At 40.6% G+C, this 72,089-nt stretch overlaps 3 protein-coding genes across 3 annotated transcripts; all 3 read left to right on the top strand.

The window, feature by feature from the left end:
* The first annotated feature begins 21,286 nt into the window (after positions 1-21,286).
* LOC137268262 (transcription factor HES-4-B-like) lies at positions 21,287-23,568 on the top strand. The gene is made up of 3 exons (XM_067802805.1): positions 21,287-21,518; positions 21,993-22,088; positions 22,282-23,568. The coding sequence occupies exons 1-3, from the start codon at positions 21,465-21,467 to the stop codon at positions 23,056-23,058; spliced, it is 927 nt and encodes a 308-aa protein (XP_067658906.1). The 5' UTR covers positions 21,287-21,464; the 3' UTR covers positions 23,059-23,568.
* An 18,478-nt stretch (positions 23,569-42,046) lies between these two features.
* Positions 42,047-46,095, top strand: LOC137267539 (voltage-gated potassium channel KCNC1-like). The gene is made up of 2 exons (XM_067802018.1): positions 42,047-42,493; positions 45,025-46,095. Exons 1-2 carry the CDS (start codon positions 42,047-42,049, stop codon positions 46,093-46,095), a joined length of 1,518 nt encoding a protein of 505 aa, XP_067658119.1.
* A 12,841-nt stretch (positions 46,096-58,936) lies between these two features.
* On the top strand, positions 58,937-71,849 carry LOC137268813 (cdc42 homolog). The gene is made up of 5 exons (XM_067803377.1): positions 58,937-59,039; positions 63,479-63,616; positions 67,119-67,301; positions 68,487-68,684; positions 69,133-71,849. Exons 2-5 carry the CDS (start codon positions 63,512-63,514, stop codon positions 69,220-69,222), a joined length of 576 nt encoding a protein of 191 aa, XP_067659478.1. The 5' UTR covers positions 58,937-59,039; positions 63,479-63,511; the 3' UTR covers positions 69,223-71,849.
* The last annotated feature ends 240 nt before the right edge of the window (positions 71,850-72,089 follow it).

Genomic DNA, 72,089 nt, shown 5'->3' with positions numbered 1-72,089 from the left:
GGTGAATGGATGGATACTGTCAGTACGTGAATACTGCCTGGGGAACTTTGTGTAACTCAAACTTCGGGTATGAACTTTAAAAACAGGAATCGATAGGATATATCAAGTATCCGGCTAAAAAATCCGTCTGTTGCTAAAATATAACAACCCGGGTACTTGCTGACTCATAAGGAATTATTTGTCAGAATTGTCCAGTTACTTGTACGTGACGGGTATCGTTGTGGAGAATGTCCAGTTGCTTTTATTTGACGAGTATCCTTGTGGAGAATGTCCACTTGCTTTATTTGACGAGCATCCTTGTGGAGAATGTCCAGTTGCTTTTATGTGACGAGTATCGTTGTGGAGAATGTCCAGTTGTTTTTACATGTATGTGACGAGTATCGTTGTGGAGAATGTCCAGTTGCTTTTATGTGACGAGTATCGTTGTGGAGAATGTCCAGTTGCTTCTATGTGACGAGTATCGTTGGTGTTTATGTCATGTTACTCGAATCACTGTAGCATCAGTATTATTTTTCAGCCGTTCTGTAATATAGAATCCCCAAATGAAGCAAGTCTAGATTTCCACAGGTTCTCACCCTCTGAGGCTCATAAGGAATTGTTTGTTTCCATCGTCATTATATGAGCGTTAGTTCTATCAACATTAAATGAACGACAGTCTAAACGATGGTATGTACCGTGTGCGCTTGTCGGCTCACGCGACAAGCATGGGTTGTTGGAGACAATCCTATACCCAAAGACGGATCCATGAATATTCCATACGGTGTGATGGAGGTTCCGAACCCCCTGAACACCCCCCCCCCCCCCCCCCCCCCCTCGGCTCAGCCAATGCAATATTAAGTTCAGTGTGGTCTTTGGTCATTTTTAAAATGGGGAGTGGGGTTTTGGTGGGTGGTGGGTAGGGGTGGTGGATAGGGGTGGTGGGTAGGGGTGGGGATGTATAACAGTTCATGACGGGAAAGATTTCTGACGGACAGTCTAAATTTACTGCTAGTTTGCCCGATGGTCTGGTAAAAAACTTACATAACATGCTACATACATCTGAGTAAATTCACAAGATTTTAAATTCTATTTTTCAAATTGATCGTTACATTTTGACTTCACAATTAATAATTTTTGCTTCTACACTGAATTATCTCGCATCGCAGGCTCTCTAAACGACCATTGTGAATAGACAATATAATATTAGACAGTAAATGCATGTCTCATGTGCATTAAAGTATTCGTTTTACCTAAAACTTGAGTTATTTGCTTATGATTCTCTAATCTGATGAAATCATTTGGGGTTGGTAACATTTTGATGTTACTAGCCCTGATGTCTGGCTGGGATTTGGGCGTATTTCATACACTGCAGATATTTAAACAAATGGAGTGTTATTTTCTTTCTATCATCAGTTTAAGTGTATAAAAAACTTTCATAAGAATATTAACAAAGAGAAAACTGTTGACAAATGTTCTGGATACGCCAAAGTTGGATTTTGGAAGACATACTTAAAGTAAATCGTTACTGCCATGTATGATACCATCGTATAGATCGTGTCAGATTTCGGTTCGCTATTACATAGATATGACTCAGTCATCAAAACTAAAACTGTTATCACTTAAATTGTTGGTTCCGTGATCCCAAATTAGTCAGGAAATATGTACATATGATTGTTCTATGAATAGAAGGATGTCCTGTTGCAGGAAAACAGAACCCCGCCTGACTCACTGTATTCATATGTCGCGGTGTCACACATGAAATGCTCCTATTCCACAAAGCCACTGTGCTACATCCGACGAATTGGAGTGAGTGAGTTAGTTAAGTGTTACGCCACATTTAGCAATATCATGTGTGTGTGTGAATCGAACCTGGGTCTTCGGAGAGATGGGCGAACGCTATATCCACTAGGCTAACGACCCCCTTATGTGATCACCTTAACGTTACGATCACCTTAATGTTACGATCGCTCTGTGGAAGGAGTCTTGGGTGCTGGTGAACGAAGCGAACTTGACTGCTATGGTGATTGCAACCCTCATACTTTTAACATACGCACACCAGTCGTAGCGAGAGAGTGAGCATGGTTTTACGCCGCTTTTAGCAATATGCCACCTTTATCACGGCTTAAAACACCAGAAATAGGCTTCGCACATTGTACCCGTGTGGAGAATCGAACACTTGACCAGCGAACGCTACCTCACCTGCACATCCTAAAGCAGTCTTAGCATTTAGGCTGATTTGTAAACCGTCATCCAGCTCAACAAATCATTGTTAGCTCTACTTAAGGTGATCCTAACTCCAATACTTTAACTTTGGCTGACGACCGTGGAAGCGCGACGATCGATTTGTGGATGTATAAATGGTGTGAGGCCGAGGACGTTGAATTAAGTATTACAAACGTATGTATGTATGTATGTATGTATGTATGTATGTATGTATGTATGTATGTATGTATGTATGTATGTATGTATGTATGTATGTATGTATGTATGTATGTATGTATGTATGTATGTATGTATCTGTGTTTGCTTGTGTGTGTTTGTGTGTATGTATGTGTGTTGTGTGTGCGCGCGTGAGTGTATGTATGTATGTATGTATGTATGTATGTATGTATGTATGTGTTGTGTGTGCATGTGTGTGCGTGTATTTGTGCATGTGTGTGTTTGTGTGTGTATGTATCTGTGTTTGCTTGTGTGTGTGTATGTATCTGTGTTTGCTTGTGTGTGTTTGTGTGTATGTATCTGTGTTTGCTTGTGTGTGTTTGTGTGTGTATGTATGTGTGTTGTGTGTGCGCGCGTGTGTGTACGTATGTATGTATGGATGCATACATTTGCTTTCACATCTGCGGACACAGTTGGTATGTCTGGGGATGTAGTCTTCAATAGATACAATCTGAGAAGCGCACAAAACTTTCAATCTACAATACGGTGGATTTTAACCTGTTAATGAATACAAGTATATCTTTTAGCTGCAAGAAGAACATGGTTCAGAAAGCTATGTCCTGTATCAGTGCCCTACAGTGTCTCAAACATTGAAAAGTTTTACATGGGTTATGTATTTACATTCTCAGTTAGACCAGAGATCACACATATACAGGTAACATTATAGTCTCAGGTTAAGATTAGCAGAAAGGGCAAACATGGTTGTCTACCACGTTCATTCTTATCAATTTTCCTTTTTTCTGTAAGCGCACACAATATAGAAAGAATGAATCAATACCGAAAATCCAGAAGCTTTGTGTCCTTGTACATTTTCTATACTTCAAATATACTTTTCCTGTGTGATTTTCCCATTTAAAACAAGCTTGATGCAAATGATAATCCGGAGATTTAGACAACACATCAGAGAACAATGTTCTCCTGCTTCACACTTACAGATATAGGTTACCACGTATTTTCCTTCTCTGAAATTAACGTCAGCTGAAATAGTCAGTCGAAAATTCAGTTTTCCATATTGGTCTCCGCTTAGGTTCGGCATTTTTTCTTTGAAGTAGTACCACCTGACGCGTGTCATTCAGTAAACGTGAAACCATCCCCTGCCATTTGCATCTATCTACAACACAATACAATCAAATAATATAATCATTGTTGCTTAGGTGACCTTCGGTAAGTTCACGTCAACCACATAAAACTCTAAACATATGAAACAGCGCACCTTTATACAAGCCCCATCACTTCCACCCCACTGAAACTATCATTAAATAGAAAAATGAGCAACGCCTTTCTCGCAAATTAATCACGAGAAAAGTGTCAAGTCCGATACGAATTCATTAACATTCTGTATAAATGATTGTATTTTTCAGAAAACATTAAATTTGATACAATCACACCTGTGCAACGAGTCAGGATATTTCGATTATGGAGAAAATGATATTTCAAAAAGTAATCATGTATTGCCTTCTGTTGTCGGCAAGCATGAAGACCTATCGGGTTCCGAGTAACAACACTGTGATATTATCGCATTGTGTTATGAAATAAACTCAACAAATCTGGCGGAAATGCTCCAGATTCAATTTCCTGAAGAAATAGTAAAATTTGCACCTTCTGTTTGTGGAGGTTAAGATCAAACGCCAATCTCGTCAGAGAATGTTTGCACGCTCGATGAACCATGACATGTAAGTGTTCGCCAGCCCTGGCTTTTGTCAGTTTAGGGGTGGGGGAAGGAAATGAGGTCGAGTGGGAGGGGTAGGGGTTGGCTAGAGGGTGAGGTGAGTGAGGGTGTGGGTGGCTGGGAAGGATTAACCGGTTGAATCCGTTTTCGGGTTGAGATTATAGACGAGACAGGTTTGGAGGACAAGTGGCGTTTTCGAAGGGCAAGGGTATAGAAGGTTTTGAAAACGGCGGTCGGAATGTTCCTCGTGGTAACGGATATGGGTGGGGATAATGGTGGGATGGGTTTTTTTTGAAGGGTGCATTGTGAAAGGCCGACGATACCATGAATTGAACATCAGTGACGTGTGGTAGTGGGTGTAAGAATGTGAGTGTAAGATGGTAAAGTGGGTTGGGTTGTGACAGTTCATAGTGCTTGGATGTGTGTTGAGGGGTGGGGTAGGGGTTTTGTGGTGGTGCATTGGTGGGGGTGGGGGAGGGGGAAGTGTTGTGTGTATGGGAGATGAGACTGGGGTGGGGGTGGGGGACATTTGGTGGATTGATGGCAAATTATGATTCTGTATCGAAACGTCGCATTAATGATATAAATATAATTGTTATCAATAAAATTTCATATCATGCATTTTCCAAATTCTAAAATGCCACCCAAAGAGGTTAGAAGTCTCGTGTGTGCGTGCGTGCGTGTGGGTGGAGGTGGCGGTATTGGTGGGGTGGTGGTTAGTGATGGTGGCGGCTCTCAGGATGTCAGAGTATACATAGAGGGGGGTATATGTATAGAGAGGGAGACTGGCCATACAGGGACAAGGCTTGTGTGTGTAAATGTCTACCGGGGATATAAAATATCAATTTAAAATGTGTCATGCGTGCAGTTTAAGCGACGAGGGGTGTTGCTGTGACTATAGAATGATATTTATACGACTAGGTTTCACTGAAAGCCTTGACAAATAAATTTATTCGAACTCCGTGTTAAAAGAGGTGGAAGTGATTGGGAGGGAAAACAGATGATTTGCTCTAGTGGTGGAATAAAAATCAACAAGTGGAATGCCTCGCCTCAATTCTTCAAGCCACTTGTTGTCTGTGTGGAGTAACGTCCGGGGGGTCATCGATCCAGTGGGGTTAGGAAGCGGAAAGATCGTCACGGTGGTCATTTTAAGATGATAAACTTTGTTTATGGCTTTAATAAGAAAAGGTTGACCATAAAGTCTGATGGGGTAATTGAAGTAAAGATTTATGGAAAGAGGGATCAGAAAACCACGACCCTCGTGTTTATGATCAATTTCCAGTTGTCTTGTCCGAGAGAGGGATTCTCATGGCACATTTAACCATAAATATAACATTTATAGGGTATCTCCAAAACGATGCATACATTAGACTGAGATACGTTATTATTATCATCCTAATAATAGGGGGGAGATTTGACTTCTTTTGTCCCGTGGGTGGGTTGGGGAGGAGCGAGGCGGAGTCTGGGGTACTTTTGTCGTGTAAGCGGAGACAGTTTCACCCTAATGGTAGGGGTGAGGGTTGGAAATGACTGATAACATCTTCGGGTCAGCAGGTCACAAGGGGGGCTCATCTTGGCAAAAAAAAAAGCAAAACAATGACGTTCTCCTGGGTGGATCTGGGTCAGCGGGGTGTAGGATCTTGAGAGGTCGGGTGGGACTGGTTTGGCGGTTGGGATAGTTATAGAGGGTTTAGGGGTCAGGGGTCGGATGGAGATGGTTTGTTGTTTAGGTGGCTAGCGATCTATTCGAGTGGGGCTGGTTTTGTGGGTTGGCTTGTTGGGGGTAAGGGTCAGGTGTTGGCTGGAGCTGGTTTGGTGATTAAGGGTAAGAAGTTTGTGGAGATGCTTTAGTTGGATGGGTTGGGCTGTGAAGGTCATGGGTCGGTTTGGTTTGGTTGGGAGAGTTGAGTGGTTAAGGGTGAGGCTGTGTGGAGATGTTTGACCGGAGCTGACGTTATCGAGGTTGGATGAGGTCGACTGAGGTTGCCTTCAATCTGGAAATGGTATTGGCGTTCTGGGCGGAGCGGAGACAAGTATTTGCCTATAGTCGTGATGCCATGGTCATTGAATGGGGTGTCAAATAGTGAGGAATTAACTATACTATAATATATATAATATTTAAGAAATATCACGGCGAGGGTCACCTGAAATCGCTGATTTTAAAAGAGAATTATTCATAAAGCCGCACAAAAAGAGTACTGAAGTTCAAGTTTCGTGCTAACCCTTTACCCTCTATACACACGGACGGCTCAAATGAAGCGCAATATATCGGTACCCTGGGGGTAGAAGTGAAAGGGGTGGGGGTATTAACTTGTCCAGAAGTCCCATGTGTCCAGAAAATACGTTGAACGCGCACCGGAGGAGTGGTACCCGGGTGACTGGTCTGTGTGGACGATCATTCAAGCATCATTACCGAAGCTAATCGGGTATACCAACAACACAGGCCTACAGTTCCGACCAGATCGGTTTACAGAATTATTGGATTTGTGTAATGAAATTTGCCGTATCGGGCCATCGGTAAATGAGACGGATTAAGAGTTCTAATGCGCTGAGGTAACCAGAGCAAAGATCCCGGTAATTCTGACCGGTCACAGGTGCTTGGTCCCAGCGGTGTGCTCAGCGTTGAACCCAATGAACGTAATGGCCCAAGCTGTCTGAGACAATATACCATTGTAAGACACGTAAGAAGACAGTCTAACTGAAACGACAGCGTCACCACACTGAATGATCGTTTCCAAGAAGGGCGCTGAGAGCGTGGAGGAAGAAGGCGAGATATCTTGTTAACGTGCTACATGTTATAATACACAAAATAGACATTATGACATAAATAAATTACGTCTAACCTGTAGACGGATGTTTCACATTTCTACTGCCATGGGAATAAGGGCGGTAGGGTAGCCTAGTGGTTAAAGCGTCTGCTCGTCATGCCAAACACCCGGGTTCGATTCCCTACTTTGGTACAATGTGTGAACTCAATTCTGGTTTTCCTCGCCGTGATATTGCTGGAATATTGCTAAAAAGTGGAATAAAACTAAACTCACTCATCCCTGACCACTAAGCCAAACACCAGTCAATATCCTCTCAGCCGCCATGTTGACAACCAGAGCCGGCCTTAGTTTAAAATACAAATACTGTGGACGTACTCCGTCCGTAAAGAAAACCATACTCGTAAAACCATACTCACTCACTCACTTACTCACTCTAATGGGAATAACTGACGTGGGGAATACAGAAAATATATTCAAAAAGATAAACACAATTAAAAAATATACACATTTAACTCCTTTTTGGCGTGTTGGATAATTTTGCAGTTAAAAAATATCCTTTCAAAACTGTTTTACATTCTTAAGGTAATGCCATTGTATAACTGGAGATTCTACCGTTTTTCCACATCCGATCGTTTTTCCACATCCAACCTTCAGTCAGACGAAGAATCATTATGTACAGCATTATGTTTTCCGCACATAAACGTTGACGACGAAAGCTGGGTCATGGTTACTATACACAGTGAGCGCATGATGCGAATACAGGTGTACGTGGATAATAACTCATAAATCACCATTGTACAAATTTTATGAAAACCCAATCGCTCAATATGTGGTTAATAGTAAGAGAAGTTTCCGTTTTTCAAATCCTTAAATAATCATGATAATTGTTTTAATAATTTTCATTTTGATTAAATTAGACAGAACGTCATTCCTCACATTAACGACATTGACTGATTTGGGTGAAACAACTGCAATGTGTGCATCTTATCTATAGTGTCATACAATTTATCCGTTGTCAATAAGCATGTTAATGGTTTACCCCAGAGAACAAGTGTATAAACAGTATAGAAACTGTTTTTTTTGTAGAAACAGTATGCTTGTAAAATAAGAGTTACAAGGGCAACCGTTTATTCAACCCCAGTCCTTCAAACAATAGCATTCTAAACATTATGTCTTTGTAAAATAATTTGGTAAGCCTATACATCGTCAGTTTGTGACAACAAAGGGATTCTCAGAGCTCCATGTGAATGAAACGAATACTCAAGACAGTCTGGTACAATGCTGGAGAAGATGACACGTCTGTTTTTCGGGTATCGCAGAGCATACGCGGACAACGTGACCACGATAAGCCTCAGGGAAGTGGGACTGACAGTTATATATTCATACCCGTAGTGTGTGGGTTTTTTTTAACATTTCCGCATTCGGGTTGTGTCGAAATGGACTCTAGCCCGGGGAACATAGATTCTAGGCACACTTGCCGGAAGCAAAGGGCGGATGAACGTTTAATAAATTTTGGCGTTAGATTCCCTTAAACACCAAACGCAGTATTGTTGGTTAACGTGCTTGTGCAAGGACGGGGAGTGCCATTGAACACGTGTCATACGTGCAATGACGAATTACTTTCCTGCCTAAAGTTACAATTGAATCTGATCGCTTTTTCAACATTTCAGCTTTTCTGTATCTACCAGGATGGTTGAACATATTTGAATTATTAAACGCAGTTGAAGACTCCGGTCCAATGAAAACACGGTACTGTATCACGTGCAGAACAACAGTTATATGTATGTACGGCAACAATTCTTTACACAAGACTGGGTTGCGCGTGCGATACAAGCAGTGACTTTGGATGTCGGTTCAAATAGAAGAGACATATGTCATACACGGGGCAACTGAAGAGCTGCACATTTTTTTAAAATGACACACGAGTCCTCTGCCCGAAAGTTCTTCCTGACGCCTCGTCCATCCCTAACCCTACGGGTGGTACGCAACCAAGCACTAAATGTAAACATTAGTTTCATTTTTCATGTGAAAAAAAACCCATTTCCTTACTGTTAAACAAACAAAATTTCACTTTGGAATTAATTTGAGAATTTAACACTACGAAATTAAAAGGATATCGGTTTTCACCTCATTAAGTAACTCTGAAAAACAGGAAAAAACGGAAAAATTGCTTTGAAACAGTTGGTCAACAGATATATTTGCAAACTGGCTTCATGTTAAGACTGAAGCCGAGGTGTTGTGTGTAAAAACGAATGTTTGTTTAGATATTCGACACCCTTGGAATTATTCGATGACCATAATGTCTTTTGGTTCTTCAAAACTAATATCAATGGATGTGAACGTTGAAAACAAGTAAAGACGTAATAACACCTGACCAATGAACGCCTCGGTGACGTTGCTATGACGTTGATTGTCGTTGACGATGACCCGAGGACAACGCGGAAATACTCATTGCTTTCATATAATGTTCCCTCAGTTCATTTCACTCTCAGAAAGTTCAAAATAGGATTTTTTATTGGAAGGATGTTTTCATAGAGCGAATTGAGATCCCGAGTAGCGTTAGCGAGTTATGGTATAATCCTAATTGAAGCACCGCCTCATGTTGCCGAGCTACCCCCATTGGGAGGAATCACTATACACACTTCCACGGAAGCAAATTGAGCCACAATGGAACATAAAATGTAATGCGACGGAATTTCAGATTAGCGTGACATTTGGAGGCTAAAGAAGATGTAGTGAATGAAATCGCTATTGGGGGACGGATGGAGGCGGAGAGAAGGATTATGTGGTTAAGTGCAGGACCCTGGAATCCAAGAACGAAATTATTCGGGCAACGCATAATATTGTTATTCGGGTTATAACTTCTGGAAGAGGTCGTGTTGTTTACGGACGGAGTACGTCCACGGTATATGTATTTTAAACTAAGGCGGGCACTGGTTGTCAACATGTCGGCTGAGAGGATATTGACATGTGCTTGGCTTAGTGGTCAGGGATGAGTGAGTGAGGGGGGGGAGAGGGGGGCACAAGAAATGGGTTCCACACGCTGCACCCATGAGGACTCGGACCCGAATCTTTTGCGTGACGAGCGAACGCTTTAACCACCAGGCTACCCACCCGTCCTTCTGGTAAGAGACGGAAGAACTCACAAATGTTATCGAGTAATGATGTTTTAGGCAATTGCTTTTAGCAATTACCCAGCAATAAAAGGGCGGCGGGGCAAGGTAGGGGCCCTCAGATGTACCTCGATGACGTAATATTTGTCAACACTAACAGCCACTATCCTAGATAGATAAACTGAAGACAGCCATGTTGCTGGAACTACTTCCGGGCTCCTACCTTAAAGCCATGAACATCGAGATTGGCCCAGGACACCAGGACCCTGAACAAATAAATATACCCAATTGAGTCCATGCAAGCCAAGGGCGAATAGCAAGTCTAGAATATAACAGTTTCGAAAAGATTTAAGTTTTTAAATATATTTAATTAATTTAATTTAGAAACCGTTTTACTGCAAAATATGTTTAATTTCAGAGGCACGATGGTACTGACGGAAACTGTTCTCGTAAATTGACCCATGGGCTTAAATTTAGATAATAGCTTTCGAATGTTCGCACTTAAACTATAGACTTACCAACTTTTGAAAGTTAACGCCAGGCGATGTAAAAGTAAATATGCATTCACACACTCCTGGAAGATTTGAAAAAACCTTTATGCTAATAATTCATAATGTAAATGATAAGTTCTAAAAAAACAGAATCATCCCTCTAACAGACTCGTATCTGCTTCCCTAGTCTGTTGAAAGGATATAATATTACTACATCCTTGAGCTTAACATTCAGTTAGCCATGGAGTATGGCTAGACTCAGAGCAACACACGCATTTTACCTACATGTACATATGGAACACATTTCTTACCGGCTTGACCGCAGGTCATTTGTGTGGTATGGCTGAGTATGGAAACGAAGTTCCAATACTAGTTTTAAGTGAGAGACTACGAGAAATTAATTCCCGGCTTTCACGTGGACCTTGAGGAAAACGACGGCATCGGGGGCAGCAGTGACCGTGACGGCGGGGATGCTGATCTCGCGGTAGCGAAACGGCAGAAAAATATCTGCCTAGTGAATGGTGAAGCTTGGAGTCTATTTCCAGTTATTTCCTGTTTAAAATTAAAAAATAACTTTCTAAACTAAAACAGTTTACCAGTCAGCGATTGTGCTGCCGACGGAGCAGAACAACAGTTTGATGAGGTTAAAAAAGAGAGGCAACCGGACCGAAGCTCTCGCTAGAAGAAAGATCGAACTGACCTTGATTTCCAAGGCGTGCAATTGTGAGAGATTTTTATCGCATCACAGCGTACATTTGCACAACAGTGGGGTAACATGAGATAAGAAAATTGTGTTGTATTGCACGTCGGAATAAAATTCCAGCGCTGCAAATGGGAAAGGAAAGATTCGGACAGCCAAATACGAAACAGTTTAGAAAACGAAACACTTTTGTCGATTTTGTGTATCTCTATTACTTAGATTTTATGTAATCATTTCAGTGTGCCTAAAATCAAATCGTATATTACAAACTACACGGTTTTTAGTAGTAGTTTAACGCTGCATTCAGAAATTTTCCAGCTATATAAAAAGGTGGCATGTGAACAAACGAGTCGGGACCACATAATCCAGTGATCAACAGCATGAGCATCGATCTACGTTATTGGGATACGATGAAATGTATCGACCAAGTCAGCGAGACTGACCGCCCGGTCCAGTTAGTCACCTCTTACGACAATCATAGGTTGTTGGAGACCAATTCTAACCCGGATCTTCACGAGTGCGCCAACAAACGCCGCTTAACAACTGGCACAACAACACTTAACACAGAATTTGTTTCGCCCACCACTGTAATGTGATTGGACGGCTAGCTTTGTCCTTCGGTCGTCTCCAACATAAAGCGGAATAGTGAACGGATCCAGGGGATTTATCATAATTCACATGAAGATGAAGCATATCGGATTATCGAAAGCGGCGTTTTACCAGTGTACTGGGGCGATGGGGTAGCTCGTCACATCGAAGATCCGGGTTGGATTCCCCATGTGGGTATACAATGTGTGATGCTAATGTTTGGTGACACTGCTGGAATATTGCTAAAAGCGGCGTTGTACCAGTATACTGGGGCGATGGGGTAGCTCGTCACATCGAAGATCCGGGTTGGATTCCCCATGTGGGTATACAATGTGTGAAGCTAATGTTTGGTGACACTGCTGGAATATTGCTAAAAGCGGCGTTTTACCAGTGTACTGGGGCGATGGGGTAGCTCGTCACATCGAAGATCCGGGTTGGATTCCCCATGTGGGTATACAATGTGTGAAGCTAATGTTTGGTGACACTGCTGGAATATTGCTAAAAGCGGCGTAAAACTATACTCACTCACTCACTTTGTGGGTTGGTTATTTTAGTCGTTTAACAAGTATGTGCGATGTGACAAATACGCTATTATTTACAGAAAACGCTTGTGGTCTGTGGCTTCTGGTCTTGATGAATAATAAGCATGAGTGTGAAGCAGTTTACTACATACTTTCCTCTGAGTGTACTTTGTTATTAAGCTGGATTACAATGTGAACCTACTTAAATTTAATAGAGCCATTCCGAAAAGCCATTGAAAAGAAATTAAATTAACATTTTAAGATGCGGTGCTATTATGTTCATTTCTAAGATATCCTAAACTTCAGCCTTAGAACATTTACTTTGAACATTGAGTTTCGTATAGTGTTGTAAATAAGAAAGAAAACGTTTTATGCAGAAATAAATCATGGTTTGTGCAAAAATCTTAATTAGTCTCTCAAAGATAACAGGTATATAATGTCCATTTGCAGTGAAAATTAAAGGCAATATTTTGAGAAGTATGTACACCACAATGGGCGGAAATCATGCATGTACACGTACTGAAACAAATATTCAAAAGGAAGCAAAGTTTACGGACAGAATTTCGTATCCTTCCATATTAGCAACAACTTCACCCAGGTCAACAGAGATATATCAGTATATACCATGGAGGTTTACTGTCGAGGATATAACACATTTTCTGCCTAGGCACTGTATCGGTATGTCAATAATGGGACACGGGACAAACGGGGACCGTGGTATTAATTGGGGATTTTCCCACAGGTATATGCTCCGGTGGCGGTAAACAAGTAAAAGTAAAAACTCATCAATATTTGCATTTGGGGAGGGAAGCCCCAACATTGTTCTGCACGTGTGAACACAATCCTTTCACCATCCCTATGGCTTGATGGCACAGAGGGATGGTATAAATATTTGGAGGTATTTCGCCATTTGACATCCAGGTCAGTGAAGACACACGCCCGTAATGTGGCTCTGATAAAGCTCTATTGTCAAATCTCGCTGTTTTCCCGCACACGTGGAGCAGCGCGTTGAATAGCGAGACTTCAATGTCCACTCGAGGCGAGGAACAAATATTCAGAGTGGCCCTTTGTAAAGGTACTATAAGAACGACAAATAGTGTACTTGTCGATAGATAAGCTTCATTGTGTGTTTTCTTAATTAGGCTATCGAAAAGATAGGAAAGGTTACCTATCCAAATATACGGTTGTAAACTACGCGTCTCGCTGTGAAAAAAGAGGACTAGTATAGGACTAGTATAGAGGTCTTGTTTGTATACTCGTTGGAACAAAAATGTTTTGTTGCGAAGTTCGTAGTTGAGGATACGGACGCGGTTGTCGACAGGAATATACTCAATAAAATGTATAGAGATGTTTGCATTTAGGGTTTTGTGGCTGTAAGTTTGTCTTCTAGGAAGATGAAACTTTAGAAACTAATCACAAATGATCACGCACTCAACAGCCGCGGCAACAAAGTCTGAGACGGATAGCTATGACTGGTTCTAGCCTGCATGAACGTTGTATACACTTTGATACCGAACATGGAACATGTTGTGCGTACAAATATTTTTCATTTTGAGTGTAAACGTGTTAATTGTAAAACGTTTTCAAACTACCAGACACAATGTTCACAAATGTATGGCAATACAAAGCACAGCATGCATACAAAAGTGCATGAAAACAATATGCATATAACACTGCAAATACAGACTACCGAAGTTAATTTTACTGAGGATAATTTTTCTAGCCTTTCTGTCTACCTTACTAACATTCAGTGGAGCAAATTTTGCTGCAAGTATAGCATAGTTTGATTTACAGAGCTCAGGTAGTTTAATCCAGTCCAATTTTGCGTTTTGCTTTTGCGTAATTCACAGACCTAATACGCATAATGTGAGTTAATTTAACAAGAAAGACATCTTATTTTCTCTGTCAAAAGTATATTGTATATATAATTATGACAAGTGTTTTTATAACTTGCAGCAACGGTCGACGACGCTTGAAAGTGTACATCGCATCGGAAACATTTAGCTATATACACTAAACGTTAAAACATACGTTATCCCCCCTATCTTTCACGAATTACTTAAAACTATCAAAGATATGTTAGAATGTATTTGCTTACAAGAAAGCTTAACAACTCAGCTTTTAATGACCAAGTGATTCCATATTATTTGGCTATAAAATGCAGCAGTATGTTTTATCCACACTTGAATAAATCTTAATAAATTCATTCGGGAAGGGGATAACGTTTCTTTTGGCGTTTAGTATATATTGTTGACATGTAAATGCAGACTGTAGTACATATAAACAGATTATTGCCCTTGCAGCTGTTGAAACAACAAAGTTAATGCACGTGACAGATTCATTTTCACCAACCTCGTTTTCGCTCTTGCGTGTTCATAAAAAGTAAATTAACGTTTAGTAACATGCAGCTACTGTTCTTGGTTAACAGTCCTCTAATTTGAAGTCCCTATCTTACTTTCAAAAGCTGAATGTGTATGAAGGTTGTAAGTGTAATATGTAGCTGAGTGTGGTATAAATGCCATATTAAAAGGGCAATATAGTCGTATATTGAAGAACTAAACCACTTCAACACGGTGTGAAAATAACATCATTGGAATTATCGGGATGTTGAATAAGCGGCGAAACTTTCATCTCGTGACATTAATTCTTGCTTAGTTTCGTTTATCAGCGCTTAAAACACCGACAAGGAGCTGAGGGCCACTAAACGTTTTGTCATGTTTCCACGCCATTTGGTCAGCGTCAACTCGAAACTCTCAATATCCCCTTATCTGCAACCACAGACTGCGCATCGGCTTCGTAATACTCCATAATTCCACATCAAAGATGGCGACCCCCATACCCTCTACCTATATCTTGATATCAGCATAGATGCGCACAACAAGTGGCGATTACGGTACTTAACGCGTTAACGTCGCTCATCCGGGATTTTGTCGCGAGTCCCGCTGCTCACGGCCGTCGGTTGCTTTGAAGTGACCGTTATTACACGGCCAGTGGTCAGCGTTAGCGAGATCGATACGCTCTGATCAGCAGGGAGTGGTCTGTGGGGCCACCGCAAGGAGCGGTAATTACTCGGGTTGGTTTCGTATCGAGATAACTTGATAATCTCTGGATAAGCCCTCGCGATCAAAGACCAGGTGTGGGTGATGGGAAATTAGCGTTACTTGGCAAAATAGTCACACGCAGTGACGCAACTACTTACCAAACTTACCTGGGGCTTACAACACAAGGTGTGAGCGTTTAATCGTGGGAGGAAAACACTAACACCGCATGTGCACCTCGCGCTAAAACCGTAATGAAGAACAAGGATTAGCCGCCATTGTTTCCAATATGGCGGCGTCGATAACGGACCTTTGATTTTCACTAACAGGGCCTATTGTTTTCGGGCGACGATAAAATATATCCGATGGTTTTAGCGGGTTGTCGATCGGTTTACTTACGCCTTTTCAGCACTGATAATTTTTGGATATGTACACGGATGTTTGGACAGGCCTCTTTTGTTAGATGCTTTGCTAAACACACAGGTGCGTTCAAACTGTCGTTAGCACCTCTCTGCGACCACAATCGCCTGGGAACTCATTGCGCTGAGTTCTAATTGTTAAAGCCTTCAGTACCTGCTTATGTGATCTTTTCGTAAGGGTTTAGTTCATCAGTAGGTCTGTAAGTGCATACTTCTGTATTGGACTAATAAGTCCTTTACGTATTTTAGTAAAGAAACAAGTTAGGATTATTTACTATTACCATGGTAACTCATGGAACATGTCGACTTCATCGCATTGTAATAATTTTCGTTGAATTTTTCAAAATTATCTCACGCCATCTTACTGTAGTTTTGTTTAAACGAATGACCAGCTTGGTTTTCATTTGTTAAGGAACAGGTGCTTGTCGAGGTTTGATGTAAGAGCTGCAGTCTGCATTTCAACCTACGTATTATTCTGATGTGGCATTTCGATACACATGGTGGGTTTTGCAATGTTCTTCACATATTTACACCAAAACTCCGCAAAGGAAGAAAAACGTTTACATCCATCAGTCAGTACAGTCTTCTGGAATGGCACTTACAGAAATCGACTTCACAAGATGTCACTAAATTGGTGGTTTAATGTCCGTAATAAATGCCGTTTTAAGTGTTGTAACCTACATCACATAAAAATAATTTGTAATTTTAAGAGAACATATTATCCAGACCATTTTAATCGTTCTTAATGGTTAAAAAAAAGACTTTTAATGACTTCTTTTCACGAAAACATGTCTTGTATGAGTAATACCTCTGACGAGAAAGACATAGTATATCCAAAGTGTCACATGACATATAATACACAACACAAACAATAAAATATTTATTCACCCACCAATATGGCTTATAAGACACTCTTATCCTTTAGCAACTTCATGCATAGTTCGGTATAAAATGAGATATAAAACGTCGACGTTTTAACCCACCAATTTCATTTTTATTTAGCATACACATAAAAACACTCTTGGTTGATACTGTGAATCGTCGTGTAAACGGTGGCGGTATTGAACGCACATGTGTTCATAAATTAACCCCGGAGTGCTAATTGGAAAAATAAGGCCACATTTCTACTTCTTGCATAATCAAGATGTAGCAATTGCTTTATTGCTGTTGTATATGGCTGGGATCATATGCCATGAGCTACCAGGTGTAATTATAAAGGTTTCGAGTGGTTCCTGCAAAATTCACGAACTGGGTTGACATTGTCGTGAAGCATATGCATTACATTGTGTTAGTCGTCATAATGTATTATTCTACTGTTTTTGTTTTTGTTTTCAAAAGAAATAAGACATATTTCAACAAAACCTCACTACAGTTTACCACCGGCAATCTCGATAATTGGGGGCATGACATATTTAAACTTTTATGTTACATCATATCCACAAGCATAGTTCAAACGACCAGCTCCTCCGAAGGTGTAACATCTTCAGGTAGACGTCTTCCATGAAACTAAAATACACAGCGGTTGAATTGAAAATAAAGACATATTTGGAAACTATACAAATATTTATGTCAACATTTTGCTTTGAAATACGATGTAGGTTGCGCACCTGTCCATACTGTGCCAAATGAAGGTAGACGGAGTGAGTTTAGTTTTACGCCGCAGTCAGCAATATGCGAGCAATATGGCGGCGGTCTGTCAGTAATCGACTCTGTATCAATTTTCAGTGATCAAACAGCGTGAACATCAATCTACGCAATTGGGAACCTATGACATGGATTGCTGAAGCTCAATTCTAACTATGATCTTCACGGGTCTGACTGTTTATAAAATACAGAAGATACAGACATACTGTATTCTAGATATGCGTGCTTTTTATCTGCACGCAAGGAATAAACTATATTCCATACGCATTGAAACGAAATCTATTTAAAAACATATTTATATACTGAATAAACGTGCATACACGCAATCATATAATTTACTTTTAAAATAAAGATCAAGAAAATCTAATTAAACGCTCGTGGTGTCAAAATACATGTAATATATCACATCCACTTTAGTTTCCAACGATCTGGTATTGTATTACAAACAGATCAACATCACGTCATATTTCGCCACATTTACAACCACTCGGAGAAGTAATTACTGTACTGTTAGGTGTGCATATTGCGTAAAATGTCGCCGTTGTACCGTTACTGTTGATAAGGTGTGAAAAACAGGAGTAATATTTATTAGTGACAGAGGTAATTATTTTATTGCTGGAAGGGTCGCTGCTCAACTCGTGTCACTTCGGAGTCAAGGCCCTGTGAGGAGTAACCTGTGAGAACTGGAATATTCAACTCTTCACATCGCCTGCATTATTGAAGTATTTCGTCAAAACGGTAAGCGAAGCCGATATCGAGGTATGGAAAATACAATCCGCATCTCCGTACAGCGAAGTCGCGTGGGAATTCCCCTAAAGTTCTTCACAGGCCAGTGAATACGGTTGGCGAACCCTCGCCTAGAATTACCACGGCGACTGCACGTCTGCTTCGACCATTTGAGTTGCAGTGATAATGACGAAAGTGCGTTATCGTTCACACCCAGGTCTCGGCATGGCGAGATAATGCGAGATTTCGATTTCAAACCTTTTAATGCACGAACATGACACGGCTCGACTCCCGAACAGCAAGTTGGGTCAAATGATATCTTTCGATTCGATGACAGATATAGGAAAGTAATGTGGAATTGCAAACAATTATCAAAACTCCCAGTGGTTAAAATACGCGTAAACTGCAACTGGCGACGAGGTTCGCACCGACCTGAACACTGGTTCTATTCATGCAATGTGAACTTGTGCAAAACACACGTGGAGAGTTAAACGGTAGCAGATGCGCGATGAAATGAAATTAAGACCCGTAGTATGATGGTTGAAATGTGTATCATCAAAATAAACATTGATTTCACCACACGTACATAACACTTGAGAAGTCGAATAACTCGGACTAAATTTTATCAGTGATATGGGAAGCGTGAGTGTGTGTGTTTGTTTTTTAACGCCACAATCAACAACATTCCAGCTATATCATGAAAGCCTGTACACAAGTGAACCAGACAAACCTGTGATGGCACGTTACAACGACCCGGGCTACAATCACGCTCAATTGCGATAACTATATTGTTGATGGGATGTGTTTTTCCATCCCAGCACTCTGAGAGATGATTAACTAAATTTTGTTTCACAACATAGGTCAGACATTAGGTAAATCGATTTTCTGCAGCATTACAAAATAATGACTTTAAAACGGAAATGTAATGTATAACAAAATAAATCCGAGACATAAAATCTTTCAAGGAATTGGGTCCTTTACGGGTCCGGACTATCCAGCCTTTATCACATATGCCAGGGTGTGTACTCAGTACAGTCCATGCTAGTTCATCTGAGTAGAAAACATTACAGGGCAATATCAATTCATTCCACTGATTTTCTAATAGCCTTGTATGATTGTTCTTACGTTACAGCTTTGTATTGAGAAGCTTTTCCCAAACTGGCTATTGTTAAATGTCTTTCATAGAATCTCCGTCAAACTGTGTTATTCCAAACCACAACCAGATTTAACTGAGGGACAAATTAGGCCTTCCGTTCACGTGTTGGATCAAATCCACAATCGTTGGGCGATACACACTTCACGATTATGTCGTAACTTGATATTAATATTTGTTCGAAAGAATCATAATCAGATGAAAATACATCATATCTGCACTAACCTGAACAGTGTTCTATTAATTATATGTAATATGTCTGCGTATTTCCTAAATCACTGGTGTGATTATAAATCGTACCAAACGATCAAACGAAAAGGCATAAATTCAATCAAAAGACCTTTCCCTGTAATGGCTGTTTAAGCCGTGTATACACTCGTATAAATCCCGCATTGCGCACCTGTGAGAGGGCCTACAGCACACTAGGTAATGTTAGAAAATCCGGCTTTGAATCGCACCGCATTAGCCAGCGAGCTTTCTCACAGTCACAGGTAGGGGACAGAGGAATGTTCAATTACCTGAGCTCAATGGCGGGGGCACCGATCCGTGAACGCTGGGAGGGGGAGGAGGTTTCCCACACTCCGCGCGACATCCACGCACGTGCGTGTATTTACTAGTCGTCTGTCTACGTTTGATTGGCATTCCATTACACTACCGCTAGGACAGGCTGTCCATGACACTCACCGCTTACCTCCCTTGGAATACTTTTTGTTTTCATCTCTACTAGCTGTTGCTTGGCTGTGTGTGTTCTGTTTGGCGACGTTCATTGTTCAATTCAATATTATCATCACAACGATGCAATCTGTAGACATATAAAATAATTATTTCATAATTATTTACGAAGCAATGAATAAGATATGAATAAGAAGTTCACAGTGAAACGTATCTAACTTTACACTGACTAAATGCAAAAAGACAAAAAAAAACTTTACAGGAAAGCATATTCACATGTTCAAATATTAACACGTTTTGCAAACTGCAGCACAATCGAGTCACATTATTATATTGCAAAGGGAATCTGGTTCACAATATCAGAGCCAGGTGTTCTCAATGGACGATGCTTAAATCACAATGCAACTGTTTGAACTGACGAAGAGTATAATGTAAATATGTAAGTAGACAAACTTGCATTATTCATACATACAATCTAACCTATCTCACGTTAGCGTTGACAGAGGAATGTGACGTGCAGCTACAGCGGTGGAGAAAATAGGTCGACAGTCAGATGTTGAAATACTTGATGTGGACAATGCGTGATGTGTGATTCTACCCAGTCTTTGGATTTTTTAATATGGCGATCCCCTGGAACAACTTGCAACACTGATTTTCGCTAACACATTCTTAACTTCACATTTCTAATAAAAGGGTAACATAGGGTATACGTCTATTACCTTTTCAAAACCTGTTTTAATATTATAAATTTTGTGATTCGTACCTATTGATACTCGTTACCGTAAACAATATTTTTGATCAAGCACGAATTTTGGTACTTTCTCCCACATGACTGAATATGCACCAAATCATTAATTTTGTAAGAATAAAGTAATGCTTATATATATACAATCCTTACAGACAAGTTTAGACAAATATTTTCTATCATCTACAGAGGACGACGAAATACGTAGGAAAATATTTTCAATCTTGTAAACACTGTAATGCATCCGAGATGTGTTTGAAAATATTGATAAGGAATTTGAAATATACATCACGCCATTTATTTCAATTTCTGACTCAATGAAAAACAAACATTCTTCGCTGTTTCAGAGGATCTTTAAACCATATATACTTATTTATGGTGTAAAGTTTAGGTTTCACACAATCAAACCCGTCAAATGAAATGAGTGACTACTGTTAACTATTGAGTCCAATCGATCAAATGTCCCAGCCTCAACTATCAACAGTTGGTCGAGTCACGTGCCTAGCTTATACAGGCTAAACCACTCGTACCTGTCGCAAGCACATCTGTGTGTTGACCAATCAGAGTATTGAAGGCGCATGCCGATACATCCCGCTAAGTCCACAAGCCGCGCGCTGATTGGCTGACGCTACCAGCGTCGAGCGTGGGAAAGCGCCTTGGCATACCTTCGCATCTCAAGCCGGCTCGTGTTGGGTTGTATAAAAACCCCGGCGACCGTGGGAGAGTTACACTCACTCGTGTGCTCTAGTGGTTCACAGATTACCTCAGCTAGCAATTTGGCTGCATTCCACTTTTGGCAATGGAGACTTTAACAGAAAACAGAATGCCAGAGCGGGTCTCATCCCACAGAAGGGTGAGTTGTCTTTGGGATTGTTTACTTTTTGTCGACAGGCGAGTTCACATGTCACATGTCGGCAAGACAAGGTCCACCTAACTTCCGCGATCGCTTATAAATCGATTTCATGTTTCGTTTGGCATGTTTGCAATTTTTTTCCAAAATGTTGTTGTAACTTTGGATAAGGTTAATATCGGTTTGTTACATTTTATTTTAATGTCACCAGTTTTCCTGGGTAGTCTTGTATTCGGAAAACGGATGACTTAGTACAAACATTTTATCAAGTTTCTCTTTATTTAGTTGATAAAACGTACTTGCTTAATGTCACGTCTATATGCTCTGACATTAATGTGCTGTCACAATCATCCAAAGCTTAAGATGTGAAAACTTCATATGCTTTTCAAACTGCCACATTTTGTAAACAAGTCATTTCAATGTTACAACGTCTGCTCCACCTTGTCACGTGCTGTAACTGAAGGTTGTCTATTTCAGGCCAACAAACCGTTGGTTGAGAAGAGGCGCCGTGCTCGCATCAACGACAGTTTATCTCAGTTGAAATCGCTGCTCCTCCAAGCAATGAAACAAGATGTAAGTATTGAAATATGAAATGTCAAATAGTACATGTAAGGATAATACTTTCGTAAACCATTTTACATTTCATGTGGACAGTGTCGGAAATATTATTTAATACATACTGTGTATATTATTTATGAAACCTTGCTACCCAGATGTGTTTAAATAACCTTGATGACCATTTTAACAATTGACTTGATCATTTCAGAGCGCACAGTTCTCCCGCCTTGAGAAGGCCGATATCCTGGAAATGACAGTCAAGTACCTGCGCCATATGCAGCGACAGCACGTGTCCACTGACGTGACCTCCGACCCCGGTGTTGCTGCCAAATACCGTGCCGGGTTCAACCAATGTGCACACGAGGTGCTCAACTACTTCCAGTCTTCCAGCGGTGTCAAGGAAGAAGTGAAGTCATCGCTTGCTGATCATCTTGGGAAATGTCTGTCAGTTGTGACCTCAGCTCCCTCATCCATCACCGAACATCAGCAGACGACATTCCATGACTCGAAACAGACGACTTACGCAGCACGTGCTGAGAGCGTATCTCCTGTCAACGGCCAAACCAGATGTTTACAGCCACTTCAGATTCAGATCCCGGAGGCGACTGACATGATGACGTCATCCCCAACCAAGCAGACGACACCCACCAGTCTCCTCCTCATGCCGCTCGCTCACTCTACACCTGTTGCTCCAGTTGTGCACGTGCAGGATCACGTGACGTCAACATCCCGTGAGAGCAGTCCCGACAGCTTCAGTGTGCCGACAAACTTTAATGACTATAAAAACATCACAAATATCAGAGTGCACCCTTACCACAGCGACATCGAGTACGCGCAGCAGACGACGCGACATGTCTCCTATCCCGTTCATCCCGTACCGCGCATGTCAACAGGTACCCGGATGTACGAATCTGTTAGCCCTGTTCACCGTTACTCGCCACCACAGTGTGCCTTCCACGAGGAAAAGGTGTGGCGTCCTTGGTAACCATGGAAACTACATTTACATAGAACTTTAGACATTCTCAAACTGCCAAGAAATGACTTTTGCAAGTGCCTACTGCGGTTCTTTTGCCGCTCTTGTTATATTTTTGATAAACATTTATTTTTGTGTTGTGTGTAACACTGTTGTTTAGAATCTGATATATTAGACTCTGGCTTCACATGAAGCGCGATCATTCCTACACTTCTCTACCGCATCTTCATCTATCGGGCGTGCACCATGTCTTCATCTCTTCATCTGTTGGTCCACGACTTCATCTCATCACATCTGTTAAACAGATGGAAACGTCTCGCGCTGTCTGTCACCATTCATAATACACTGATTATGTATGCGTTGCGATGACGTCATGTTTGTTGACGTCATGTATTGTCTTCCATGCTCACTTTGGTGCTTCTGAAACACGTATTATCGTTTAAAACGGATACTTGTAATGCCATAAACAGTTATATTTTTCTACATGTTTATATGTATAAATAAATATTTTCTTAAACTAAATTCATGTTCTTGTTAGTCATGCTTTCTTCGTCTCATGTCAAACTGTTGATCACAGGATTGTCTGGTTCAGGCTCGAGTATTTCCAGACCGTCGCCATATAGCTGGAATATTGCTGAGTGCTGTATATAACTAAACTCACGGGATTGTCAGGTCAGGCCCGATTATTTACAGACCGCCGCTTTTTATGTCAGCAGATTGTGGCGTTAAACCAACCCAGCTCCGCACACATTTTCCCTCCCTACGAGATGTTGGTTATAGGGTAGCCAAGTCGTTACAGCGTCTCTTCAGTCCAGTAGCACGGGATTCCTTGACAAGCACACTCTGATTTGCCAGGTGTTTTTAGGACGTTTGCTAACAGCGTTGTAAAACAAACCGTATGAGTAAATGGCAGCCTCAGCCAGTATCATCTTTTTGTGTTTATCACAGCTGGATGAAGTTAATCACAATCACAATGAATTTTGTCAAACTTTCCAGTAGTCCGGCAGTTGTTTAATACATTACATACCTGTCATCCTCAGCACACGTGTACTAGCCATGGGGCATTTGGATAGTCTAGCGGTCAATTCGTTCGGTCGTCATGAGGAAAATAAAACCCACAAACGTTCACACACATAGAAGAGAAGTTTGTTTATTACAGTGTGTCACAGCCTCGTGCAGGGTCCGGTGTCTTTAGGCCTATGAGACACACCAAAACATGGATAAAACCCACTGTAATTTTTTTGTAAATTGAAATGACACACCTGTAAAAATGGCACACATGCATACATCGTGGGCGGTGAGGGAAGCCAAATGGTTAAAGCGTTCGCTCGTCACGCCGAAACCCCGGGTTCGATTCTCTAAATGGGTATAATGTTTGAAGTCCATCTCTAGTATCCATTAAAACCACACACGCACGCATCGAGTTGTAAAGCAACAAAACTGCGTTCTGGAATGCCAGTCTTTGAATTTCCAATGGTGGGCTCCTCAGCATGGATGATATAGTACCCTTTCTGCCCAAGGGTTCTTAGGGGTGTAGTACTAACCATACGTAACCGATTGAACAAATAATTTTCTAACTGTGGAAGTGACTTTCTCAGGCTCGACTGATTGTCCGGCAATTTGCAGATAATCTTTGATAAGCCCTGCCCCATGGACTTCCTGACAGGGGTGACTCGCTGATAGCATCCATGTTATCTGTTGCACGTTTGCGGAGATACCACGCCTCGACGGAAGTTACGTAATCACGTTTTATCGGACTGTCATCTCCAGACTAATCCACGTCATATCTCGTGCCGCTCCGAGACCCTCACATATCTGTTTGATATCAGTCTTCATTGCTTCTTGCCTTCTACCTCCAATAGTTCTTACATCATTTATAGTCCGTATTAGCACACCATAAAGTAACGCCAGCGGGCGAGATATCGCGAGAATACAAGAGATCGGGCAGGCGGCGACCGTTCAATTCATGCAGTGTCCTTAAAAATATCATTTCGCTGTTATCTCACATCAGTATTCTTTTTCACACAATGAACATATTTGAAGTGGAGATAGTGTTCTGTTTTTTATGTTACAGAATGTATTCAGCTTGATCAGATTTGTTACATAGCATACAGCGCATAACACTATTCCTTCGTTGCCACCTACATTGTAGGTCTGTTCGACTCACAGCAATTTTGTGAAGTCAATTTTCTTACGTTACTCGCATTGATGATGCTGCAATATTGCCAACTATAATAAAACTGCTCCCAATTACACATTTTCCCGTAGGTCAGGCTCAGCGAGACATTGAATGCATGGGTAATTTTGTAAATGCATATTTGAGTCATACGATTATCGCGTCAAAAGATTAACACTGATTAAGGTTGGTTTGTTGTTTAACGACGCTCACAGCAATGCCATTCGAGCTATATGGCTAGTATATGGCGGCTGTCCGTAAATAATTTAGTCTAGAGCAGACAATCCAGTGTTCAACAGCATGAGCATCGATCTGTGCAGTTGGGATACGGTGACGGACAATGAATAATGACTCATACCAGGTATTGCAAACAATTTTGGACTGCAATAAAACTTGCTAATCGGCATACCACGGTATTCCGACCAGGTGGTTCTTGTTATTCTTGCATCTTTAGGTGTTGGTTTCGATCTGTAATATCCATGTACAAAAGACTTTTCGGTTCGAAATGAAAACAACTTTAACATTGATTGATTTCCTTTCTGGATTTCAATAAATTGACGCGACCAACGATGAAGAAATGTTCTACTGATCGATGTCGTGTGAATCTCATTCAAGCAAAGTAATGAACGCATTGATATATCGCAGTTATTTGTTGTTAAAGTTTCACTAGGCCTACATCCACGGATGTGTTTCAAGGCATTTCAAAATACTGAGAGTCATCGTATTGTGTCAAAAACAATGGACTGCTTGTGGGTCAATCCATCAAGTGTGATGCTCCACAATGTCCCGTTTTGATCACAAAAGGTGTAACCGAACCAATTTCTTAGCAACCTGACTAAATACGAGTGTCTACGGCAGGACAATTCCGTTCCGATCTAGTTGTTTAGAAGCGTTATAAACACGGAGTGTTCAGTGGCTGGTTTGTCTTCGTGAGGTGCTTAGTGAGAACATCCCATTTAGCCCCACGCACGAGTGACCGCGCCACGGGGGCATCTCGGTGTCTATTTACAGGGGTGCAGAATACCCTGGGAAAGCGAGGAGTGGGAGGAGTATTCCCACACTGGTGAGGGGTAGCGTTTATCTCCCTGGCACGCGTTCCTACACCGTCACCATACCAGAACATCTTGACTGACGTGACGGACACGCCGGGTTTCCAGAAGGGCGACCCCTCGTTGACTTTTGACCAATGAGATCGCGCTATTGTCGCGGGAGCGGAGTGCACTGTCTCGTGCTTAACGGGCCCACGCGATGCGCCTGCTGTTTTGGATCTCGGACCGTGGGAACTCGTCTTCAACAAATGTCAAACCAACAGCAGTTACCTCGCTTGGTATGATTTCACTGCAGCATTGTCGTGTGAAGTAGATGAGAGCTATTCAGGTTTAAATCACTTGTTGAAATGGCTGTTCACATAATGCACGGGGGCAAGCCTCCATTTTTCTAAAACACGAGCCAACATATGTCGACTTGGAGACAACATTCCCTGACGATACAGTGAGTCAGATATCACGACAATGACGCTTATTTTAAGGGTTAGTAAGGTTGCGATGTCATGTTTTCTTAAAAAAGCATGGAAGCCATTACGCTCCGTGAGTTCAATACGCGTTGTCAATACACATAAAATTCGCCATAATCATTATTGAATACAATTATGTTATTAGGTTCCGTACTTTAGCCGCAAACACGAGTTGTTGTTGGGCTTTAACAACAAAACAACAACAACAAAAAACAAGAGAGGTACTCACATTGTTGGTGCCAAGCCAAGTGAATAAAGCAGTTATAGTTTACATCAAATATGAATGTTAAATTTTATGTGCATTTAATGTTATCGTGATAAACCATGCTATAGATTTGATGCACAACAAGCTCCCTTGTTTGAAAGAAAATAAATTCATGTGTGTACTTCCAAGCTGTCCATAACCGTAAGTCCTTGTACTATTAACTTGTCATTATCATAATATGATAAGGTCTGACCCGTTTCCGCGAAGTATTAGACCTTCGATCATACTATCACCCATTGGTTTGTTTCTTTATTCCTGCACTCGGAAGTAGGTCAGCGGTCAGGCAATCCAGTGATCAACACCATGAGCATATATCTACAGAGTCCGATGACATGTATCAACCAGGTCAGCGACCAGCCGATGCCGTTAGTCGCCTCTTGCAACAAGCATGGGTTGCTAAGGACCCATCTAACTAAATATCTCCACGATTCGTTAGATTTGATAACTGATAAACTACTGCGTTCAAGCTTTAATTTTAAACGTCTACATCTTGAATTACACATTTACGGGCATACTAGGTCAGTGGGATGGCCTTGTGGTTAGGGCGTTAGCTCATAGCATGGAAGACTGGTTCGATTCCTCATATGATGTCAATGTGTCAAGCCCAATGTTGGTGTCCCAACTAAATGGAGATAATATATATGTGGATGTCCTGTGTTATATTGTTATTCTAACAACTACCCCTTCCTATGATAATTATTATTATTATTATTATTTTACAGATTAGAATGAAAATGCAGCAGAGAGGGTTCGGGTGATCCTGGCACAGTCAGGCTGGTCAAGCTCATCATCAGCTCAGGGCCCTCGCCCCCTCTACACGCAGCTTATTATTATTATTATTATTATTTTTACAGATTGAGATAGAAATGCAGCAGAGAGGGTTTGGGTGATCCTGGCACAGTCAGGCTGGTCAAGCTCATCATCAGCTCAGGGCCCTCACCCCCTCTACACGCAGCCCAGACAGCGAATGGGACTTCTCCCAGGAAACACTGCCTAGTCGAACGCACTAAGAACTTTCCGGAGAATATGGAGGCTCCCCAACACTGCAGCCTTCTGCATTACCCAGATTGTCAGAAGGGCTGTGCTCCCGGTGGAGAACCCGGGCACTCTCCTGATCTGCGCCAAGAGATCAGGAGGTACCAAACCAAGGGCACCGAGAACAATGGGGAGCCTGACGACAGTGTACTTGGGATGCAAGCGAGACATTTCAAAGGCGAGGTCCGCATATTTATCATGCTTTTCCTGAATCTTGCCAATCACATTGCTGTCAAAAGGGACAGAAACTTCTATGATATAAATAATTTCATTGGCTTTATCAAAAAGGACAAGATCAGGTTTGTTGGCTGGAATTCGTCTCAGGCTGTATATTGGCCTATTCCAGAGAAGTTTAAAAGCATCATTTTCCAGGACGCCCTGAACATGTTCAGGGTCGTACCATGGATGGACCTCAGAGTCAAAGCCACAGGCATGGCGGAGACGATAATAAAAGCAGCGAGCCATGCCATCATGTCTTTTAAGATATGCTGTTTGTGCCAAGGAAGGGCATCCACTGACAAGGTGTTGGACAGTCTCTGTAAATTCATTGCAAAGACGACATTTCATATTGATATTTTCTTTAAGAATCACATTCTGGCGATTGCGAGTGGGAAGTGACTGGTCCTGAGCATTATTATTATTATTATGTTTTACAGATTAAAAATTGAAATGCAGCAGAGAGGGTTCGGGTGATCCTGGCACAGTCAGGCTGGTCAAGCTCATCATCAGCTCAGGGCCCTCGCCCCCTCTACACACAGCCCAGACAGCGAATGGGACTTCTCCCAGGAAACACTGCCTAGTCGAACCCACCAAGAACTTTTCGGAGAATATGAAGGCTCCCCAACACTGCAGCCTTCTGCATTACCCAGATTGTCAGAAGGGCTGTGTTCCCGGTGGAGAACCCGGGCACTCTCCTGATCTGCGCCAAGAGATCAGGAGGTACCAAACCAAGGGCACCGAGAACAATGGGGAGCCTGACGACAGTGTACTTGGGATGCAAGCGAGACATTTCAAAGGCGAGGTCCGCATATTTATCATGCTTTTCCTGAATCTTGCCAATCACATTGCTGTCAAAAGGGACAGAAAATTCAATGATATAAATAATTTCATTGGCTTTATCAAAAAGGACAAGATCAGGTTTGTTGGCTGGAATTCGTCTCAGGCTGTATATTGGCCTATTCCAGAGAAGTTTGTAGCTGTCATTTTCCAGGACGCCCTGGACATGCTCAGGGTCGTACCATGGATGGACCTCGGAGTCAAAGCCACAGGCATGGCGGAGACGATAATAAAAGCAGCGAGCCATGCCATCATGTCTTTTAAGATATGCTGTTTGTGCCAAGGAAGGGCATCCACTAACAAGGTGTTGGACAGTCTCTGTAAATTGATTGCAAAGACGACATTTCATTTTGATATTTTCTTTAAGAATCACATTCTGGCGATTGCGAGTGGGAAGTGACTGGTCCTGAGCAGCAACAAGAAAGCCCTCAGTTTCACATTTGAGACCAGCCGACTTCATCCAGGCGAAGGAGTCGGTTGGATTGCTGTTCTGTTCCACACACTGCATATACACACGATGCAATGGCTTCTCAGACAGCTTCTCCACAAAGGACCGACTCTGGGCAGACTTGGTGAAAGACTTCACCTGGTTTACTCCCATCACTGTACCGTCCAGCAGTACATCGCCATCAACAAAATCAACTTCAAATTTCAAATTGTCTCCAACAACCTTGGCACGCTTAAAGTAGCTGTGGAATTCCTTGCTTTCATCATGAATCTTGGCGTGCATCACCAGAGGATCATCTGACAAATAAATATGTGCGAAAGTACACAATAAAATTCTGTCATGAAGAGCTTCCACATTAATCAAACCCCGACCTCCCGAATTGATTGGCATATATAAACGATTAAGAGAGGAGCGAGGGTGGTGTGCTCTGTTATCAGACATGATCCTTCTGGTCAGGCGGTCAAGACTCTGGATGTCTTGTTTTGTCCAATCAACTACTCCAAAGGAGTAGGAGAGGACTGGCACAGCAAAAGTATTGGTGGCTTTGACTTTGTTTCGAGCATTTAGCTCTGAACTCCAGATTTTCTTTAAACGAGATTTATACTCGGCCCGAAGTTTATCTTGAATCAGGGCATTCTGGAGCTTGTCTCGAACTTGCATTCCAAGATAGGTGTAGGCCTGATCTTCCACAAGATGCTCAATAACTCCTCCCCCTTGTAACTTGACCGATCCATCACTAGTTACCTTGCCACGTTTCAGGTGAAGAGTATTACATTTGTCGAGTCCAAACGTCATGCCAATATCATTAGAGAAGGACTCGACAAGGAGAACCTGTTCTTTCAAATTGGTCTCTCCTTTGGCAAGGAGCTCGATGTCATCCATATAGAGGAGATGAGTGAGAGGTGTTGGGGATCTGTGCTGAGGAGGTCCGGGATGGTACCCTTCCTCCCCGTTGAGCAGGAAACTCAAAGGATTTAGAGACAGACTATTATTATTATTATTATTATTATTATTATTATTATTATTATTATTATTATTATTATTTATTTTTTAATTTTTTTTTTACAGATTAGAGTGAAAATGCAGCAGAGAGGGTTCGGGTGGTCCTATTGTTGTTATTATTATTATTATTATTTCATATTGTTGTAGACATTGTTCAACAAAGTAGTGGTGGTATGTTGGTCACTATATCTAGACGGAACGGTGAGGTAGTCTAGTGGTTAAAGCGTTCGCTAGTCATACTGGAAACCCGGATTCGATTCCCCACACGGGAACAATATATGAAGAACATTTCTCGTGTCCCCTCTCGTGATATTGCTGGAATGTTCACTCACACATTCATTCATTAGACTGGGAGACAAGACTGGTGTGGACATTTCTGTACCTTCAGGATTATACGAGTGTATTCTGACCACGGAGTTAGTGAAAGTTCAGAAAACCTTTGTTTAGATATAAAGGCGCGTGCTTTCAACTCAAACCTCTTGCATTACATCTCAAGTTACAAGAAGATCAGCAGTTGGGTGAAGATCACCCTTCACCCTTGATACTTAACCGGGGCCTATTTTGTAAGCTTGACCAGTGTGGCAGCGGGATCAGTATCATCATCACTGTCTTTACTGTACATTATTTTTGTATGGTATGGCCTTTGTATAGTATTGCCACCACCATAGCTTGTACGGTATACTGATTTGTGACCTTAGTTAACCTATAAAACAAAATTGTGAATTATATCAATTTTATGTGTTTCATACCGTGTTCTTTTTCCGACTGTTTCTATGGATAACTTTGTGTGTCAACTTAGGAATCAACACACAGCTATATGCATTACTTATAATACACACATTATTTAAGGTACGTTGTTAAATAAACCCACCCCTCAGAGCAGTTATTCAGTAGCATACGGTAAGGATATTTCACGCGATGCATTTTCCCATTGGTAATTACTGCTGAAAGTGCTCTATACAATTCATAACATAGACGCGACATACTGTTATGCGTGCGCATCTCGGGGACCGTGAGAAGCGCGTGACTCACACGGTGTAAGAAATGTCTTTTCTTATTCTGTCCTGGACCGAGATGACTGTGCCTTGAAATGCAATCTTACCTGCTTTCACCTGTGATTACCTGTACTCGCGCTGGCACACCTGTACTCACATGATCAGGTATTGAGCGCCTTAGGTGATGTAATGTGGGTGGGGAGGGAAGTCTTGCATACACTCAACAGTGCCATGTTTAAGGTCACAACAGGAATATCTTAGATAACTCTTTTCACTTTTAGTACAGGTGAAATAAGGCTAAAGGTACTGACGCTACTGATGTCTGGTTTGAAAATATATTCTTTCTGTCACGCAGAATGAACTGACTGTCTGCTAAATTTATATCCCAAAATTTTATTTTATGACAGCATATTTTTTTTAACAAAGTCACAAATCTGGAAGATTTAAATGCCGATTAAAATGCGAGCGGAGCATACAACGCCTCACCTCGATGTATGAGTTAAGCTCCGTTGCTCACGGTTCGCTCTCTCACCACCGGGTTTGCTTGACGCAGATATTTAGGAGGTAAACATACTGTGTTGGAAAATCAGAGGTATATAACGAAATTATAATAGCTGTAAATTTGTTTTAAAACCGAACGCGTAGAGTAGTTTTTAAATACAAAATTTAGAGCTATTATAATTTCGTTATACACGTCTGACTTTCCAGTACATGTACATTACGTTTATCTCCTTTCTACCATAACCGCGATTTTCAGATTTCAAACAAATACATAAAGTGTTGGAAAATCAGAGGTATATAATGTAATTATATACCTGTGAATGCCTTCGATTAACCAATCACAATGCAGTATTTACTGAAGTCATGGTAGAATCTTGACTGAAGGACTGCGGCGTAAAATATTATTCATTCGCTTATTTACGGTAATTGAAAATTCTGATATTTTCTCTTAGTAAATTTCAGGTAGATGTTTTCTTTCGGTCCATTCACATTTGTTTATAAGCCACCAGATATGGAAACACATGATATGTATATTTAACATATAGCTGACTTGTGCAACTTCGTCATTAAGGACACACTTAATCCGGAAACCTTAACAATCGGTGTTGGAACAATTGTCAGAGAAACAACACCCGAGGCACGACCCGTTAATCCGAATGTGTATTGTACGGATGAATTCACTGTAATCACTGCCGTCCAGGTTAAAGAGGTGTACGGGTTGTACGTATTATGTAATGATACCATTGTGACGTGTTTTATTGTGCGACAATGCTTGCAGTGTACTCTGCAATCTTGCACAATCCTACTAATACGTATTTATCTATTTCTCGATATGATGACATGATAACGAGTATTTGTAAGGCGATGTATCCATCCACAAGGTGCATGCTCAAAGCGCATAAAAAGAAGAGCCTGAAATAAAGCCTATGAATAATGCATTAAAATGTCTATGAAATGTAGTCCATGAATAACAGGATGTAATGGAGTCTATGAATAATAGCCTGAAAGTTGTGTCTTGAGTTTTGATTTGGATGTAATTAACGATGATGAGAGTTTGATGTATAGTGAGTGGCTTTAGTTTTACGCCACCTTTTAGCAATATGCCAACAATATCACGACTTGGGACACCAGAAGTGGGCTTCACACATTGTACCCATGTGGGGAATCGAACCCGGGTCTTCAGCGTGTCGGGCGAACGCTTTAATCACTATCACGGCATAATCGCGCCCATATAAATATTTCTCGAACAGACTGGCGTCTCCTTATAAAGGCTTGCCAATTTAAGGAAAGAATCACTGGGCTCAGCATTCTGTATAGGCTTGGCACAAGGCTATGCTGCATATGTATTTACTTTCACTGAAATGGAGACATCTGGGCCATCATTGGGTATTGTACTGCCGCTTCCTTCAGTTAACATAGTTCATTTTCCTGAGGAATTAGGACATTTTTTTTATGTACATATAGCTATTTAGTACAGGCTAGCTTTCGACATAAATTGCAGTGTTGTCAAGCACGTGAGGTCAAACACAAAGAAGCCTTCGGATAAGGAAATCATTGAACATTACAGCATGACTACACTATGCATCATTTACAAGGAACAGAAAGAAAGACGCAAGGAAACCTAGTCTAGCATCTTGAAAAACATTAATATTTTTATCTAAGGGATAAGAGTAGGTATCTTCAGTATTAACGTCCGTAATTACACACGACTATCCTAACTATCAAAAGTTTTCCTCGTTTTCGTTTTGTCGCTTTAAGAAGCAGTTGAAAATTTACACGCCATCTGCGTCGAGGTGATTTTAAGTGCGCTTCAAATTGTGAATACCATGATACAGTGGCGTGAGATGTTGTTTACGCGTTCCCGTTACAACTATACACCACAATCGACGGTACGGTTCGAGTCTCCCCATAACGAGTTGAGGTTTACGAAATATACTGAACAGCTAAGGAAACTCAAGTCTGTTTTTGGTCACGTTTTTAGATAAAAAACATAAACATGAAAGCTTACTTTCATCAGATTTCATTTTTTAAATAGAAAATTTCGTTTATTTTGCCGTTAGTAAATTTTACTTAATTCACTCACTCTCTCACGCAGAACGAACGTATCCCCTTTGTTGTCAAAAGTTCTAGGTTCCCAAGAACCTATTCTAAAGAGGTTTCCCCTGGGGAATGGGCTAATGCTCATCGTTAATCCCGTCCTCTGTGTTCTAGCCATTTGAACACAGAGATTAAAGACATACAGGTGGAATTATTTATGTCGGTATATACAATAACCTGTATTGGTGCCAAAGAGGCAGGTGTTATATATACACCGGAAAACGTCCCTTGATGGCACTGAATGCAGTGTAAAATATTTATCACACATCACATGAATATTTACAGAACTTGTACTAACCCCTGGGACTTAACCGATTGTGTTTGCTCAAGGCATGTGATGTGCACATGCGCGTATTGCCGATACGTTAGCGATCTACTCAGCTGTGTACAATAGATCTAAAAATTCAGTTATATCTTTTCAGAGAACAGCGGTGCGGATTCCATAGTGCATATATTCATCGGCCGACACCGCCATAACTGTCCATCCTCATTATTTGTTTTAAGGTAGTGGGGTGGCTTTGTGGATCAGGCGTTCGGTTTGAGTGAAGCCCATTTCTGGTCTACTCAGTCGTGATATTGTTACACCAGCGGGTAACCACGCCAACGGACTATATTTCACTCATTTTTCGAAAAAAATACATCTCATAAAAGAATGCTTCATGTTCATGATTTTTATTTAAAAACTTGACCAAATGCCTTAGTGGCGTTTCTTTTGCTGTTCAGTATATTTTGTATACCATCGCAAGCCTCGATCAAAGGGAAAACTGCTGGTTAAGACAAACACGGAAGATGTAAGAGTTACGTCCCTTGATATATTAATGTTGATTTCAGCATCTTGTCCACTGTGGTACAATATCGTTGTAGATTAGGAATACGACACAATATCTGCGTAATTAAAAATATAATCGGTCGACTGATAATCGTTTTGAGGAGAATCTGTGTAATTGTTGTTGATCCTAAATTTAAGTTTTTCTGCCCATTATTTGTAACTATGGAACCTGGGCAATAATTTACGAGACTGGAGTGTTTTGTCAATGGGTAATGTGTATGGACCACTCAGCTTTTGGTCCAAGCGTGAGTCACTTGTTGATGAGGATAAGTATATTCTTGGTGTCAGAGATGGGAGTAAGCTGAAATGAATGAACCTCTCTCAGTTACAGTGAGTATGGTTTAACGCCTCTTTTGGCAATATTCCAGCAATTCCACGGCGTAGGACACCAGAAATGGGCTTCACCCATTCTACCATGTGGGGAATCGAACCTGGGTCCTCGGCGTGACGGACGAACCCATTAACCACTAGACCTCAAAGCCCATAAAGCGAGATAAATCCTGTGCTAAGAAAAAGATGGTAAAAGGGACACAAGGACGCTACGATTGTGAACGGTTCAAGGACATTCAATATAAATGGATATTAATGAAGGACACTCAATAATCGATTATGTAACCTGAATCAACTGTCAGCTCATACAAAGAACGGATACAAAACTGATTAGATGTCACTTTTGACTGGAACTCAGAATGTCGCATGGATTTAGGTCATAGTGTTGATTTCAGGACAACAATGTCTGCCTAGCGTCAGTGACCGAGAACAATGCTTTTCATAACAACGCTGAATTGATTCACAGTGATAGCTCTAACTAAACAAGATAAGCACTGATATGGAAGCACTTATACATTAGTAAGGCAGCAGTATGGCATGGTGTCGAACAATGCGATATTGGATGGCGAACACATGATTGTATAAACCGACTGTATAAAACTGATAATGTAAGTTTGGTTAAAACGAAATAGGATTTATTGGGTATTGCAAAATACAAATGAGAAATGTTATCAGTGTGGACTTCGTGGACATAGCAAGACTACTTTAAGGTTTATCAGACATGGTTTTGGTACTTTCGGCTGTGGAAGAGCATGTATGCTCTCATAATATCATATAACTGCCACCTCTCTCGTTCTCTCGCCTCCCCTCAACCCGTCCAGTTCACTCTAGTTAAAATAGGTTATAGTCCACTGAGCTCAAAAGTGGACCGATCAGTTGCAGTCTATATCGATAACTATTAACGCTGATGATAATGAAAACATTAACCCAACTCTGGTTTTTTTGCAGAATTTTTGTCCTAAAATTAAACAAGCTGTTTAACGAACTATCATTAAAATATTGACACAGTTCACTGTTTGTTGCAAGGGAATTTCAGTTCGTGAAACAACTCTCTTACTTTTTTGGAGTATGCTGTTTTGGCTATGATCAGCATTTCATTCAATATGTTATGTTTATTAGTTTTCGGATTAAATTGCAATTTATCAGTGAAGCCATTCGGAAAATAATACGCCAGGTCAGAGAAGGGGAGACCAAGGTGTCGTAAATTGCTGTACACAGTTACTACCCCTGGGCTCTCCAGACAGCAGTGTCCTGGGTTCGACTCCCGTCTTGCCCTGATCATGTTTCTGTTTCATTGTGACATGACGTATCTACTAGTGAAAGTGGCGTTAAACCCACTCATTCACTCACTCAAACACTACTCACTCACTCACTCATTCACCCACTCACTCAAGTACGCACACACCCACCAAAATCCTCTTTCGAGAAACAATAGAATGCTTAGCACTATCCACGCTTCTAATGACTGCTTCGTGATGTTTACCTCATACGATTCATCGTATCCTTTGTCTCTCGGATCAGACAAATCATTCACCACTAAAAGCATCCTCACCCTCTGCCTATACACTCGTCGTATCTGTTCCATTAATCAGTTTCCCTGATTCTATGCCACAGTTAAATATTAAGTATTTTAAAAATCTCCAGTTAAGCATCCCATATCCTGTACCAAACAGACATGTTTGTGAAGCACAGTGTTTGCGAGTCTATGCATACATATTCCTCCCCGCTAATGCGTGTTCCGATTACTTACATACATTAGACAGTCAATAGTGAGAGTAATACAATATCAGACATGTTGTGTACACGATTTCACGCATGCGCAATGCACTTTGACCTTATGTAATCTTGAAACCTAGGTCCATATACTATCAGTCCACCGGCTTAGAACTGAATTCACTGGCTTCAAAGGTTCAGATGACCTTCATATTATAGAAATCTGTCCAAAAATACGGCAACTGTCGTGACCCCCAAATCAGCTCCTTGACGAACTAATGCAAACCGTTTCGAACATATACGAATGTATTCCAACATCCCATATTTTGATATTGCCATTATGCTACCATTGACCAAAGCAAATGACCTTATCCAAATCTCAAAACAACTTACTACCTGAATAAGCTGATCGTCAAAGAATAATAGAATGGCTCATGCTGTTGATCACTGGATTGTCTGGTCTACGGCGTTAAACAGCAAACCAACAAATAAACAAACCTGACACCCTCCTCACAGATTGTATCAGACGTTATCAATATTGACATTGAGGTGTTGTGTTCCATTCTTGATGGATGGTTTGTTCCATCTTTAAAGGAGGATTCCTCTGGCGTAATCAGTTAGCCATACTACCCTAAACATGTTCTGTGGGACTGAATCTTGAATACTCTTGGATACAATCTGGCCAAGGCATAGAGGTGCTACGTACCTCATCTTGATGCAGGAAAACACCGACGAGACACGACGTGGCCTGACATCATCGTCAATGAAAACTGACCATGTGTTCAAAGGATGGTCATCGGACGTACCCGTCTAGGATGTCAATGATGTACCGTTGTCCATTCAGATTTACAGTAATGCGAGTTTTGTTATTGAGTACCCGAATGATAGCCTAGAATTCAAGACTGGTTCGTGACCTCTGCTGCGCCATCCGCATGTACGATTGATAGTATAAGTATAGACTGTTCAACAGCCACCCAACATCTCTTGCATCATGGCATGCCCACATTCTACCTCCCTCATCTTTCCTAAATGCCTTCTTTGAGCACATTTCTCATCAACACCGAAATCAGTTGATTTCCAAGTTAACGAGCTGTCAGAAAGGTTCGCTGAAACATGATATTTGCACTAGGGGAGGTACACGTATTACACGTAACGCTTGCCTTTGATTGCAGTACGCGTATGTTTAAGATCAGTGTATGGTGCGCCCGCAGAGTCAGACACCAACATAATTACGACATGAATATGAATGGCTATATTTGGTGGCTTATTCGGGTCATCGCATTATCGCCCTGAAAAGTCTAGGTGATATCGCGACAAAGCGATGGCACGACACGATATTACGATATGGCGACACGATATGGGGAATCACCACGGCTATTGGGGGTAACTATAGCGATATCATGTTACAACTTGTCGATGTCAATAGACTATTGTAAGCTACTATAGACTATTGTAAGCTACTATAGACCATTGTAAGCTACTATAGACTATTGTAAGCTACTGTAGACTATAGTAAGCTACTACAGACTATTGTAAGCTACTGTAGACTACTGTAAGCTACCATAGACTATTGTAAGCTACTGTAGACTATTGTAAGCTACTATAGACTATTGTAAGCTACTGTAGACTATTGTAAGCTACTATTACGATAACTATCGCTATAGTTCAGACAAAATTCAAATTTCCGAAAATTGCCATTTTCTACCAACTTGTTTTACATTAAACTACTAAAACCATAAAATATGTACAATAGTTTGTTCCTTAAAACTTGCATGCACCTGTCAAGTTGTCAGATTAGATGCTGTAGATTATAGCAAAGAGAGATTAGTCTCAACATGAGGTAGTATTGTAGGACAGAACATGTTTTCAAGTCACAGTTATTTAGAAAACAAATTAAAACAATAGCTATCGATGTGTCGGGTCGTGATTTCATGCACCTATCGATAAAGTACTATCGCGATCAGTTGATGGTTCGATGCACCATTACATCCTCGATATCTCCAGGGTATACGTTCCAATAAGTCTCCACTATACTCTGGACGCATCTACGGCCCAGCCCGACAAATTCATTACCTCACTTGGCTGGCTTTTCTATCCAATCTGGTGTCTATGCTGTGAAGTTGAGCGTATCTAGCCGATTAAACTTGCACAGGCTCTCTGAAAGAGGTAGAACAAGTTCTTGTATATACGTATTTTTGACATTTCAGATCTATCAATTTGTCTGTATGATTTCCACTTCTGAGACTCGCTGCGACCCGTCTCTGTGTTGACACTGGCAAAGTCGGTTGTAACGATGGCTTAGCTGATTAGCTACTGTGAGAATGCGGAACCAGGAAGGCAATAAAACTATCGGGTCGACCCGTAGGTGCATCCAGGTATAGTCCAGGGTACATATCATCGGATTCATATCATGGAGATATAGAGGATAATATACAATATACCTCTAATAGCTATATGAGGGGTGAAAAATTAAATGTTTTTTATTTTTTTTCAATGTGTATAGATGAAATTTGTTCACTTGCATGAGACTTTCTGACACACGGATTCCGATAGCTTCCTGAAACCAGGAAGTACTGGAGAAGTGATAGTGCTTGATTTCACTGTTAGACGCATAGAACAATTGCTCTGCATACAGATCGTACCAGCGTCTGTTTCAGTTAAATGTCATGACAGAATGTATACAGAGCATTCTGGCTAAAACATAATGTTTTGTCCAAAGTATCAAAATGTGACCATGTCATATTTTTTTCTATTTGTGGAATAAACATGTAAACACCAAATAGGGTCAACATATTCACTTTTGTTCGACAGAAAATTGAATTAAAAACGCAGGACATTTAATTGTGTTTCTTATGAGTGATCGATGTGACTAATACGTCAAGACTGAACATTACTGTCGCAGAAATATGAAGAGAGGCTTCGTGCTCTCCAACCAAGGCATATTGTCTCCACTGAGATAGACTCATTCCTACGCTAGCATATTGATAAAGTGCAGATTACCTCTGAGTAAGACACAAAGAATATTTCGATTTTTCCCTCCCATTAATGACTTCCACAGAATTGCCATGTACAGTACATCAAAACTAGCCAAGACTCAATTATCGCGGGGTGTTTTTTTGTGAGAGTGACATATCCTCTAATTGCGATGATACAAGAATTATGCAGTTGGATTCATACTGTAAGGCTTCATAACTGAGTACATACTGGTACACGTGTGTTTGCCGTTGCATATTCAGACAGAATTCAACATTACCGCCCTAAGAGCGGTGGGGTAACCTAGTGGTTAAAGCGTTCGCTCGTCGTGCCAAAGACCCGGGTTCGATTCTAAAAATGTTAAACCATGCTCGGTCGCTACACACTTTGAATTGAATTGTATCCTCATCTCAGTTCGCCATAGATATACATTCATGGTCCATTTCTGGTGCCCCTTGCTATGATATTGGTGGAATATTGTTAAAAACGGTGTAAAACCATACTCACTCATCTTTAAAGGATGCATTCAGTCTTATTCCGAAGAGAGTCAACACGATACCTTTTGTCATGTATATGCGTAACCTAGCAACAGCATCAACATCTTTTGCCATCTTTTGCCATGATCTGTCGCCAGCTAAGCTACAAAAGCCAGTTCACAGTGCACGTTGAACCCGTACACTGGTCCAATCTTTCCACATGAACGATAAAACTAATCTATCCTTGTGTTCACCATTCACGTCAAAGAAACACACCCAACTAAAATTTAAGTGTGTCCTTTGGAAAAGAGGTCTGTCATATGAACGTTAACACATCCACATTCCTAATTTAGCGTACATTAGGGTAAGTGAGTGAGTGAGTGAGTGTGGTTAGAAGTATTCAGGCTATATTACGGCGGGGACACCACGTTGTAAATGAGCTTCACACAATGTGTCCACGCGGTGAATCGAACACGGGTCTTTGGGCGAAAGCTTTAACCTATGGGCTACCCCATCGGCCCGGCAATACGTTGAAATGAATGGTCTTTTGCGAACATGCCTGTCGTAAGCGGCACCTAGGAGAATCGCATGGACAGCCTCAAGGACCTGCTACATGCTTGTCATCGCTTCAACGCCTTCTTCTGCATACTTCTGTATATCATAAGGAATGGACTTCAAACGTTCTATCCGTGTGGGGAATCGAACCATTTTTGTCGGCGTGACATCACCACAACAAATAAATGGGGTCTCGAACTGCGTGTTCCATACAGTCTGTGTCAAACACGATTAAAATTTGAAACGTGTTTTCCCCAAGGTTTCGACTCATGAGTGTACACACTCATAACAATTGACACTCACAAAAACCCCTACAATGACAGCAGCATGGAACAAAACAATACGATTCCTTTGAAAATGATAATAGAATATCCATAATTGACAGCTTACGTACACTGGGGCCCCTTGGGAGCCTCACACGGAGCGCTCAGGCCGAATCCACCCTGAGTTTGTTGTACGGATACCAGCTCCAGATCGATACCTCAATCAATACAAAAGGCCATGTGACTTTTAATGAATGGGACACATTAGTCTGGCACAGTGCCACGACCAATAGCGGCCTAACATACTGCCATGTATATATGTACTTATGTAGCCATGTATTGTTAGTACTGAACAAGGGAGCGTTATGAGCGTTTTTCTCCTGCAAAGCTGTAATATCCTTCATACACAACATCCCGTTATCTCATAGGCTTTCAGGCAGTGTGTGGGACATCCACGAATTTAGTTCTCACTATTCCCTCAGTGGTACGACGATTTTGACATCATCATTTTTCGTTTTATCTATACATAAGAACCTGGACACATTCTACAGAAATACAGTATTTGAAGAACAGCATCTGAATAGCAGTCCGTGAACAAGAGTCTCTGAACAACAGAATCTGAAAAACAGTATCCGAACTACAGTATCGGAAACAGTGTCTGAACAGCTGTCTGTGAACAACGTTGTCTGAAGAACAGTATCTGAACACAGACAGTAAACAGCTGTATCTGAACTGCAGCATCTAAACGGGATTGGCATCTTATTGGAAGGAAAATGTCCACACGTCTCATTTTCAATTTAAATGGGACAAAGTTTGAGTTAAGCAAAGAAGTTTTTTTCAAACTCGTAGAGTGTAAAAATGTCCCTCTCCCAGAACCGGATGTGACAAGCAGTAAAGGAAGTGAATATTTTATCGAGAGGAATGCTGGGTGTTTTGAAGCCATCTTGGAGTATGCCCAACACGGTATCCTACACCTTCCGGTCAACGTTTGTCCGAATACGTTTCAACGAGAGCTGGAGTTCTGGAAAGTGGACGCCAGGGTTATGGCCCCTTGTTGCTACCGAAAGTATTTGGCTTTCTTTGACGACGAACGAACATTGAAACGATTTGAACAAAATACACCCCTGCAAGATCCAAAGGTGAAAGGTCAACCCAGCAGAGGCTGCAGGGCAAGGACATGGGCACTTCTTGATGACCCGTCGTCGTCTGTGGGAGCTAAGGTAGGATAAGGGGCGGTGGGGTAGCCTAATGGTTAAAGCATGCTGAAGATCCGGGTTCGATTCCCCACATATTCACAATGTGCCATTTATGGCGCTTTCCAACGTGATATTGCTGGGATGTTGGTAAAATCGACGTAAAACCATAATCGCACACTCATTCACTCACGAAGGCATGATGGCGTACTTTGTTTACTCTATTTAGTAGTTTACACCCCAGTTGGCAGAAAACACATGCTGAATTTCTGGAGTTGAATTTCGCTATATATCTAGGCGCGTCAGCCTTATGATTGTGCTTGCTGATGTTTCTCTGCCCTGTACCACTCGGGCCTCTTCTTCTGACATACTGTCTAAAGTGACCTTATATCCAAACACGAATCACCAGGAACACTGCCACCATCTTCTACTGTCAAACGTTAGTTTGATATCATCCTCTAGTAGCGGGCTGGTTTGGTAGTCTAGTGGTCAAAGCGTTCGCTAGTCAAGGATGGGGGCCCGGTTCAATTCACCACAATGGTACAATATGTAAAGCAATGGCAACCATCAAAGTAGTCCCTGAACATGGCCACCCGTTAGTTACTTTAGCGATAAGCATGGTTTACTGACGAACAGGGTGCCGTTGTGCTGGGGGAAAAAGTGGATTCTACAGCTGTGCTGCGCTGCGCCCATGACGCATGCGCAGTGAATAGGTTCGCGAAGCTTGAAACGGTATGCATGCCCGGAGTATGAGGTCTAATCTTGGTTGTACACACAAACAAGTAAATAATCTACTCGTTAAATAAAAAAAAAACTTCAGCAGAGAAAGCTCGATGTCTGGTTTATTGACACCTATATGTCTGCCTGCCTGTCTGTTAACGACAGTATGCAATACACAGCTTCAATCATTGACCACATGCAATTCGAACTTAACACCTATCAGGCTATACGCCATAAACAAAATAAATTTATTTATGACTTGTGCACCCGAGTCCTGTCTCTGCCACAGTATGTAATTAGGCAGGTGTGATACTTGTACACATGGCATGTCTTTATGTCTGTGGGTTGCAAACAAACTACATCCATTTTTCTCGAATGACTGGATCTGACGGAAATCGGCGCAGACACTTGTCAGTTTCAAGTCCTGCTTTGTACTTGGACGAATGAAGTTTCCAGCCACGCAGTAGTTCACCATCTCTACGGAGATGATTTTTGCTTGGATCGAACACAAATTCAGAGACCATGTATCTACAAAACCCAACATCACTATATACATTCATTATGGATAACAGCTTCTTCTAGTGCAATTGATTTTGTTTGACAACGGTATATGAATTCATACTGAAACGACGGATCAAATAAGTACAATAAAACAAGTTGTTATCCATAAAGAATCTTACTTTCCTGTCACTCGCCATACTTCTAGAATGCCCATCAAACAGATCATTTTTCTATACACACAATGAGCCCTCAGCGTATCAGCAAATGAGTCAGCCAATCGGAAGCCGTCGTTACACCCCCACCCGCTATGGCTGGGTTCGGTCTCCCGAAGGCTTCGTTTCGAGGGAAGTGAGCCCAAGTACAAAATATTGCAAGTTTGAATCGCGATTGTACGTTTATAATTTTGTTATTTTTTACAAGCAGCAATGTATAGTACATGCCATGAATAATTGATAATTGTATTTTAATTATGTTTGATTTTTTTGTAGCATGTGACCCTTTAACTCCCATTCTTTGACATTGCACTAAGATTACTTTAGTCACTTACGATCCTTTGTGAAAGGAGGCCCTGCACAATTTATGAAGCTGGGATATTGGCAAGAGCAGTGTTAAACTCGACTGTTAGAGCCACGATTGTCGTAAGTCTGTGGTACATATGGGAGTTGCGATCTTCTTACCGCGTCGATGAAAATGTGGAAATGGGGCCCAAGCCTTGTTCTTCTTGTTCGAATCGACGATTTATCGCACATACGACCTCCAGAACTGGTATCAACGCCATCGTATCTCTTATATTTTAACATAGACTTACGATCGTCCGTGAGTTACGATCGCTTTGGGTAGATTTTGTTGACACTCAGCAATGCTTCAGCTATATGGTGTCGGTCTGTAAATAACAGTCTGGACCATGTAATCCAGTGATCAGCATAACACTCTGATATGTATCAACTGCTTCAGTGAGACTAACCCCCCTGTCCTGTTAATCGCCTCTTGCAAGCATGGTTTCCTGAAGACTCGGAACTTTATGGGTAAGATCGCTGGGAAACCACTTCCGGTCGGTCAGAAGTATCCTAGACGTATTTGCTGGTTATGCCTCCAGTTTGATATCCAAGGGTGAAACCATCATATTTTCTTTCCAAAGTGACTATTTTCAGTTTATTTGTAAAAATGTGTGTACTGTGTTTGGTGAACAAGCGATCCTGCGCATGCATTACGTCACTTGATGCATGCACTGACAATTTATCTACCGAAGGTGAAAATCGAAGTTATATTGTGTTTATTATGGTGAAAAGCCTACCCTTTCATTCAATATATATATATATATATATTTTCCTTTTCAGGTTTACCTGGCAGTTTCAACCGTGTTCGTCTTGATGTCATTGTTCGTCCTCGCAGCAAGCACTCACCCACGTTTCCAGCGAGATCTTGACGAGTCTGAGTGGACACTGGTTCTAGGCCAAAAAAACTATGAAAAACACAAAGACAAATTACCCCTGCACAGCCCAAGGCAACCGAAGTCATTTCAGGTTCCGGATCAAGCTAGAGGTCAAGAAATAGCAGTAAATAATACATCCTCTGTCCCAAATCTTGACCCAAACGTTGACAATGAAAAAGAGGAACTGGACATCGATACGAACTCGCTGTACGCACGGCGATATTTTTTGACGTACATGGAGTATGCCACGATAGCCTTCTTTACTCTGGAAGCAATTTTCCGGATCATTTTCTGTCCTAATAAGTTACGCTTTTGTCGGAACTTTCTGAACATAATGGACCTCGTTAGCTTGGGGGCAATGTACACGACCACCTTAGTTGAGTATCTGATCCCAGAAGAGCGTTTCAAGACCTCGATTCTGGATTACGTGGAAATTCTGCAGATTCTGCGAGTTTTCCGGGTATTCCGGATCGTGAAGGACGTCATCGGGTTCCGGGTCCTAGTGTATTCCCTACATTCCAGCATCCGGGAAATACTCCTTCTTCTCCTGTACCTCTCCATCGGAACCGTCCTTTTCGCCAGCTTCATGTACTTCCTGGAAAGAAAGAACATGCGCAGTATCCCTGACGCCGCTTGGTGGGTGGTCGTTACCATGACAACAGTTGGGTATGGAGACATGTCGCCAATTACACTTCAGGGTAAACTATTAGGCTGCCTTTGCGCGTTATGTGGAGTAATCCTCATAGCCGTCACTGTGCCCATCTTTGTAAGCAACTTCCTACTATTTTACACGTATTCAAAAGCGATCGAAGAGATTGAAGGTAATAAACAAGAAGCAGAGAATGTAGACGATGCACGAGGACGAACAGACACTCAAGATGGTATCCAGTTCAGGAAGAAAATGGCGGAAGGGAGAAAGGTGGATAATAAAGTGAAGCCACAAGAAACGATTATGCTGGATGATGTAAAGTTCTGATCTGACAGCTGTAAAAAAGATTATGTCTCGTGGAGTTAAAGGGAATTTAACAGCAATTTCGAAAAGAATGGCCTTCGTCACCATCCCTCGATTATCTGGTGTAACTGAGATTCAGTTTAAATGTGCGGGAGACAGTACTCTCACAGTTCACGCCTGTTTTCATATGAACTCACTGAAATAAGGCGGTGTTTTTAAGATACGCTTGAGTATGTGAGTTTCAATATCGTTACTACAATTTGTTTGTCCTTTTTTATTCAAATGTATGTTGTAGTAGATTGAGTCACTTCCAAAACTTCATTCCATACTGAGTGTAACACCCGATTTGGTGTTCTACCAAAACACATCGTTTTCATGACTTCTAGTTTTAAAAAATATACATGGGCTGTTTGTGTCCTGTCCCGGAACAGTTTATTCTTTCGTAAAGCGTTTTGGCAAAGAACATGGTTTTGGTACAGAATCGTTTGCTGCTTCTGTGTCCCCATTTTGTTCCTCTTAAGGGGAGGTAACTAAAGAATGTACAGTATAACTTCCGGAACAATCTGAGAAACCAGGAAGTTCTCGGCTGTACCCTGAACACGCAAGATAGCGCGGTCTCAGCATATTAGAGCTGCAAGCTAGTAACAATGTCGGCGTCAAATTTGGAAAGGATAGTTTATGTCGCTGTCAAATTTTGAAAGGATAGTATATGTCGGCTTCAAATTTGGATAGGGTAGTTATGTCGGCTTCATATTTGAAAAGGATAGGATATGTCGGCATCAAATTTGAAAAGAATAGCATATGCCGGCTTGAAAGTTGGAGAGAATGGTATGTCGGCTTCAAATTTGGCGAGGATGTATGCTGGCGGCAATTTAAGTAAACGTCTACTTTGGCGTCGAATTCTGAAAAGATGTAGGATGTCAAATTTTGGTTAATGTCTGTGTTGGTCTCGAATTTGGTATTAGTTTATCTGTTTAGTGGCGCTGATTTTAGTAAAACAATTGTACACTGGCGTCAGATTTGGGAAAGATGTATGGGGGCGTCAAATGAGTGAAAGTGTAAAGAATTAGGTAAGGATGCATTTGGAAATATTTTCAAGATTGTCAAATTTCATTAAGGTGTAAACTGACGGGCTAAAGAAACGCTACCATAGATTAAAACCTTTGCTGTGAAATAACCACAAACGATAGATCTCCACGACGGCGACGATAAAGACGCACTCTTCAGTCAGCTCTGAACAGAGTGAGGCGGCTGTCAGCCAAGAAGAGCATCCTCTGTCACTCACGTCGCTGTCAACGTCGAACCGTCCGAACCCATCTAACTCTCCGTCGACCATGGTCGGCTGTCAACTGCTGTCCCTGGAAGCCCGGATTCCTTTGGGCGTCACTCGATCGCCTGACTGCTCAGTGTGCTACTGTGTACCCGCTTACACGGTGATCCGAGCCTTGTGCCTTTGTTGATGTCACCGTCAGAAAGCGGTTTCGGAGATGCAGATACTGATCCTCGTGAGGTGTTGTGACTCGAGGCCTGCCTGTCTGAGTTCAGTCCTGTATGATTGTATCGTTACATGTGTCTGGTGACACAGACGCGATGACAGCCAAGCGTTATTACAAAGTGGGTGTGAGCAGCCCCAATTTCGACCATTCCGATCGCCCGTTCTCGCCGTGGCAGTTTCTATTAACGTCATTTGATATTCACATGAAAATCTGTAACACCATCTGGAGATGAATGTCGCTATCTGTTTATCTGAAAATGCGATTAATTCATACCTGTTATCGAAGTCCAAAGGAATGCACATGGCATTCGATAGCAAGATTCAATCACTTTGTCTAAACTATGCCAGAATATCATGTGTTGTAAAACCGTTGTACAAATGTAAATATGTCCTTTACTGTAAAAATGAGAAAGCTTGTAAATATCTATGTACACCTTCATTATTTGGTACCGTGTCCTCATTAGATGGTATGACGACTTTGCCAGCTGGTATATTGTCTTCAAGAGCTGGTATAATGTCTTGATCAACTGGTATATTGTCTTCAAGAGCTGGTATATTGTCTTTATCAGCTGGTATATTGTCTTGATCAACTGGTATTTTGTCTTCAAGAGCTGGTATATTGTTTTCAGGAGTTCTTCAGGAGCTGGTATATTGTCTTTATCAGCTGGTATATTGTCTTCAAGAGCTGGTATATTGTTTTCAGGAGCTGGTATATTGTCTTCAGGAGCTGGTATATTGTCTTTATCAGCTGGTATATTGTCTTCAAGAGCTGGTATATTGTCTTGATCAACTGGTATATTGTCTTCAAGAGCTGGTATATTGTCGTTATCAGCTGGTATATTGTCTTCAAGGGCTGATATATTGTCTTGATCAGATGATATTGTCTTTATCAGCTGGTATATTGTCTTCAAGAGCTGGTATATTGTCTTTATCAGCTGGTATATTGTCATCAGGAGCTGGTATATTGTTTTGATCAACTGGTATATTGTCTTCAAGAGCTGGTATATTGTCTTGATCAGCTGGTATATTGTCTTCAGGAGCTGGTATATTGTTTTGATCAACTGGTATATTGTCTTCAAGAGCTGGTATATTGTCTTGGTCAACTGGTATATTGTCTTCAAAGACTGGTATCTTGTCTTGATCAACTGGTATATTGTCTTCAAGAATTAGATGTTGTCTTTATCAGCTGTTATGCTGTCTTCAAGAGCTGTTTTATTGTCTTGATCAGATGGTGTATTGTCTTTATCAGCTGGGATATTGTCTTCAAGAGTTGGGATGTTGTCTTTATGAGCTGGTATATTTCTTGATCAACTGGTATTTTGTCTTCAGGAGCTGGGATATTGTCTATATCAGGTGATATGTTGTCTTTAACAGCTGGTATATTGTCTTCAAGGGCCGAGAAAGGGTCTATATCAGCTGGTATGCTGTCTTCAAGAGCAAGGACGCTGTCTTAATTAGCTCGTGTATTATCTTTATTAGCTGCTATACTGTCTTTATCACCTGGGATGTTGTCTTTAGCAGCTGGTATATTGTCTTCAAGAGCTGGTGTATTGTCTTTATCAACTGATATGTTGTCTTTAAGAGCTAGGATGATGAACGCTTTAAACTTGATACTAATGAGTGTCAGTAAATGTACAATATGCAAGGGAGAGATGTTGCTGAAATCAATTTTCAGAAATGAATAACTTAGGAGCTGACATATTTATGTGCACTACTTCATTACATATGTTTGCTAAAAGTGAGAAAAAAATGTATTAGTAGGAAAATTGGTTGCAGGAACCAGCAGACTAACGCTTAATTAGTCTCATAATGTACATATATATAATTTTGGTTGAAAATGATATTTCTTTTGAATTTCCCCAGTGACTTGAGAGATTCTGAACCTGAAGAAATCTAGACTTGTACCGCTTATGCATTTCAGAAAGGGTTAGACGGAGGGGAAAATATTATGGTTCAGGGTACAGTGGGACTACACCTCTTCCAAAACCACCGTTCAGGTGTGCCCATTCATGTAACTGCACACATATTTTGGAAGGAGGTAACTGGTTCCTGTTTTCTATTTCCTATTCACTGATATTTGATGTTTGATGTGACTGATTTTGAAACAAACTTTGTTCTCTAAGGCTCTAAGGGATGAAAGTGAGATTAACATACCGCAACGGTTGCTCTGTTGAACAGGACCCTGACTAAGAACAACACCTAGTCTCTGAATGTATATCTTTTGACGGAAACAAATAATTCCATTAAAACAGAAAAGGAAACCCAGAGTCTTGGGATATTCAGGAAATCTAGACTTGCTTCAGGGCTTTAGTATTGCAGAATTCAGGGCTGGGCGGAATGGATGTCGTGACTACCATAGTTTAACATACACATACGATGGTTATTGAGCGCAGTTCAGTTCGCTTTGGGAGCCCAGTATTTAAGAAGTGTGTACATATATTACAAAACGTATTACTGGAATTTTGAACTAGAGGTATACTTTTTAACTTTAGGAAAGTGTTTTGATTTATGGGTATATTTTTTTAAAATGCTATGTGAAATAAAGTGTGGCTTCTTAAACGTATTGTGTTGTGTATTTGATCAATGTGATGTTGTATACTTGCTTTAGTACAACGACTGGGGAATATCTGGCATGGATTTTGCTTTGCGGCAGCCTATGCTTAGCTTTAGGTCAGAGACTTTTGTCCACTCTGGCTTTAACGATATTCAAGCAATAACGCGCAAATAACATCTAAAATGGGCGTTACACATTGTGCCCATGTGGGGAATCGAAACTGGGTATTCGGCGTGACGATCGGGGGCATATGGAACACACCAAGGACGACAAGGGAAATAATTGTATCTCTGAATTTTTTATTTAACATGGATACCCTACGCAGACACAAACTACACCATACTAACCCTATGTCCCATCAACATCTATAGTGCCCGACGTCTGTCACCGAGAACACGTTCTCTTCTGATACATATGTCTTTTGTTACGATTTCTGTTTATGATTTCTGAAATAATTCTAGTTGTAAATTGAGAGGGGCCGCGTGGGGTAGCCTAGTGGTTAGAGCGTTCCGTCGTCAAGCCGGGTTCGATTCATCACATGGGTACAATGTGTGAAGCACTTTTCTGGTGTCCAAATAGTAATATTACTGGGTTTTTGTTCGAACCCACAGTATTTTTATCTTTTATAACAAACTGTTGATCCCATTGATTACCGAGAGCTCGTCGTTGTTTGAATGTATATCTATAAGGAATTAAAAAGGGTAATGTTATTCATTTCAAGCTGTTAAGCGAGCGAGTATGATTTTACACCAGAAATAACCTTAACACATAGTAACCATTTTGGGAATCGAACCCGAATCTCCGGTGTGACGAACAAACGCCCTAACCACTACCCCAAGGATCCGGCGTGGTGGAGATAAACAAAAAAATTCTCGTAGAGACATAGATAGTTAAATATCATTGGAATCTTTTTGTGTGTCGAGTTCGGCACAAGCGAGGTCATCGAGTTAGTGGCGTTATAACGTACTTGTAATGCAGTACAGGTACAGACAATCAAGTATTATAAAAGGAGGTCAGTACGAATCTGAATCGGTAGACATGAGGTGGAAATGCGAGTAATAAGCTTATTAAGGGTTATGAGCAGTTTTCACGGATTTGATAATCCAACAACAACAACAACCCTCCTCAACAACTCCTCCTTGTTGTAGACAAAACCTCCAGGAGTTATAACTATTGCCATTTCTCAAATCAATATGTCACGAACGTCAACTGAACACGTCTGTCGAGAGTTAGAACTTAACAATAAATATTGAATTACACCTGACTTTATTACCACAGAGTATGCAATTAACGGTAGTAACGAAGGTGTATTTACAAAATACTTCAACGTTGGCATCGCAAAGTAATGTTATGCGTTTCCATGGTAAATACAATTATATCCTGTCTCGATGTTGTATAACAGTTGCACTTGATCCATGTTACGGGCAGTATTTCTAAGTGCCCTTGGTGGTCCTACCACGGGTCGTAAGTGCTCATACTGTTTGCATCAAGTTATTTTCCTCGGCATTATTTGTTGCATAGTATCGCGGAGATGAGTATCAGCACCCGATTACAGCCTTGACCTCGTCCTGTGATGTTTTCACGTCGTGTTACTTATGTAGATGTCCCTCCCCCTCTCCCCCCCACACACACATGCAACCACACACACACCACCACCACACAACACACACACGCCACCACACATCACACACACACACCACCACCACACCACACACACAGAGTACGACAGAAGTCGGGCACTATAGATGTTGATGGGACATAGGGTTAGTATGTAGTTTGTGTCTGCGTAGGGTATCCATCTTAGAATAGAGACTGGAACCTTACGGTTCACAGAAGCGTGCACTCATGCACGCACGCACGCACGCACGCGCGCACGCACGCACACACACACACACACACACACACAGTGCGTGACTCTGAGCCTACCAGTCCATGTGTCAACCCCTTGCCGACCACCAGACAGAGCAACAACAAGTACCGTCTTTGAAGGGTTATTTTGTTTGACGCGACCAAGACCGTCGCAGATGTCTCATTTTATAGACAGTGTGAGCTTTTAGCAATATCACGGCGGGGGACACCAGAAATAGGCTTCGTTTTTTGTGCCCTTGAGGGGAATAGAACGTGGGTCTTCAGCGCCTTACCAAGGGGCTACCCTACAGCCCCTTCATTTTATAGAGATTGTGGGTTGTGGGAGTAGGGGTCTAGAATGATTTTTTTTTTGATAAGCAGTCTTGTACACAGAATATACTCAAGACACTCCTCAGCACAACGAAACCAGAAACGTGATATTCAAATGAAGATTAACTATCATGGAATAATCCACACAACAGCGGCCCACAGTTCACAACTCCATCGCCGAATCGATTGATGAGGGGGCGTCTCCTTGGGGAACATACAATCTGCTTTGCTTTATGTCGGACAATGTTTTTTTCATTAAAGCTGGAAGGTTGTGCTTTCAATACACGACCAAGCGGCTCAAATCTCGGACAACGATGGTTGAATGAATGTGGATTGAACATTAGGTGCTAGAGTGGATGAAATCACGTGAATATCCTTGCTCCAAGGCTGTACTGAATGCATGCACATTCTATTCTTCGAAGAGGCAAGTCTAGATTAGTGGACAGTACATAAACCTGAGTCTGTTATTTATTATACTTTTGGAAATTATCATTTATACTACTTTTACCGTAGGGACCGCATGTATACCCTACCTTATGGGTGTTGAGGTTCATCAGTATAAAGCTCAACGTAAACTTACACTCAGCTACTAATTAGGTGCTGTGTGGGTTATATATTGAAATCCAGAAGTATCAAAGGATATCATCAAAATATTTGAAAGGAACTGTCAACGTTTGTATTTAATACAAAATTCACATGATATCAGAGTAACGACAGCACGGAAGGACGTTAAAGCGACCTAGCTGCTTCGCAGGATGTAATGATTGTGGATTTTACTGCAGATCTGAATAGTATTCCAGTAACGCCACGTTATGCGGGGCAACTTGGTGTGTGAGGAAAGCTCCATGTCGTGCAGATCACACCGTTACCACTTTGATGGAAAATGGACATGGGTTTTACTTTACTATAAAAATAATGGATTCGAGTAAATTTTAGGGTTCTGGTTTGACCAAGGGAGACACTTCTACACATCAAACTGAGGAGCCTGAGACTACTGGGTCACACACAACCCCGTCAGGTTTACAGTCCCTGTTTGATCCCAGACATGATGACAATGTGTGTACCGTAGTTCCTTGTCGCTCGCCATGATGTCGCTGCTATTGTTCCAAGATGTGCCAATATCCAACTTACTAACCCTTCCTACAACCTATTATCATGATTGAAATTGAAATACATATCACGTGTCTATATATATGCAATGCGTGTGTTGTTGCTGTTGTTGTTTCTTTGTTTTTTTTACACTTAGTCCCCTGATAAGTAAAACAGCACTGACTGGCGCGATATACTGTAATTTCCGTAATGGGCACTGTATTCCTCCATGGAACACGCAGTACCGTCCTATACAAATGAGATCTGTACGCCTTCTACGTGCGTACAGATGTCAATCAGATAACACACACGGCATCAATAATAAAGTTCACATCTCAGCGACAACCCGTGCTGATATTTCTAACTATTATCTTCTCATCGTTCTGCAATATCAAACTGGCGACATTTGTCAACATCACATGTATTTCAATACAATAAATCGTTTCACCAAACATTGCACAGCTGCTGTTTGTAACTGCTTTCCGGTCAAAAACATGCCACGCGCGATTGTCGTGGGTACGTCGTCAATTAAACGGAGATCGTAAAGATATAATATGTATTTTCGACATTGAGGCATTGCTCCCTTGACATTTACTGAGTTATCTGGGCTTCATGGCGATTCCAGTGTTTTCCCACCCATATTAAGGCACAAATACGTCAATATGAACTTACGATTAACTTGCGATTAACTTACGATTGACTTACGATTTCAGTCTCCGACATCAGTCTTCTTTACTAGACGCCATGAATAGCGGGGAAATTGCTGGGTGCGACATAAAGCAACATTCAATCATTCTTTATCAGTCTATAGTTTCGTGTTGATCCAAAGATGAAAAGATTAAAAACTAGGTGTCAAGCCAAACAAGGCGATGTGAGTGGGAGAGTTTAGTTTTACGCCGAACTCAGCAATCTGCCAGCTATATTGTGGTGGTGGTCTGTAAATAATCAAGTGTGGACCAGACAATCCAGTTATCAACAGCATGAACATCGATGTATGCAACAGGGATACAATGACGTGTCAGCCAAGTCAGTGAGCCTGTCCACCTGATCCTTCTAGTCAGCTCTTACTACAGTTATGGGTTCCTGAAGATCAGTTCTAACCCGGATCTTCACGGGTCTCGCAAGACCCTAGAATATTGTGTAACCCAGTGTCAGAATATGGTTCAGTGAGTGAGTGAGTGAGGTTAGGTTTACGCCGCACTCACCAATATCCCAGCATTCTGGGGGTGATTTTTCATAAACGAATTTGGACCAGACAATCCAGTGATCAACACCATGGCCATCTATCTATGCAAAATCTTGTGGTACTATGACAACCAAGCCAGCTAGCCTGTAAGTCACCTCTTACGACAAGCATGGGTACAGGATACTAACCCGGATCTTCATAAGCATAGAAGGTAGTGAAAGGGCCCATGTGGTTGTAACACATTCCATCAGACTAATCTAAATATAGAGCAATCGCTGACATCAGTGCCCTTCTTTGGTTGGTTTGTTGTTTAACCCCCGGGATGACGAGGGTGGTTTTTTTTAATTGTTTATTTTGTGTTTGTTTGGGGTTGGTTTTTTTGGGGGTTTTTTGTTTGTTTGTTTTGTTTGTTTGTTTGTTTTTGTTTTGTTTTTGGCATGCGCACATTTTCATAAGGGCTGAGGAGCGAGCGTCGTGCGAGAATTGCGCTCGCTTGGTCCTGGATATGCTATAAAATTACACCGAAATGTATAATATTAAATTTCCTATCCGTACTGAGCAATATTCCACGTATATTGTGGCAGTCTGTAAATATTCGAGTCTGGACCAGACAGTCGAGTGATCAACATCAGGAGCATCGCAATTCTGTCCTCGACAAAATCTAGTGCTGAGGGGGAAGGGTGTAAACATTAACAGTTTGTTCTATATATTTGACATCTGAGGTTTAGCGCACAAAGCAATACACGAAAACTACATTACAACGGAACGTGATCGTATCGTCAACGAATAGGGATTCGTTTATACAAAGCCTCAACGTGTTCAGGTGATCGTAACTTTCATACATTAATTCAAAGACTTACGGGGTCGTTGCTTTACAATCGCTGTGAGGACGGGCCCTGGCCACGCAATCCACTGGGCCTTCTTTCACCAGGAGACAGTCACTGAGTGAGTGAGTTCTTTCCTTTTATTTTAGCCGTTGTCAGAAATATTCCAGCAGGTGTGTGGAATCGAGACCGGGTCTTCGGTCATTGACTCAGGGAAACCATGACACTCGTGAGGACGATATAATAATAATAAGATCCATTCGTCTTCTATACGTTATGTGCAGGTCTGCTATAAGTTACGTGAAGGTATCTTTCCTGATGATCTTTCCATGAGATACAGACGCTAAAGCTGTATAATATCGAATCTGGGCCAGAAAAACAGGTGATTGATATTTTGAGCTACACTCCAATCGGTCATCAAAGTCAACAAGCCTGTCAAACAATAAACCTATATATTAGGCATAAACAGACGGGCAACGACGAAAATGTAACTATTTTACGAGCGATTCACTCGTGTCCTACATTTTCATGTCCAGGTAACGGATTATGCAGGGTGGACCCGAATGACCAATTTTCATGATTTTATTCGTTACAACTCGCCCATTTCCGTATCTTCAAAGAACATTCGGATTGTCCCGGAATTACACGAGTAGTAACGGACAGAACGCGATATGTTATGAGAGAAACCCTGTTCATCCATAACGCTATATCTAAAAATAGTGTTCTATTTATAGACGCAAAGCCGAGGTATAAAATATCAACAGTCGCAATGGGGCGCGCTGTTGATGAATCGGCTGTCGATCTAATGTACTGGCGTACACGTTCACCAGGTAAGCAAAATATAATATAGCCTAAGGAAACCCATGATGTATGTATGGTGACGTCAGAAACCATACTGCACCTATGAATTTGGATTTATTTTCATGTATGCATTTATGAGGCTTTAACGCCCCACTACATAGTGCAGCAGTCCAGCATGAATGCGGTTTGTGAAGAATTGGACCTGACAATCTCGTGATTTACATCACGAGCCTTGATCCACGTGTTTCAGTCAAGTCAGCAAGCCAGACAACCCTTGAACTGCGTCTTAGAACAAACTGGGTTGCTGAACACCAGCTCCATAGCATTTTCAAGGGTCTTTTTCATAGTGATTCACTGGAATTGTAATTGAAGAATGAACTTTAAAAGTTTGAAATGTGAAACCTAATCATAATATATCATCGTAAAGATCTTCGCGTCTGCGGTTCAAACGCATGAATTTGTTTTTTCCTGAGTTAAAAATTGTTTTCGATTTTTTTTTTGTCGTTTATAATTTCAGTCCAGTTATATGTTCTGTATTATTTTGGCTATCAACAAATTACGCATTTAAGTTAGGCCATGGAAACACAGTGTCACTGCATTATCAGTGAGTAGTGTTTTACGCCGCTTTTGACACTATTCCAGCAGTATCACGGCGGGGCACACCCAAAATTGACTTCACACAGTACACCCATGTCTTCGGAGTGAGACCCGTGAAGGTCCCGGGGTAGAATAGGCCTTCAGCAACCCATGCTTGCCATAAAAGGTGACTATGCTTGTCGTAAGAGGCGAGTAACGGTATCGGGTGGTCAGACTAGCTGACTTGGTTGACACATGTCATCGGTTCCCCATTGCGCAGATCGATGCTCATGTTGTTGATCACTGGATTGTCTGTTCCAGACTCGATTATTTACAGACCGTCGCCATATAGCTGGAATATTGCTAAGTGCGAGGTAAAACTAAACTCACTCACTCACTCACTCACTCTTCGGCGTGACCACCTGTCTATCACACCGCCGTTTACCACGAGTCGTTCTGCCGTCACAGAACCCATCCATTCCGATGGAGATATGAAGCCCTTTCTTTAACTAACGTCATTGGCTACAAATCCATGACTTGTGAACGATGTTGTCATTTTGTGAGTTATACAAAAACTGTTAGTGGCAGCACTGGTCGAATTTACTGCAAATGAGTGAGAGGCGCGGTCGACTGAATGGTGGGAGTGAGCGAGCCAGGTGTATGCAGCTCTTACGCTAACATGCTAATACTGTGTCAGGAGCCACCAGAAACACACAGTCGTGTTGTATCTTCTGCAGAATCGAATTTTGGCCTTCCACGTGACGAGCGAACGGTTTAATCACATTGTATGAAGGCAGATCGAGCAATGGCTAGCAGAATATAATTTTACGGCCATCGTTTGACGACGACGATGGTGGTGACGATGATGATGATGATGACGATGATGATGATGATGATGATGATGATGATGATTTGATTTATGCGCGTTTTTCTACCCATTTAGAACATGAAGGGTCAAAATCAATCTGACGAAATAGCCTGTACGAGTGGGATAGCCTGAGGACAAAGCATAGACACACGCCATTCTTGTGTCCTCTTACGCCTGCAGTGTTCGTGTGGTCTACACGTAGATACTTCGAGTTATCCAAGGTTTGGCAAAATCGTAATTTGATGACAAAATTATGAATCATGGGGCAAGCTTTTAATTTCAGACAACCGAAGGTCGCGACTCGTAACAGATATACTAACAAGTATGCAAAGATCGGTTACCGACTAAACGAGACAAATAGTTCACGATACATGTATACAATATGTATATTATCCCCTGGCCCGCTAGACCGTGGCTAGACAATCCAAGCCGGTCAATAAACTTCCACAGGTTTCCGACTGGCTAGTGAATTTTCATGGGGTCACATTTTGTGAACATATCACTGACTTGTTAAGTTATAACACGCTTTTAAATCAGGGAAGATCATGTCCTGATACAAATCTTCATACTTCATCATGTTAGCAGCGTAAAGATGAAACCCGTGTCTACATTCAAATTTCGGACTAGGGGGTTATTTAGCGGGCTGTTAACTTTCATAGCTACCCGGACTGGGAAACAATTTCGCCCACAAGACGTATTATGCCAGATAGCCAAAGCCAGTGTATTCAATTAATAATAATCGAGTGTTGCTTAAGTAATGATAAAGATTTAGCAAGGTTGTTATTTTTTTCTATGGCATTCAGCCGATGAAGTTGCAAGAGGTAGCCCCGTCACGTCGTGTTGTGCACAATAAATACATGTAAGCTGTAAATCCATGCCCTTAAATACGTTGTTATTTTACCCTCTAGCTCTTCTAAATGCTCGTCAAGTATCTGACACTTCGCCGCTAGGGTGTAGAAAATTAACATTTCCTGGTGATGAATTCATGAGCAAATAGAATACGGAAGTCTTTCGCAATGTGTAGGACACTACAGATACATTTTCTGTCTTTATCTTGTAAACACTTTCATTCTCCACTAAATACATGTTCAGGAAAATCATTTAAAGAAGTCATTTATGCGCATTGAAAGAAGTTTATATCGGATTGAATGTTTGGAAAGGGAGAGAAACGTGACAATAGCATAGTATATCAATTGCTAGGTAGCAAAATGATCGCCGCGATATTTATCTATTGCGTTTATTTCCAGTTAAATTCAGTAATCCAATCGTACGAGGGATCGTCTAAAAATAGAATGACATCACATTTCCGGTACACATGCGCAGTAAGGCACTGTCATCTCTTCCGTCTAGATTGATGAATATAGCTTCCATTTGACAGTTACGCCCGGCTAAATAGCGTAAGTTATGAATACGAGTTACTTGTTTTAACTCATGGATGTGCTACCTTCATCGTGACAAAAACAACAAAAGGTTCATGTGTGGTGAAATAGGTTCTTCAATCGTGCGTTATCACACCGGGAGTGGGTCGAGTGTCTGAAACTTACCAAAATGGCGGACCCTCTGCATGTCAAATAACATTCCCTCCCATTAAACCGGCCGATTTGTAAGATCAGAGAGATGTGTGCGTTGCATTGTGTACATATTGTACAGCGTCAGGTGATATGTAATTATTGTATGTGGCACGTTTTCTGTTTTAGCCTCCTTATGAGCAATGTGTTTTGAGTTTATCACAGCATTGGTGCTCGGCGGAAGTACTTCCTCTCACAGCTCTTAGCACTCCTATATGACTAACTTGTCTCTTTGAAGAAATACTATAATACCTATTCTTACATCGCTTAGTTCAATTGTTGGCCCCCATTTGGTCAACTAAGGTATCATGCATTGTGGTTGTAAATGTTATTTGCAATGGGCAATATCTTAGGTTGTATGCCATGGATTTACGCAAGGGCTTCCATTTCCAACAAATATCTTATTCATTTGAGGCATTTCTAACACACTGGTTTGTTGAAACTATCAATACAGCTGAGAAAATGAAATCCCAAATATGACATATGTTGTTTCAATACAGCAGTAAATGGCAAATGCATGTCCTTATTACTCGTAGCAACACGTTTACTGAATAAAAATTATTTGCTAAAGTGTTCAAACCAATGAAAAATTAAGATCTAACATTATTATTATCCATTCAGATTCTCAAACTGCAGTTATGTATGATCCTCACTAGTTTTCCTCAATGTAGCAGATACTAAGTAACGTAATTGTTGATTTACAGTTTAGTTTTATATGTTTCTGAGCTGTTTTGAATTTTGGAAAATGCATTATTGGTTTATCTACTTCAGGTAAACAACATTCTTGATGTGCACGTTGTGATATATAGAATATGACAATTAATAACTCGCCGGTGGAAGATACTTTAGTGTAACACCACTCGACATATGACGCCATGATGCGTCACAGTGCTGAAGCCACTGTCATTGGTACTAGACCTTGTTTGACTTGTGGAAAACTAAGAGTCCTCACACTGAAGGCACTTTCTCCACAGTTTCTATCAATTTATGTTGGACAGTAGTAAAAGAATGCTAATCTGCTTCTGGAAAATACCACTTTTATTAAACTTGTGAAAGACTTTGAGTCAGACCATTTTGTTATTTTGAAAAATGGTCTTACTGTACACGGAAGGTCGTTAAGTATCCTTTATGTATCCTTCATCCCAAATGTGGATTTTTCTTGACATGCTTAGTAGCAAATTTCAAAGTTTGTTAAGCTGAAAGAAAGTAAACATATAGCTTTGAAAAGTTAAGTTTTATTTCACTGAAAATTTTGGAAAATACTGATTATTTTCCAAAATGCCTGCAAAGTGCTCTTGTTTGAATCTCACTTCCATGTATGCCAACACCTGTATTGTTTGCACTGAGATGGGGTAGTTGTTAAAGCGCATTCACTTGTCAGGTTTGATTCCCAACATGGGGAGAGTTTGTGAAGCCACTTTCTTATCTTCCCCGACCTCATTGTTGCTAGAATATTGATAAAAGTATGTAATCAGTAATTCACTCGCCCAGTGATTAGGGATTTAGATAAAAATGGTGTGCTGTTGAACTTGTTTGCCTAGTCCAGAATGATTTTCACAGTGTTGTGATGTGGCAGCAACATTTAGAGGTCGGTGCTTTTCCTCCATAACACATGTATAAAGGAAGTTGCAAATGGGAACTCAGAACTTGTGCTGTAGTCTGTTGAGAAGGAAATAAATGCGTATTTTCTCATGGACAGACACAAAGGATTTCCTTCTTTTCCAGACTGAAATACAAGAATTTTATTTTGAGATATATGCTGTTGAAAATTCCATGCCATGTTCAGGAAATTTAATTTCATTCGTTCCAACAGTCTCATAATGGTATAGCACCTGATATTTGTCATTAGAAACAAATATTTATCAGATATAATCTCTTGTTACAACTGTGACAATGCTCATAGCAGGATTATGGTAATCAGATGTATTCATGAATACCCAACATCAAGTTAATCTTCAGACATGTTATTCATATAGATATACCTATTCATGCCTCTTCGACAACAGAGGTATTGCCAAGTGTTATCTCATGTTATGAACTAGAAATAGGCGTTTAGACACATTATCGACAAAATATCTTTTTATGATGTATACCTGAAAATATAACAGAAATAGGCGAGAAGATAACATATTTTTGTGTGTATGTTTTTGGTAAAACATTGGAGAATGATGTGAAGGTTGTGTTGTATAGTATACATTTCATGCATGCTCTGTTTATCACAAACCATTTTTACAACAGAAATACACAGGCATATCAGTGATCGAAATAGGCTTGCCCAACTGCCCATGGCCGGTAAATTTTGAGTGGGGCTGCCTTGAAACTCTTTCCACCAGCCCGATTGTCTGGCTGAAATTTTTAAGGTTGACTTTTTTTCAGTTTGCTTTCAGGACGATCATTCCATTTTAATTATCATGTCATATTTTGATTTAAGAAAGATGAATGAAAGCTACGAGTATATTCCATTATTATACATGGACAACTCTTCAGCCAGTGACGATAGCAACAGCACACTAAAACTGGTTGGCTTAGTAAGCTACGCTATGATTGGATTGTAATCACATGGTTCAATAAGAACCAATCAAAGAGAGCGTTACTTACTCATTTGTACTTGTTACAAAATGGCGCCTTTTTTTGTAAGTTATTGCGAAAAAGTAAGTTAAAAAGGTGGACAGGCAACTTTCAAGATGGGCAGGCAACATTTATGGGCCACCAGCCTGGCTGTCAGGTTGAGTTGAAAAATTGTTTCAATGACTGAGGCATATTGCCTTAGTTGCGAACCTAATGCAATTTACTATTATTTAGGTGATATGAATACATGTAACGTCATCCCTCACCTTAATGTGGATCTTAGGGTCCATGGATGACCCCCCGTGTTATAGTACCTATTACATGATGTGGAACAAAGGCCAAGTAAAATCATAATTTCCATGGACATAAAACACAACTGCTATTTTGTATATTGTGCCCAGTCAAAACTATATTGTAATTTGTATCATTGAAGGTGAAAATAAACAAACATTGAACATGAAAACATATATGTACTGGAAACTTGCAATCAAAAATCACTAGACATGATAAATTAATTATTGTTCCGGTTATGCTACTGCCAGAAATAGCGATCAGCTGTGCACATGTGTTTGGGTCCAATATACCGGTGATTCAGGTAAAAACGATCCGATAATATTACATCAAACAACTTGTATTCCATTATCAGAATATTTTATATATTAAGCATTTATTGTAACAGATATAGTATACATCACTATGGGATTAGTATATAATGCATGTTTTCTGGAAACATACTTAGTATAAAAATGAACACAGAATGTTACCTGTCTGGATACATTTTACATAGGAGATAGTTTGATGAGTCACCACTGGCTTCCAGTGGGACTTGCTACTTTGATTGTGAAAAACAAAATGTTGGCTATTTAATTGTTAAAAATTCAATGAGACAAAAAAGCGTGTCTTGGAGTCCATGGATTACAAGACTATTCTGTTTGTTATTACTAAGATTAATGTGAAATTGGTGCTATCACAGTTGGCACAAAAACAGACCCTCACGAATGTGGTAAGCGGAAGTTGTACGCGTATGGAATGAGGTAATGCCATTCACTCACGGTGTCTTGGTTGTTTCTGTCAGCGGTGTTAATGAATAAAGGTGGGATTGAATTTAATCAAAGAATATGTGGTTTATGACACTATACGTCCTCAGATAACTGTGTTTTACCATGCAGTATCACAGCAAAATTGTAAGTACCCGTAACTCGACTGATAACATTTCTTTCAATTTCATGAGTTACTACTACGATGTTGGTATGATTATTATTGAGAAAACCCTGCATGTTTTGAGCACCAGAAACACAATGGAAATGTACGATAAACTCTGACAGTTGCCATCCGCACTGAATTTCACTAGTTAGTTGATAAACTATTTTCAGTTTCGTGGAAGGGTGTGATTGCAGTTCAACTTTTTTTTAACTGGAGCCACAGATTACCCCACAATTCAGCCAAATCTGCGGTGTGGCGAAACACGTTATTGCGAGTGATGACTCATTGACTGTATTAGAATGTCAAGAAATTTGTCAGTGGTGATTTATTGTATGTGTTCAAGTAAGTTGCTAGCTATTCTGTAGGTCCATCATTTCATGTTGCTAGTGCAACATTAGGTTGTTGCTGTGCCATTGCTGTAACAAGCATCCTGTGAACGTAAAAAACAGTGATCTTAAGTCAGAGTCCATCAGACATATTCTTATTGTGTATTTCAGACCTGCTGGTAGAGAGTCCCAACAACAGGCAGAATGCAGACGATAAAGTGTGTGGTTGTTGGTGATGGAGCTGTGGGTAAAACATGCCTACTTATCTCGTACACCACAAACAAGTTCCCTTCAGAATATGTCCCAACGGTAAGTACAAGGCCTAGATATTCGAAGCTTTCTTAGCACTAAGGTAGTCGTAAGTGCCATTCATTAACATTAACTAATGGCCATCTTAGCGCTAAGAGAGCTTTGAAAGTTTACGGCCAGGGCTTTATAATGGGTTTTCTGGAGTTGTCACACTCTTAATGGATTCAGATAAAGTTACGACACTTGTTCGATACAAAATTATTCTGTGTACAAGATGTCTCATGATAAACTTCTTCAGCATGTCATATCTTCATTCATTGGGGATGAATGTTTGTGACCTATTTGCTACCATAGCTTTATTAGAAAACTGGTTACTATAAATGCTCGCGCATTCTAGTGACCATACACATTAAGATCATGTGCTTTGAAGAAGCAAAACTTTCTGACTGGTAAACCGGTGAAGTGTCAGGGTTAGAATTGATTTTCAGCAACCCATGTTTGTCATAAAAACAGACTTAACAGGATCAGGTGGACAGGCTCACTGACTTCGTTGACACGTCTTCAGTTCCCAGTATCACAGATAGATGCTTATGCTGTTGATCACTGGATTGATTGTGTCTTCCGCCACCTTATAGCTGGAATATTGCTGAGTGAATATGCTGCAGTACATATTTTTCTATGGTGACCTTGATTCCTTAAAGGACCACTAAACTCAATTTTTTGGTACTCTTTTTATCACTGCATATGAAAGACTTCTGGTTAGTCATAAACGAAACACCATTTTTTTTAAAAAACACCTTGTGGTTAATTAATACCAAGCGCTTAAAAGTTGCTAAAAAGCCGTCTGCTTCTCTCGCCCGCAAACGCAACCACAGACACCATTACGTAACACTGTTGCCAGAGAACCGGACGTGACGTAATAGAAGGAACGATTTCCAATTAATTGTAGAGAAAATGTGTAGCACGTCTCGACGTCACCAAAGACATGCCGAATTGTTGTGTTGTCGTCAGTTGCTCCTTGGGGTTGGGTGATGGTGTCACTGTGCACATATTTCCACCGGACCCCGTAGTTTGTGCTTAAATTGTTATGTTATAAGAAATGTCATGCAAAATCCTAATGTCCGTCAATAAAATACATATTTTACTACCAGTAGAAAGTAATTTTGATTTTGTAATACTATGAAAACAAACTTAAATAGCATTCATTCTCAAACAGGGCGCCGCCATTTTTGAAAATTGTGAAGTAACGGACTAAAGTCCATTTGAGTTAATGTGATTATGGTTTGTTTTCATCAAGTTAGAAAATACAAGCTACTTTCTACGAGTAGTTAAATATGTATTTGAATCATGGCCAAAAGGAGTTTGCATGACATAACTTGTAACGTAACATAAGTGAGGTAGGGGTCGAAGTGAAAATACTGCACGGTAAATTTCTACACTTGCTAAATTTACTTGGTCTGTAAACTTTCACTCACCAGTATGTAGACACTTGTCAATATACGTTTTTATATTTGGTCTCATGATCATAATTACTTTATAATCATACTTGTATGGATTTTGAAACTTAACAGAAAAAAGCGATCTGCGAACGTATAACAGGAATGTAATATCTAGACATTTTATAGTTTGCCTAGATGAATCATAATTCGCACACACTCCCTAGTGTATGTCGTCTGTATCATTACAACTTCACGACGAAAACAATGATTCTGATGAAAGTTACGACAACTTAATAAACAGAAAATGCAAATATTAAAATTAAAACAAATTAAAGTTATAGGAGCAATGTCAGGCTCTTAACTTGTTCGAGGAATAACGAGTGATATGTAAATCATCTGCAGATTTCCCAAGTTATGCGTCTCTCAACAATCGAATATACGAAATGTATCGTTTCAAGTTTTTCATGTTGCTGTATAGTCTCATTGGTCACCCAAGATAGCACACCTGGCAACTAATTGCATAATGTGTGTCATTCTTTTAAAATAGTAATTAGTTAGCCAATAGTCAATCAATGTGTTGGCGGTTAATCCTTTGAAAGAAGGGTGTTGTATTTACATAGACACAGACAGGACAGAGTGTATTCAGTATAGGTTAGTAAATGTACATACATAAACACTACCTTTTGACAAATCCCCCATTTAAATCTGCATAAAACTAATTAGTCAATCAGCGTGTTATCGGTTAATCCTTTGATCGATCCAGACACAAGAAATCGTCTATGAAAACAAGGGTTGTAACTCGAAAACTAGGCAAAGCAGGAGACAAAACTAAGTCATAGTAGATTGTGAGAACATATAGCTTTCATTTTTCACAACAGGTTTTGCGATTTCAGGTTTGTACAAACCTGTAAACGAAGTAATTTACCCCCTGATATGTAGATGAATTCTGCAAAGACCCTCATTTCTATACCCACTATTATGCCACGGAGATGCACCGCTCTGATTGGTTGAAATTTCGTTTGCGACTGTGAATTGTGCACTGTTGACAAAAAGGTCGATTTAAGATGATTAAACATCGAAATGAGCAGTTTTAATGGCGGGGTATCATTTATTACGATGTCAGCAAGTGAGTTTGTATTTGTACCCTATTAGAGTATATGTGACCTTTAATTATCCCATCAGTGTTTCTGTGTATTCAGTATTGTTCCAACTCATAGCTTTTAGTTCTTTGAAAATAAAATGTTGCAATGCTGTTTTAGCTGAAAACAACTCTGTTCCAAATATACACTGTATTCACCTATTCTTTGTATTTAGCACCTTTCAGCTCAGTAATCGATAATCAGTTTGACCAATTATATGACCAGGAGCTCAAGCACTGAACGCTTAGAGAGGGCTCCAGATAATTTTCATAATTTTTTCAATAGGAGTACTTAAACCCTTAAAGTACATTTGGAATACTGAATGGAATTTAATGGACTATCAGTAATCTTATATTTCCTTTCATATATATGCACCTCAACATTGTTACGCTTGTGTAAACAGATCAGTAAGCAATAACAGAATACATTTTCAGATAAACACATCCGTTAATGATTTTACAACCATACACCGTTGCTGTGGTGTGCATCTGCTATGTTGTCTAAACTATTTCCTACCGTATGGGGCATATATTTTATCAGTACATATGCTGATGCAGCCCTTATCTGGAGCCCTGCTTAGAGGTTTGCCTTGTAGAATGAGGGATTTACTATACACAAGTTCCTGCATCCTATACGCATAAATTAAATGCAGTGAATTTGATTAGCGTGTTCACAGGGATACATTAAAAGTCCAATACTTTTTTTAAAAAATTGATCATATAGTAAGTTATCGCTCAGTCTGTTATTTGCTATTGCATTACTGTAACGGTGTGATGATCATGATACAGAATACAATAAGAATAACTGAATTACAACAATATTAAAACATGGTATTGACAATAATGTTTGTCTCTGACTTCCATATTGTCGTCCATGACCCCTGAAAATTGAGAGTCCCAAGGTTACCTCGAATACAGGACTCCTAATAAATCCTTGTAGAATCACCTTAGGTGACAACAATTAATGGATGATGTTGTATTTCAGGTATTTGACAATTATGCTGTAACTGTGATGATTGGAGGTGAGCCCTACACGCTAGGGTTGTTTGACACAGCCGGACAAGAGGATTACGATCGTCTCCGCCCTCTCAGCTATCCACAAACTGATGTGTTCCTAGTCTGTTTCTCAGTAGTATCACCTTCTTCATTTGAAAATGTTAAAGAAAAGGCAAGTCTGTGACCTTATCAGCTTTATATCATGACATCTGTCATCCACCATTACTCCATGTCTATTTCGGAGCTTTGACAGTAGAGTTAGTGTAGAGATAGTGTGTCATAGAATATACTTATTCCAAAATAAGTTCTGGTATATCGGTCAAATTTGTATTCATGAAGCATCCAAACCATATGTGCTTCTCAAGTTACGATGTTGCATTTATATTTACAACATGATTTAAATTAACTGTTTCTTGTTATGGCAATAATGAACAAATACATGTATAGTTGCTTTATGGGGATCCTTGGTAATGCACTGTCGCAGAATAAACTGAAGGACACCAAATATTTTGAGACATGTCTACATAGTAACATTAATTGCTTTCCTTCAATGACTAGAGCTTGAATGGAGGAGTTGAAACCTACTTATACCCCCTACAATCATGGGTAATGACATGTTGCACCAGACAAAAACTGTTTGCACCTGCTGATCAGTGTATTGTTAAAGAAAATTGATATGAACAGTAACATTCATTCAGTAACTGTCCATATTGTCATCATAGACCTGGCTCAAGTCAGCTGCGCTTGGCATTATTCCGTTAGTCAGGTGCAATCTTTGTTCTTCAGACAGCAATATTAACATGCACTGGGTCCAAGTTGGTATAGATATGAGGTTGCATTGTACGGATGCTGTGCAAATTCCTAATGATAAAATTCAGCCAAGATAAACTGCCATGAAGTTATATTTCATGTACAAAAATTCATAGGGGGATCTGGTGTCCTTCGGTTTGCTTGTCCTAGAGTCTGAATCCATGGGTGCCTGAAAAGGCCCAATATGCTAAAACATGCCTCAGCTTGGTAATATGGAAAATAATCCAGGACTGGTGAGCTAGCACTCATTATGTTGTGTCCATGTAGGGTATCCATGTTAAACTTTGACGTATCTCACTGGGTGGTAATAGAACACTAGCATTAATCTGAACTTCAACAGGAACTGCCATATAGAATGAATATTGCCATGTGCAGCATTAAACAATTAAGAAAACATAATCATCTTAAATGCTTCGTTAGATTTTATTTTAAGTCACCTACTCTCACCATTATAGTATAATATTGAAGTTATGGCAGCAACCACTAAACATGCTTACAATTATATCTAATACAACTTATGTTCATTATACATGTCTGTTTGTTTCAGTGGGTACCCGAGATTGTCCACCACTGTAATAAAACCCCTTTCCTCCTGGTGGGAACTCAGATAGATTTGAGAGACGATGCAGCCACTGTAGAGAAACTTGCCAAGAACAAACAGAAACCAATAACAGCAGAACAGGGAGACAAGCTGGCGAGGGAACTGAAGGCTGTGAAATTTGTTGAATGCTCTGCACTAACACAGGTAAACACACAAACAGAATATTTTGCTCTGATCAAGCTTGAAAACTTGTCAGCACCATACTTGTAGTATGACTAGATTTACTTCAGCCATTCCACTCACAGCGGGCTGACATACTGTGTTGAGGTACTGTTTGAAGCAGCCTTAATCCTGTCCTGCTCACATGTAGAATTTGATTTGATTGTATCAACTAAGAATGAAAATTTATTCACTCAGTCATTCCAGAATTCTGTAGTTGTGGGTTCAAATCTTGGTTTATTCTGATTATTGTTCAAGGCCTGTCAATTCCAAACATGTACTCATGGGTTTTGCCGAATTGTTGAACATCTTTAACAAATGAATCTCTTTGGCGCTGTCTTCCATCATAAGCTGATGGTGGCATACATGGATTACTGATCAAATCAGCATTGAAGCCAACTCACTCTTGCCAAATTTCCTTCTTTGTTTACAGAAAGGCCTAAAGAATGTATTCGATGAAGCAATCCTGGCAGCTCTGGAACCCCCAGAGCCACCCAAGAAGAAGAAGTGTGTTATTCTGTGAGATTGCTTCAGCTACCTGCTTCAGCCATCGGGCAAAAACATAGCAAGACTCAACCATGTGTAGCAGTGGCATATGCACCTGGTAACCCTCTGCCAAGATTCTGCCTGTCTTGGAGAGGGTTATCTCCCTTGGCAAGCAGCCATTGGGCGCTCTACTGGTTTCTGGTATTGTCATTGGTTGGGCTACACTGTGTTAAATGTTCACATTCTGTCTGAAAAAACCAGAACTGTTTTTTTCTGATAACAACTTGCTTTTTATCTCTCAGAAAAAAAAACAAGTGAAAGTTCACACCATGGGCTGTCTCAAGCAACTTTTCTTGGATGGCAGGAGAATTCAAATTTCTGAGTCTGTGTTTGGATTTTACAAAACATTACTTTATGTACAGGTACAGTTGAATTTTATGCTTAGTAAGTTCTGTGTACAAACAAAGCAAGTTGTGTAAAAAGACATGCATAAATAGACCCTCTGGGTCCATGTATAAACCAGATGCTTAAGGCTATATGTAAATATGTAGACAGTTCGAGCAGTCAGCTTTCACATGAAAGGAACCTGTTGTTTCTGCCAACAGTAAAACCTTTCTGTCACTGTCTAAGTGTTGGTGAAAAATATAGAAAAAATGCATCAGGTATTCTTCTCAAGGTAAGCCATGAAGTAAGTTAGATTTATCAATAAATGGTCATGTGTATTGCATGCCTCTGGTGACCGTTGTTGCCATGGTGGTCGTGGTTTCCATGGATACAGACCAAGATGCCCAGATATGTCTGGATCACATTTCGTCATGCTCATTTTGTCATGTTAATCAACAGCACTTTGTGATGCCTTGTTACATACTGAGCTTCCTCTTTATAGCTTATGCACTTGACACCAATTCTGTCAGCTTGGTAAATCTGCAAGTTCATTTAGTCAGTTCTGTGATGCTTCCTTCTTTCGTCATGGCCTTTGCCACCACAAGGACCAAACTTGGGAGATGTCAAATGTTCAAGCTAATTTCATCAACACTTCTTACATTTTGAAAAGATGAAAAAAAAAACACTTTCTTGTTCTTCGTACAATAATCTCTCAATAGACGTAACAGTAATGTCACTTAAACTGTTAATGTAGGTATACGTCTAGATAATTATGAGAAACTACATTCAGTATTTGAAGTGGTATATATGGTTGCTTCGTCATCAGATCTTTTCAGTTCAGGGGCATTATTTTGAAGGGTACATGAGTGTAGTATAGTTAAAACCTTTTCTTATGTTGAGTGAAGCAGAGATGTTTGAACTGTATCCTTTGGACTGAAATTGTTTCAATAACAAAATAGTTTGCTTACAGTTTCTGCTGATGCAATCGTTGCCCCTTGTAGGTTGATAAATGGGGTGGTTGGTGTGTTTCTGATCAAATATAGGAGCCCTTTACAGGTAGGTTTTGTTAACTATCTGTTGTGTGGTATCAGACTGGACTTTCAGTTCATTCGGGGGCCAAGTTGCCTCCAGTTTCTCAGACCTGTTGTTGATTTGGTTGTTACACAATAGCATTAGTACCTATGCAAGATATTTGTTTGCGATGACTGTGAAACAATTCGTCGAATGTTCAGAGAATTGAGAATGGGTACCCCCTTTAAACATTCTCTCACAAAGGAGAATTTCGGGCTTGATGGTCGCTTTTGTGATTTCTCTCATTTAGGATCATTTTTACAATATTCTTAAGCACATGAGCTCAACATCACTGTAACTGATACAGTTTTTATTGTCAGTCAGTTCGCCAAGGGGAGATAACTCATGCTTGTTTGTGTTGTTGCTGTCATTCCCCATTAGTAATTTATGCATATTATATTTATCCAAGCCTCAGCTTTGTGTAGATATTTTTAACCCATGGAATACAATCTATCCTTCCCATCAATTCTCAAGACCAATATGACAAAAAAAAAATATTGTTTAAAAAATAAAAGAGGATGTGGTTGCAATATATCAGCATCTGTAGAAAAAAAAATCAAAGAAATGTATCAGATTGTCCTCATCTCAAACAGATGATCTGGGTCAGTATGTGTAAATATCATTTCTGGACGTTTAAAGTCTACTCACATTTTGTATCAGTGGTACGGGACATCAAAGGCACGAGGTTAAGGAGAAATTCTGGTTGTGCATAGCTGAACTTTTAATTCTTATCAATTGCATTTTAATCCAGTCTGGTTTTCTGTGACTGTATTCTATTTGAACACAAACCATTTGTCCAAACCAGTTTGCCATTTATTGGAAACGAGGCAAGTGGACAGTAAGGCTATTTTACTTTTCTTAATCATGAAAATGATGCAGCTACTTTCCTATAATAAAGCTACAAGTAATCTGAATTGTAGCCTTATTACTAGTGTATATCCTCTGATGTTCAGTACCATCAGTTTTGCATGTCGCCTCCACACCCATTGTTTCTCCAACACTGGTACTTTTACAGCTTGAAGGCTGCCGAGCACAGCCGCGTGTTGCCCTTCTGTCTACGTCACACATAGCATTGTTTCTCATCTCAATATTTTAGAGGGCTAGATTCAGACATTTGTATCTCCAGATATTCAATGTGGAATGACATGATATTTTCGTACATTCTTTGACATGTAATCTCTAGCAAATAAACATACCCATGTAAAACCATACTTCGGATTTGTCTATATTTACTGTAGATTCCTTTATTATGAAGAACATGTGAGGTGTTCAGGCCCTGTGGTTTATGACTTCAAGTGTGTATAAAGATATGCTTCCCATTCTTACGATGGCCATGGGATGAAAATCTTGCTACAACGAACTTGAGTATGTCAGCATCATTTCTGAGTCTGATTTCTCGAAACAAACTGAAGTTGACAATTTGAAACAGCTTATTTGTTTCTATATTAT

The sequence above is a fragment of the Haliotis asinina genome, chromosome 16 (assembly GCF_037392515.1).
Source record: "Haliotis asinina isolate JCU_RB_2024 chromosome 16, JCU_Hal_asi_v2, whole genome shotgun sequence".
Lineage (NCBI taxonomy): Eukaryota > Metazoa > Mollusca > Gastropoda > Lepetellida > Haliotidae > Haliotis > Haliotis asinina.
Note: the sequence above shows the minus strand (reverse complement) of the source record. Positions and strands in the feature narration are given on the sequence as shown.

Coding starts and splice junctions, on each gene's coding strand:
- LOC137268262 (XM_067802805.1), top strand. CDS start 21,465: ATGGAGACTTTAACAGAAAACAGAATGCCAGAGCGGGTCTCATCCCAC. Junction 21,519..21,992: donor GGGTCTCATCCCACAGAAGG/GTGAGTTGTCTT, acceptor TGTCTATTTCAG/GCCAACAAACCGTTGGTTGA. Junction 22,089..22,281: donor TCCAAGCAATGAAACAAGAT/GTAAGTATTGAA, acceptor TGATCATTTCAG/AGCGCACAGTTCTCCCGCCT.
- LOC137267539 (XM_067802018.1), top strand. CDS start 42,047: ATGTCCACACGTCTCATTTTCAATTTAAATGGGACAAAGTTTGAGTTA. Junction 42,494..45,024: donor CGTCGTCTGTGGGAGCTAAG/GTAGGATAAGGG, acceptor TTTCCTTTTCAG/GTTTACCTGGCAGTTTCAAC.
- LOC137268813 (XM_067803377.1), top strand. CDS start 63,512: ATGCAGACGATAAAGTGTGTGGTTGTTGGTGATGGAGCTGTGGGTAAA. Junction 63,617..67,118: donor CTTCAGAATATGTCCCAACG/GTAAGTACAAGG, acceptor GTTGTATTTCAG/GTATTTGACAATTATGCTGT. Junction 67,302..68,486: donor TTGAAAATGTTAAAGAAAAG/GCAAGTCTGTGA, acceptor TGTTTGTTTCAG/TGGGTACCCGAGATTGTCCA.